The sequence below is a fragment of the Anomalospiza imberbis genome, chromosome 4 (assembly GCF_031753505.1).
Source record: "Anomalospiza imberbis isolate Cuckoo-Finch-1a 21T00152 chromosome 4, ASM3175350v1, whole genome shotgun sequence".
NCBI classification, from domain to species: Eukaryota; Metazoa; Chordata; class Aves; order Passeriformes; family Viduidae; genus Anomalospiza; species Anomalospiza imberbis.
Window position 1 is genome coordinate 3,394,135 of NC_089684.1, and position 56,173 is coordinate 3,450,307.

The window sequence follows — 56,173 nt, forward strand, 5'->3', positions numbered from 1 at the left end:
AGAAGGAAGGGCGGGCAGGGGGTCGGCAGGGTGGGGTTTGCCCGCACGTGTGGGAAGGCCGGGCATGGGGGCTCCCTGAGGGGAGGAGCGCCCCGGCTTCGGCTGCCGACAGAGCCCCGCCGCTGCCAGCGCAGCTCCGCGCAGCCCGCCGCCGCCGCACGGAGCCGTGTCCGGGCCGCGTAAGTGGCTGCCCTCTGCCACTTCCCTTCCTCGGGACCGGGTGGGCGAGGGCTTGGAGAAACACCGCTCTCGGGGCCTCTCGGCCGCTTGGACGTGGTGCGGAGGGATCCTAAGTCCCAGGTCCAGCCAGGCTTGTGCGGCCGGAGGGGCGCTGGTCCCCGCCTCGCTCCCAGGAGCTATTCCTGGCGTCGGGCGGCTGGCACGGGGACAGAAGCACAGGGGCTCTCTGCTGCCTTTTAAAGTCCGCCGTCGGAAAACGGCGCTGGCGTTCCCCTGCCGGCCCTGGTGGCCGTCGTTCCGGCGCTGGGCTGCTGCAGCCGGGGAGCGCGGGGGTGGATGCGGCACGAGTGGGTGTCGGGCACCAGGAGAAAGGCTCCTGAGGGCTCCTGGGCGGCACGGGTGGGACCTTGTTTGCTGGTCCTGGGTGGCGTTTGCTGCTACTGCAAAGGTTTGGAGGCGTCGATGGGTGAAACGCCCCTCTTCGGGTTTCCGACAAGCTCGCTCAAGGCGCTGGCTTTACCTGGAGGTGTGGTCCGTGCAGGTGGTACTGACCCAGAGCGCACGGCCGCGGTGCATCCCCGGGTCTTCAGTGCGCTTTGGGAAGTTGGGGAAGTCTCACTTCAGTGGAGAGCCTGAAGGAGGTGCAGGTCCCTAAGTGTGGTAAAACAAGTTTAGGAAATGTGAGGTTGTTCCTTTTTGCCAACTTTGCATGTTTAAATCAAGAAATGTGTTTGAAGTATATATGACCCTACATATAATCCTACTGACAGCTCGAGAAAACGAGTCCAGTAAAATAAGTTTAAAATTTAAGGTACCAGAAGCTGCAGAACATAATCCTTCCACCTTAAAATATTAGGTATCAGTTGAGATTTGTGATGCCGTTTGGATGGTAGAGCATTATCAATCTGATGCAGAGTCTGGATGAACTCCATTAATTTGGCTGAATTACATTAGTTTTAGGGAAGGGGGGGGGGGGTCTCACACCACTTCAGTTCTGACAGCTCGTGTAGTTTCTGCTGATTTTTATGCTAGTGCTTAACACATCATTCCAGCAACTTACCTTGAAAGGAATAGAAGTTTCCTGAAGTTTGGCCTAAGGTGTGAAAGGACTTTCTTCAAGCCTACACTCTGCTTCAAGTATATTAATACCCAACATTATTTTACAATCTTTCAAACTTTTTTTCTTTAAATTCTTCCTGTTAAAATCAAAACAAATGTATTGTGAGGCATTTGGATGTTTCAGAGGTGGAGGAGGTAAGACAAGGGATCATGGCACATAGAACTTGTATATATTGAAACAAGCTGATGGTAGTTTGTTTATGCTAGAAAGACAAAACACATTCTATAAAAGTTGCTGTAGACACTGAGCAGACTCAGTACACAGTGGGTCTTGGAACACTGTGAAAAATGTTTTGAGTTCTGGTTTGTGTTACCTAATGGCATTAAAACATTGAGAGTAAAAATAGGCATCATGCCTATACAAAAGCTGAGTTTGTTTTCATTGACATGCATGATGTACTACATGCCAAAAAAAAAAAGACATGGTGCCTGCCTGCCCTGCTCCTGTAAGCAGATCTTCATGGCTGCAATTGATTTCATTTGACTCTGTCCCTGTCCACACAATTCTTCTGAACCCCAGTCCACTGGGTTCTGATATAAATAGGCACAGAAATAAAACAGCCTCACAAAGACCTAAGTGGCCATATTGGTATCTTACGAAAAGTGCAGTGATGTTTTGCATGAATTGCATGCATTTTTACTTTTGTGACACATGTTGTGATAAAGATTATTCATGCATGGAGTAATCTTCTGTCTAAGTGATGCCACTAAAATGCAACTTTCATTATTCAGATGTGGATGAAACCTGGCACTTTGTGAAGTTTTAATGCAATGAAATTTTGATCCTGAAGCTCAGTGTGTTGGCTACTGTGTGCATGCCTAAATGGTCTGACCAAGGTTCCTGACCTCAGTAAAAGTGTACTCGATAAGATGAACGACAAAGTAGCTGTTTAACCTCTGTACACACTTACAGATTAAATCAAAATGAGTTTCAATTTTCTTAATAATCATAGAATCACAGAATGTCCTGAGTTGGGAGGAACTCACAAGGTTCATTGAAGTCCAATGCCTGACCCTGCACAGGACAGCCCCAAAAATCTCACCATGTGCCTGAGAGCATTGTGTTAATAAATTAATGTACTTTGCATATTTTAGTTAGGGATCTATTAATGCCATATGGCCAAAGGCGTAGAAAGCTAGCAATGCCATTTCAATGCATATTTGTGACTTTGAAGCAGAGCTTCATGCATTCATATTAGCTTTTTCCATACTAAGACATTAAAAATCATTTTATATGTTGCTGAAATGATTAAAAAGTGTACAGTGTAGTAAAAGTACTTGGAGCCATGTTTCTGTGTCTGTAAATTTTCATGTGTCTGAAAGTGTCCATCTTCCTGATACCTTTGCTATTTAGCACATGGCCCTTGATCCTTCGGTATCATTATACAGTTCTGATCCTCAGGCTTCTCAATTCTTCATCCTTTCATTCATTCTCCAGTTGGGGAGAACTTCATCCCACTGGTTTAGTAGCTGAGAAATTTAGTATTGGTAAGTCAACAGACAGGGCTCTTGGAAGCAAGCAGTTGAGCTTTCAGAAAAGGACAAATGTGTCCTCCTTTCTGCTGGGAAAAGCATTTGTATAAGTGATCTGCCAGTGAGAGTTATAAAGGTTACTAGTAAAAATGGCTTCTGGGACTCCTAAGCTTAGTCATTGCTGAAAATCATCCAAGATCACAGTATTATCTTGCCTGATCTCAAAATTCTTATTTATCCAAGTGGACATACTCCAAGGAAAAGATCATTTAGAAAGGCACTGAATCTTGTCCTTGTCTTCACAAATTCCTGCATCAGATTGCATGTGTGTGGAATGAGAGATTTCTGAATGGATGTACGACTGATGGGAAATGTGACTGACCACAGGATGATTTCAGAACATCTTGTTCTACACACAACTGGAGAAGAAATTACCTCAAATAAAGCATTCTGGTTGCAAGATGATTGTTAAGGTCTCTTAATGACAATATATGATCTACAGCAGTTACATATCCCTCATTCTTACTTGACTATGAACTGAACCCCTGTAGAAATGAGGGTGGGAAGGTTGTGACAGTCTAAAAAAGTGATAGTTTAATGGCTGGTGTTGAGTCTGTGTTTATTGCGGGTGGAGAGGTGCTACTGGTCTACCATACATGGACAATTATCATGTCTATCTTTTCTTTACTGTGGCTGTAAAAAATCTGTCCTAGACGACATGGACTCCAAGTATATGTGTGATGGTTGTGAGTATATGTAAGCAGCCCCCCAATATCTGTTATGAAGAATTAAGCAACAAACTGGAGTAGAACATTTGATGGTTCAACTTAATAACAGAGATCCTCACAAATAAAATATATCACATGTTGTAAAGTTAATAGAATCTCTAAGACAGATGGAGCCTCTCAAAATTTTGCCCAGACAGCAATGAACTTTTGAGTGGTATGGAATAGTAACACCAGAGCTCTGATCACAACTATCCGCTCTAGTTTGGGTTATCACTTCTAGAAACATTATCTACAGCTAATTTACATAAAAATCCAGGCCATAGGATGATATCCACAGCACTTACTTTGGAAGAGTATAGTCTCTCATTAGTGTCTGAATGGTAGCATGTGTCTGACAAATAGGAGTAAACCAGCCACACAGGGGAAAAAATGGGGAAATCAATCATACATAAACCATGGCATTAGCCATGATTGTTCACTGGCTCTGGCTTTTCCCTTTCACTTTTGCAGTTACCTTTTCCTACCACACCCAGTGGTTTATGAAGGTGACCCAAAAGACCTCCATGCAGTTGCTGAGAAATGTGGGTTTTGGTGCTCTCTGTTCCCTGTGACAGCTCATCAGAAATGCAGTGGAGTGCACACAACATCTGCTGTTTCTGATAAGTAATCAGTACAGGCAGAGTCAGTGTTGGTGATTCAGTGTTATGCTGCAGTTCTCTCTCACTAATAGCAGGGTAATTTTGCCTCTTTGTGATGATAACATCAGTTTTCAGATTTTACTTGCATCGTTGTTCTACTAAATGACCTCATTTCTGAAAATTATATTGTCAGATGTACTACTAGAAGGGGATGATTGCATTAATCCAATTAACTGGTTACTAGAATTTTTGTGAATTTATCTGTTGTAGCAAGGTAACAAAACGTAGAAAGGTGTTAACTGGCAAAATGCAAATAAATAAACTTCTGCAGGGAACTAGCTTAACTAGGGAACATTTGCCAGTTGGGATTGGACTGAAGGAAAAGGCAAACTGTACAAAGTGAGTTTGCCAGATTTTTCTTCCATCATTTGTATTTAATATACAAATTTACTCCACCTGTGCTTTTTGCTTTCCAGACTTTTTTTTTTGAGAAATGTATGGAATAAATTTATTATTGCTTTAAAGAACATTATGCTTTAGATGACTTTTTTAGGGGAGGGAGTTGGTTACAGTGCAATATAATCTTAATTTCCTTAACTTTAGTAACAGTGAATTATGTGGATAAGCTGTTCTATAGCTCTCTGAATTCATGTGGCTGATCTCTGCTCCTTGCCCACTTTGAGGTTAGCTATTCTTTGCCTGGAGTTGTATTGCAAGCTGCTTGACAACATGGGAAAGCAATTGTGCTTATTTTATTTTGTTTGTGCAGCACCATGCACATTGTGGTTATGGAATAAATAATAATTGAAACTGAATTTGGAAGGGATTATTATTGCCCTTTTTTCAGTTTCCTTAGACTGAGAAACATCTCCATATTATTTAAGGAAATTGAATCATTTGGATATTGTGCAGATATCTGTTTACTCCTGTGAGGGCCTAAATTTATTCCTCTGAATACACTGTTTATTAGTTATTTGGCCTGATATTGATTTTATTTTGCCCTCAAATATTTTTGGACTATCATGCAGTTGAGAGAAAAAGATGGGATGTGACTTGCCAGGAAATACTTTCAGCACTGTGAATTAGATGAAAGTCTTGTGGATGTATAGAATTAGCATGCATGTGTGATTCTTTTCAACTGTACAGTGCTTCAGAGTGCTTTTTGGAGCCATTAGTTTAGATGAGTAGGCAGTATTTTTGATCTTTGCAATGACAGTCTGACTCTAAAGTAGTGGTAAGTCTTTGAGTACAATCAGTTTCAGAATTTAGTTGCTCTGTTCTTGCTGCAAGGATCTGAAGACACGGAGAACTTTTTAGGGTAGTACTGAAGAAGTGTCATGAAACATCAGGTTTGTTATGTGCAATACTATGTACATAGTAATTTACGTGTTCTGTGGTTGTTGTTTTACCTCAGCACTATGTTTCTAGAAAATCTTGATGCCTTTTCTCTATACACTGTTTGCCAACCTGTGCCTACCCTCTTCCTTTACAAAGACTCAAGGAGGGGCCCTGGGCACTTTTTGATAAAGAGGGGCTGTTCTACAGGCATAACAAGGTCTCATCCTGTGTGAAGAGGGAAGTCGCGAGCTGTAGGCATCCTTCAGGCCTGTTTGTAGAAGGCACTTTCTACATCTGTGAATTTGGCTTTTTTGAAAAAAAAAAAAAAATTTTTCAAGAAGGCATGAGTATGCACTAGGTAAATTGCTATGCTGACAAACTGGTAAGAGAAAAATTGCACTTATCTCAAACTAGATCAGTAAAAAGATTCAATATTAAAAATTCGAATATTTGAATTACCAAGAAGTACATGGTGCTTGGTTAGAAACACTATGAAATTTGCAATTATAGTGTTCACTGTCAGATGGAGAAGTCCAGAAGAATAGAAATCAGTGTTTATTAAAACACCATGTATGGGGAGACTTCCTATTGAATATAATAGACCTGCTCTGAGGTTTTCATTGTTTTAAGGTAGCCTGTTTACCTGTCCTTGCCATCTTTGACAAGTATCTTAAAATTTCTGTTATTTTTATTCAGTGCCCCAAACCCAAATTGGCCGAATAGTTACTATTAAAAAGATTAAAATATCTCCCAAGGAAGCCTCAAATGTGAGTTGCTGTTCCTCATATTCTCAGAGTGCTGTTTTTGCTGTTTCCCAGCTTCTTTTTTTCAGTGCAATAAAGACTCCTATACTTCATGTTTACATCAGTTTGTACAGAATACTTTCATGGTTTTCTACTCAGGGAAATATATGGTTGGTGCAACACAACATCTAGGAAAATAATGAGAGACCATTGTTTTTGAAAGACCTCTTGGAGTGTGTGGAGGTGGAGTAGTGGCAAACTTGTCTTATGCCAGTTACATGAAAAAAAAAGAATACTGTGAGGTTCTCTCTGGTAGTTTGTAGCTGAAGATGAGATGCTGCATAGAGAAGCAATGATGATTCACATGGTGTGTGCTCCTCAGAGCTTGAGCAGGTTTGTTCAAGACCTGTGGTAAATCCAGATCACCTGAGAGCTCTAGGTTTTCAGTCACATTCTACATAAATCCTTGTGCTGCATAGAACGTATGTTATGAATCATATCAGATCTCTGGAAAATTGCAGGAAAATTAAATGTATTGTAAGTAGAACATTCAGTGCTGGCTTGCTTACAGAACACTAGGAAGAAGATCTTACTTCGTGATCTTTGGTTTTACTCTTGCTGACCTGACAATAAAATAAATAGGTTAGAACAATCCCACAATGGACACCAACATTATTTAACTACATACTTTGGACACCAAAAGTATTTAAATACATACTTCTGCAGGAATGACTTGTTCATAAGTATGTTTTATATGGAAAGTGTTGTGACTTCACAATTGATGTGTTTTCTGTTTCTTTCTTTCTTAAGTATATTTTATTATCTAAAAACAATACAGAGTTAAAAATTGCCTGCCTAATTAGCAGCATTAACTATTTTATTTTGCTGAAGTGCATGACAGTCACACCAGAACTTGAGTTCATGGATGCTCTTGGCCAAGATCATCAGGCAGACTAATCAGTAATCTTCCACTGCCCTCCCCAAACACACATACTCCCAAAAATCATACATTCTGATTTTACAGCTTATTTTCATTGTAGGTTTGCCAATTGCAATATGGTATTAATACATTACTTTCCTACCAGTCTTACTTTTTGTTCATTTCTCCACATTTGCTTGGTTTTTCCTGCTCTCTTTTGAATACCCAGCCTCTGAAACTGTATAATCTTTTTCTGGGGATTAGGTCAACCAGCTATTGCTGAGACACCTTTAGATTTTTGAGGCAATTACTATAAGTTTTCAGGAGTTAAAAAGTAGATGTTCTGGTATCATTTGGAGAAATCCCATTTGTCCCATGAAAACGCGACTTTCATCATCATGGTGGAGCCTGGTGCTGAAAAATACAATGTGGTAGCAATTTATCATTTGCTATGAGGTGTTCTGGTAGAATGAATGTCTTAGAGCAATGAGGGATTCATTGTGTGGGTTTTGCATGGTAGAGAGTGAAGAAACTGAGAGGGAAATATCAGCCCTGTAATGTACTTTCTCTAAGTGAAAGAAATCTGTTCTAATTGTCTCAACATTTATTCCTTAGTGGAACAGTGCTTCTGAGTGTCTGGTCCAGAATGTTTTGCAGTCTCCTGTGCTATGTCCAGCTCTTAGAAATAATTTATTAGACTGTGTTAATTTATTTTTTTAATTTATGCATGTGTCTTATTTTGAAGTAATTAGTTTCAGCATCAGACTTAATAACCCTGTTTTGCATTTCTCATTGTCCCAGTTACAAACATTTATAAACCTTAGTTCAATTTTACAGTACTCTGCAAAGTCTTCTGTGGTGTTTAATTGCCTATATACTCCACTTCATTAGTTGTCTAAGCAAATAATTTTAGAATTGTATTAAATAAGAGGGGTTTTTTTCCTATTTGCCAGCTTTTCTGTCCTATATGGTAACAGATGGGTTGCACTTAGTTCAATGAAGCAGATACAAAATGAGCAGAATTTGCAGTTAAATACTGTTTATGTTGCATTTTTATTCACACACAATAAATTAAGTCAGCTTCCTGATTATGTAAAGTGAATGTTTACGCTCTTTCGTTGAAATTAATTAAAGTGAATCCACTATGCTCTGTGAAACAAGTAGTTTTCTGGGCCTGGATGGGCTCCTAAGTACAATTTGTACATTTCTTACTGAAGCAGTGTCAGCATAAGGAACACTTATGTTGTGCTCCAGGTTGCTATCTCTTGTTCCTGCTCCCGTAACCCTCTCTCTGTGCTTGCACAGCTGCTCGTGGTTCTGTGCAATGAACTGGATTAGGAAACATTAATCTTTTTTTCCTTGGGATGCTTTTGATTGAGGATCAGTTCCCTATTCCGGCTGGAATGGCCACACACATGGCTGTGCAGCCACAGCTAAGGAACAGACACAGAGGAGAGAACAAAGTGAGTAGTGTGAGCTGCGTTAATTGTACCACCATTGGAAGAAACTATTTAACATGCTCCACATAGCTGTGAAACATAACGTAATTTCTCTTACGCCCTCTGATTTTTGCCTTGACTTCCTTTTAGACCATCTTTGTCACTGAAGAAAGCATTAGTTGAAAAACTTTGACCATGATAGTGGTGTCCCTCAAACTTTAGAAGTAAGTTTTGGCATTTAGAATCATTCTTTTCCTGCAACAAAGAAAGACTTGTAGAGTTCAGTTCCATAGTTATTTTTTCCTTGGGACTGGAACTAAAGAAACTAGTAACTTTTCAAACAAGAAGATGTCACTTACCAAGTACGTTTTTAGTGCTACTCTTCTAGACTGGCTTGGTGAATGACATGTATGTGAAATGGCTCTGAATGAAGAATTTTGGATAGTTCTTACTTTTAATCTCTCACATCTAACTGTAGCTCCTGTATTGCATATTTGACATGTTTCTGATCTCTGTTTGTCTAAAAATTTAGAGAATATTTCCATAGGAACCAGTGAAATTGCCAAAGTGGCAAATATCTTTCTTCTTCCCTCCCTATCCCAAACACTATTTCAACTGTCATTTGCATTTATTAGTAGACTATTATAAGCTACCATAATTTCTTAAAAAAAAAATTTCTTCAAAATTATTTTCTTGTGCTTTTTCATGAAAACAGGCATATTTGTCCAAACAGTTATGTAATGACTGGTACAAATTACTCCTGTAGAGGATGGCGAGTTTGATAAGTGTCTTCCTTTAATCTTCATAAAAAACCAGTGAAATACAGTATCTTAGCTTGGCTGAAACCTAGCTAATAGAAGAGTGGGTTTCAGTGTTCCATATGCTTTCTAAGGATTTGATAATACATTGCTGATAGCACACAGACAGTGAGTTGGCTTAATTGCAGCTGTTTGCAAATAGCAGAAAGGCAGCAAAATAGAATGGTGTGAATGTTGCTCATAGTGTTCCCTGGAGGGGTGGCTGGAAAGAAACCTGGAACTGTAAAAGAAGAAGCTCTGCTGGTGCTTTGATTCCTTCTATGTTCAGGGAAACAGGACTCTGGAAATGCGCAGCAGGGCATCTGACATACGTGACTTTGAATTTCATCAGCTTGCTGGAGGAGACTACAAACTCTGGAAAACGTCATCTGAGTTGAAAGGCAAAGTCAGAGGAGTTGGAAACATACTTCCAAGTGTGATGTGTAGAATCTTCTTTGATAGTAAACACCCCCTTGAAAACACATCCAAAGGCTGAAGGAAGACCTGAAATGGTGGTCTAGAGCAATTTTATTCACAATGCTACTTCTGGCATGTTCTTCTGGACAGCTAGCATGGCTACTGGCTTGAGTGTGGAATACTTTTGCATTTCTCTTAGCAAACTTAGAAAGCAGAGTTTCAGGAACCACAACAAATAAGTCTCCCCAAAACTAACTTGGGAAATAAATCTGTGAATTGGATAGGCTATAAAAGTTGTTTTCCATGATAAGAAATTTAGTCAGACAGGGAACTTGCATAAGGCTGAATATTTTTCCATGGATTTCTACTCTGGAGGCCTAGGAAGGGAAAGTATGGATTGCCCCATCAGAAATACTGCAGTCCTTGACGTTAGTATTTTTCATGACTGATACAGTTCTGCTGTAATGTATTTGGTTTGGTTCAGTATTGCTGATAAATTGAGTAAATCACTGGGCAGAAGAGAAAGATAAGGTTCTGAGAACAGACTGAGAGGTAGGAGACATTACAAGAAATATATTTTTTTTTTCCTGAAGAGGTGAGACTTTGTATTGTAATGGCCTTCAAAAAATGGAGAAGTGGGATATGCTTCAGACCAAGAAGAGAGAAACAACACAGTTAAAATCCCACTCCCAAGTTTGCAAAATGTGAAACAGTACTGTTCAAACTGATGTTTCAGAATGTGGTCCCACAGCAGGCTGCACCATGAAGAGTGGTTGTTTGTATGTGTCTTCAGGTTTGTACAGTGTACCAGCTTGCTTTTTTGTGGTGGGAAGAAGTACTGCCTGTATGCCTGCCACAGCCCTTTTGTTATACTGAGGCATATACTGTGTACTAAAAAGGCATATGCTCAGCCCTGTGAACCAGGTGGACAGTTACCAGTAAGAAATTTATAACTGAGAGGAAGGGGAAGAAATCTGCTTTGTATGGATTTAGATATATGAGCGGTGTACTTCCTACTTGAATTCCAAGTTCATGTATTAAGACCATCTCAGCATGTGGTGGGGATGAGCTTTCATAATGGTCTTTTCCAGAAACTGTGGAAACAGAAGACTGAAATAAGAGAGTAAATAAACCCCTCTAATGCAAATGCAGCCCCTGTAGGTTGCTGTCCTTATCTTTCTTAGCTGCTTTTTCCTACAGTTCGGACTGAAATAAGAGTATGCACACTGAAAATAAGGCACGCTGAAAAAGAACTTAGGCTGTGCTTTCTTATAAATAAAGCAGAACTAATAATGTCTGTATTATTTCTGTAGTATCCTTAATATGTTTTTTGTATTTCAGATCAAGTAATTTGTAGTCAGAGATTCAGTTGGCCTTCCCATGAGTGAATGCCACATCAGGGTGCAGGGTGTGGTTTCAGTATTCAATTAATTTCACAGAACTTGGAATGGAATAAGACTTAAAGTAACTTTTGTAACCATTACATTCTAAACATCTCTGTTCCCTTAAGATGTACCAGTAATGCTGTGTACCAAACAACTTAATTGTCCAAGTTTACTTAAAATGGATTTGTCTTTTGCATGTGTCCCTACCAGTGATGGAGACAGATTTTACACATTGTTATGAGTCATTCATCATCAACACTGCTGCAGTGTTACATTCTAGACTTTAGTCTTGCCATTCAGACCGTTGTGGCCTTTCTTGAGAATAATCTTGTCCTTACTTGGAGTTAAAGTTGTACCAAAAAGAGTTGTAATATTTAAGTCTTGCCTACAGTAATTAATCCTTCTCCATATGTACCCTGCAGTAGTGCTGGTACAAGAACATGCAAATTGTAGTAAATTGTATCAGGAAACCAATCTGGTTCAAAATTAACTTAGTACTTGCCAAGTGTGTCTCCATTCCCCAGTTTAATTCACTTTTTTGCACCACAGAAATGTTTATGTTGGCCCAAGGGAAGAATGCCAGAGCGAGCATCCAGTTAGGGTACACCACTTATTTTGGTGGAAATGCTGGCTTGAGGTTTTAGTTCCAGCTGTGCTATAGCTGCAGATGAAGCAATGGCAGCACAGAGCTTAACTGTCTGATAAGCTGATAAGCTTAACTGTCTGATAATACCTTTGTATTCATGTGGGTTGCAGACCAGCCTGCAACTGTTGCACCCGAGCGTTCAGTGCTATCTGTGTGCAGTGGCAGTGTCTACTTCAGCAACTGGTGCAGCTCTGTAGGAATGAAGCTGCAGAGGAAACCTTCTGATGCCATGGATTCACTGTCCACGCCACTTATGTTTTGCTATGTGTGGGACAGTTGGGAGGATTTCAGGTTAGTTTTTGTCTGGTCCCACAGGCTGAATTTCCATTACCGTTTGGAGTGTACTTTGTTGCTGCTCTGTACATATCCAAATTCCCTTTCATACAAAAGGATGCCTCAGGATTGTTCCATGGAGTGAACCAGGCCATTTCCCTGTCTGGATGACAGGGAAAATATCTTTGAAAATATGCATCTGAGCAAAAAATGCCAGTGTAAACATAACAAGGGTAACTTGGCTCTGCCTGTAGATGCTGCAGTCAGACAGTTGCCCTGTGGTATCAGTGGAGTTTCTGTTGTTGAACAGGACTCTCCCATTCTTTCTGATTCCAGTTTAAAACTTGCTTTGGTGACAGTTCAGCCGCTGGTTCCACTTTGACCTCCAAGCTCTGAGACTGATGCATTCATGCACTATTTGTTGGTAGTAATGGTCAGAAAAAGAGATATTTTCCAGCACATGTTATCACTCATCTCTATTTACCTTGGCAGTATTCTATGCAAATTGAGCTACATATGACAACATGAAATTGAAATCAAATAAAAGGTTTTTGATTGGACTGTTCTTGGTGTGCACATGTGTTCTTATAAATGTAGTACCCAAAGAAGGGAATTTCTTATTCCAGACTGACTGTGGATCTTCCACTGATGGAAACATGGAATCACAGAATACCAGTTTGGAAGGGACATCAAGGATTATCTGGTCCAATCTTTCTCGCCAATAGCACAGGCTAGACAAGATGCACCCCATGCAGCTGAATCTTAAAAAGTACCCAATGCTTGGTGAACCACCATTTCCCTGGGGAATTTATTCCAATGGCTGAATATTCCTGTGAAAATTTTTCCTCCTGTGTCTAACTGAAATCTCCTCAGGAACAAATTGTACCCCTTACCCTTGTCTTTGCCATGTGACTCCATGTAGAAAGGGAGTATCCACCTCCATGAAGCTTTGCCAAAAAGAGGGCAGTGTAAAGACAGTGCTTGAGAGTGTTGCATTTGCTGTGAAAAGGAAAATGTTAAATTTGAATAATCTAAAAAGCACCAACGAAAGAAACGTGGATGGGTATTTGGCAGATGTTTCCAATCTTATTCTTGTTTGGTCTTGTTGGACCAGCAGTAGCTACACTGGAGTTTCTTGGTCTTTTGATAGTCAAGAATATTCATCATGCATCTGCAGGAGGACAGATGAACCTGCCAACGGATGCACATTTCACTGCTTAACTACTTTTCTCATGTTATCAATTTTTTTTTAGATTAAGCTCTAAGGCCTTGATTCTGAGCTGAGTATTACTGCAGTATGAATAAATGCAGAGATTTTTTTATCTTAGCATAATTGAAAAGTTTTTTTATTTCATTAACTGGGGCTCAAAGTATATATATAGAGAGAATTGTGCCATGTAGCTACAATCTGTAGTAAATTCCAGTGCTTTTATGACAAAGCCCTAATTTTGAAGGGATTTCAGTCTTTTTGGTTATGCATAAATTTGAATTTTTGGATCGAGCATTAGGAATTAAGTATTTTCTTTTACTTTTTAAAATAAATAAATCCTGAGTCTTTCTTTTCTTCCTGTCCTGGAGTTTAAATATGTTGGCAGCAGTGTTTGAAAAAGTTCTAGTTAAACCAGTTTTGGAAAATAGTTTGGCAGGCCACAGTGGTGTAAAGCCAAAGTATGTCAGAGGAAAGTTTTAAAACCTAATTGTAAGCTAAAATTGTCGCTATAGTGGGAGAGAGTGATGTGCAACTCAAAAAAAAGTATTTTGCTCTTCACTCACCTCCTTTTTTATTCTTTCTCCAATTAGTCAAGTTGTGTTAGACTGCTAGAAACAGTACTCAAACTTCTCATGGATCCTACGTTTCTTCTGCCTGATCCTCAATCAGTGTAGACAGGAAATAACATAGTTAAGTACTTCTTTGAAAAGTAGCTTATTTTTCATATCATATCATATCATATCATATCATATCATATCATATCATATATCTTACCATATCACATCATATCACATCATCATTAGGTAAAATTTCACATGCCTTAAAAATTAAGTTGTGTGGAGTCTATAGCACTGCAGATAACTGACCTTTTTCTTTGCTACATCATTTCTTGCAAAACAGTTGAAGCAAAGGCCATTTCCATTTCCCTTGATACTTTCCAGGGTTGTACAAACACAGCTACTTTCAAATGTTTTAGTTTATCTGCTGTTGACTTTAGAAGTACAATTTGTAATATGACAGGATGAGTGCATGAGTGCAGGATATTACTTGTAAAGTTTGCATAAAATGGATTGAGCATCTTTTTTTTTTTTTCCCACAGTGAAAATGTCTAGACTCTTCAGAACCTTTGTAAAGCTGTTATCCAGACAAATTAGTTCCATGAATTTGAGTCACATCAACTTCAAGAATTATATAAATAAATGGGGTCACCAGGTCATTTTACTGTTAGTAATAATACAAAACTCTGCTTAAAATTGGTAAAGCTGACAGAAAATTGCTTATTAGATACAGCCCAGCCTTCTTTCTTCTTCTTCTTCTTCTTCTTCCTCAGTTTTTTTTTTTTTTTTTTTTTTAAGAAGATTTTCTGTTAATCTAAGTGTTAAAAATATTTCCCCTAAGAGTGGGCATTCCATTGCATATAATTTTGGCTGTCTCTAGGCATTGCTAAATTGTATTAAGCATAGATGTCATAAGGAATTATTTGTGGCTAATATCTGATGGCCAGCCTAAGAGTAGAAGTCCATGTAATACCCAGTTATATTCTTAGGCAGATGTTAAATTCATTTTGGGGAAGTAGAGATGTCATAATCTTTATGGTCAGTATCTTCTTTTTGATCTTTTATACTGTTCCAGAATTCATACCAATGCCAAAAATTAACTCCTCCTTATCCATGACTTCTCACCTGGTTTTGATTGCACTTTTCAAATAGGTTTTGATCCAGCATGTGCGTGTTACTTGTGCATTCTTTGTGTGCCATAGACTCAAATTTACCAGTTTGATAAAATTTGAACAAAGAAATCCTCTGAACACAACTTTCATTCACTTAGAATCCATCTCCTTGCTTTTACAGAAGCTCTTATGAATGTGCTTTATGTCCAAGCAGTTCAAACTGTGAACATTATTTTGTTTGGTCTTTTGTCTTTTGTGGAAGGAAGGGGAGAAGAAAAGAAGAAATGTGAATTAAGCTAAGTTTAGGAAGAGCCAGACTCATAGTTTTAACAAATTCCCCAGCTGAATGATATTTTCATGCTCTGCTTATGTGTTGTCTTTGAAGAGAACCTGTTAGCAGAACATAACTTTAATGATATGAAATAGCTTTCTGAGAGGGTTTTTTTTTTCAGAGTTTGCATTATAGAATTAGGAACAAGTAGAATGAAAGGAAACATGGAATTACTTTAATTCTGAAGAAGTCATGGCATGTCATCACATCATTTTTTCCAGTGTATATTTTATGGTGATAGGCATGAAATGGTAAAGTATCTGCTTTCTCAGGTTCATTTGCTGCTCTTTTGGATGATTTATGCCTAGGTCATGACAAAATTTCTAATGTCACACACTCGTATAACTATCATCAGAGAGCAAAGTTAGAAATAAAATTTTAAAAAGAGTCTTTTTTTCTGAAAGAGTAGCTGTCTTTGATCTGGTTGATCTCTGGGCTCAGTAGCTCTACTGCCTTTTTCTTGTTTTCTTGTGTTTTAGCCTAATAGCTGTCACCAGTTTCATATGAATCATTGCAGTCCAGTGCAGACTCCACCAATATCTTTCAAGAGTAAACCTATTTTTTCTGCTCTGGACAATTCATCCATTTGCTGTTGGCCTGCCCTGAACACCCTTTCAGAAGTTTGCCTGGCCATCACACAGCTGCCTGCTGTTTGTGGTGGGTTTTGTAATTCCCATCAGAAAAAATAAAACAGTCTTTAAGGCCTCTTTTGAAGATAATTGATCAGTTCTAATGATTTGTAGTTTGTTTTGATTTTTTTTTCCATTTCTCTTTGCAACTGTTGGGAATTGCAAAGTAATTGAAATGTGTCCATATGTACCCTTGTGAAGTCTTAGCTTTCCTGCTCAGGATATCACCTAGCTAATAGTTCACATGTAAAATGAGTTGTCTTGAAAATTTCAGAAGAAATACCCATTTATTGTAAATGGCTAGAAGAACAGCATTTTTCTTTTTCAAACTTGTATTCTCAATTTTCAAAAATTTCTCTCAACATTACATTGGCAAGAGACTGTAGAGTATCATATCCAGTTCATCTTAGGGATAACCAGGGTGAGGTCGGATGACTGCTAGTGCTACTGGAGAGTTACACATGCGGAGGTAGAACATCTATCATCATGTAGAGGTAAAGTAATTACAGATGTTTTGTACACAACAGGCAGGCTACTATGGCAGTTTCCTTAAGTATCTGCAGTGCTGAAGCAGAGCACCAGGTTTCATTGCTATTTATGTTTTTTTAAAAGTTTTGTGCATGCAGAGTTTGGAAATAGGAAATTAGACTTCAGGGAATAAATCCCTGCCTAAATCAGAAGAAGATGACAATTAATTCCAGGTAAGTCACCTGGATTTTCTTCAAGGCTGATTTTTTACCTTTTGTTCTAGCCAGAAATTCTGCTGTGTATATAATAATAGATTTCTAAGACTATATTTGGCTAGCACAAAAAAACATGTCCAATTTGTGCAACACTGAAACTTTGCTAGGAAGTACATAGCTGCTCTTAATCCAGAAAATCACAAGGAGCTTTTTGTCTTTCATATCCTTTTATCTAGACCCAGACTTCCTGCCTCAGATTTCCAAACTTTCATCCTATTTTGTTACTTCAATTAGAGCTTGTTGCTTGTCTTTTAAGTATACCAGATTGATAGCATTTAACAAGGGCATTTTTGTCAAAATCACAGAATCACAGAATAATGAGGTTGGAAGAGACCTCTAAGATCATCAAGTTCAACCTATGCCCTAACAACTCAACTAGACTGTAGCGCCAAGTGCCATGTCCAGTCTTTTTTTAAACACATCCAGAGATGGTGATTCTACCACCTCCCTGGGAAGACAATTCCAGTACTTTATTATTCTTTCAGTGAATTTTTTTTCCTAATATCCTATCTGTACCTTCCCTGACATAGCTTGGGACTGTGTCCTCTTGTTCTGTCGGTTGCTTCCCGGTGGAAGAGACCGACCCCCACCTGTCTACAACCTCCCTTCAGGAACTTGTAGAGAGCAGTAAGGTCACCTCTAAGCCTTCTCTTCTCCAGGCTAAACAACCCCAGTTCCTTCAAACCTTCCTCATAGGGCTTGTGCTCCAAGCCCCTCACCAGCCTTTTTTCCCTCCTCTGGCCGCGCTCAAGCATCTTAGCGTCCTTCCTGAACTGAGGGGCCCAGAACTGGACACAGCACTCAAGATGGGGCCTCACCAGTGCCGAGTACAGGGGAAGAATGACCTCCCTGCTCCTGCTGGTCACACAATTCCTAATGTAGGCCAGAATGCCATTGGCCTTTTTGGCCACCCAGGCACATTGCTGGCTCATATTCAACCGGCTGTTGACCAGCACCCCCAGGTCCCTTTCCGCCTGGACACTGTCCAGCCACACTTTCCCCAGCTTGTAACACTGGAGGGGATTTTTGTGGCCAAAACGTAGAACTCGGCACTTAGACTTATTAAACTTCATGCTGTTGGACTCTGCCCATCCATCCAACTGATCTAAGTCTCTCTGCAGAGCCCTCCTTCCTTCCAATAGATCAACACAAGCTCCCAGCTTAGTGTCACCTGCAAATTTACTAATGAATTTACTACTCGATGCCCTCATCCATGTTGTCTATAAAAATATTAAATAGAACTGGTCCCAGTACAGACGCCTGAGGGACACCACTGGTGACTGTCCCCAGCTGGATGCAGCACCGTTCACCACCGCTCTCTGGGCCTGGCCATCCAGCCAGTTCCTAACCCAGTGAAGGTGCTCCTGTCCAAGCCATGGGCTGCCAGCTTCTCCAGGAGTATGCTGTGGCAGACAGTGTCAAAGGCCTTGCTGAAGTCTAAATGGACAACATCCACAGCCTTTCCTGCATCCACCAGACGGGTCACCTGGTCATAGAAGGAGACGAGGTTGGTCAGACATGACCTACCCTTCGTAAACCCCTGCTGGCTGGGTCTGATACCCTGGCCATCCTGTAAGTGCTGTGTGATAGCGCTCAGTATGAACTGTTCCATTATCTTACCTGGTACTGAGGTCAGGCTAACTGGCCTGTAATTACCAGGATCCTCCTTCCTACCTTTTTTATAAACGGGTGTCACATTGGCCAGTTTCCAATCATCTGGAACCTCACCAGTGAGCCATGACTCTTGATAAATGATGGAGAGTGGCTTTGCAAGCTAATCTGCCAGCTCCCTCATCACCCTAGGGTGGATCCCATCTGGTCCCATTGATTTATAAATATCCTGGTGCCCCAGCAGTTCTCTGACTGCCTCTTCTTGGATAACAAGAGGACCACTCTGCTCCCAGGCGCCACCTGAGGACAGTTGTCTTGAGGACAAGCTGTCTTACCACTAAAGACTGAGGCGAAGAAGGCATTAAGCATTTCCGCCTTTTCCTCATCTTTAGTTACTAGGTGTCCAGCCTCATCCAGTAAGGAACAGAGGTCGGTTATACCCTTCCTTTTACTATTAATATATTTGTAAAAACTTTTTTTATTATTTTTAACAGAAGTTGCCAAGGTAAGTTCAAACTGAGCTTTGGCCTCCCTAATTATTTTTCTACATGCCCTAGCAGCTCCCTTAAATACTTCCTGAGAAATCAGTCCCTCCTTAAAAAGATGATGCATCTTTTTTTTATTACTGAGTTCTTTCAAAACCTCATTGCTCATCCAGACTGGCCGTTTGCCTCGTCGACTCATCTTTCGGCACACAGGGACAGTCTGTTCTTGTGCCCTCAAGATTTCTGCTTTGAAGCACATCCATCTCTCCTGGACTCCTTTGTTTTCAAGGGCTGTTTCCGAAGGAACTCTCTGAATTAATCTTTTAAATAGGCCAAAGTCTGCCCTTCAGAAGTCCATTGTAGAGATCTTATTGATATTCCTCCTTATTTCACCAATTATCAAGAATTCTATAATTTCATGATCACTGTGCCCCAAACAGCCTCCAACTTCCACATCACCCACCAGTCCGTCTCTATTTGTGAACAACAGGTCCAACATAATCCCTCCCCGGTGGGCTCGCCCACCAGTTGTGACAAAAAGTTATCCTCCACACACTCTAAAAACTTTCTAGACTGCTGTTTTTCCGCTGTATTAAGTTCCCAGCAGATGTCTGGTAGGTTGAAGTCACCTACAAGAACAAGGGCTGATGATCCTGAAACATTGTTCAGTTGCTTATAGAATAAGTTGTCCACCTCTTCATCCTGGTTGGGTGGACGATAGCAGACTCCCAGTAGGATGTCAGCCTTGTTGGCCTTCCCCTTAATTCTTACCCATAGGGACTCAACTTCATTGTCATTAGTTGCAATACCTATGACATCCAAAACCTCCCTAATATAAAGGGCCACCCTCCACCTCTTCTCCCTTTTCTGTCTCTTCTGAAGAGAAATGGTTTATCGCAGACCAAATAACCTGAAAGAATCACTAATGGGTGATGCAAGGACTAGTTGCTGCATTTTTCTTATTTTTTCCACCTCTTTAACAAAAAAAATGATAGATAATGTTTTAGGTAGTTAAGTAACAGATGTTGAACTCTAGATTATTTGTTTGAGAAGGCTGCATAACGTTTGTGAAAGTGGAGGTGTTTTGGTCTTTTGAATTATTATTTTTAGATTTCAGTGGAAAAATGCTGAAGAACAGCAGCGATTTTCCTTCTCTTATCATCAAAGTATTTCTAAATTGTTTTTCTTCTAAACATCAGAATTATGTTAGGGGGTCTTTGGAGCCAAAACAAACAATTCTTACTATAAAACTAGAAGCAATTTAAATCATTTTCATGAATAATTTCATAGTGAAGCAATTACTGTATCTTAGTATTTTCCTGTCTGATGAATCATGATTGAAGTAGGCAGAAAATAATGAAGATTTGAACCTAGTATGTATGTGAAATTTAGAAAAAGGTCAAAAATACAGGGACATAAAGGAAAGTTGCTGGAAGTTATGGAAGTCTAATGACAGGGAACATTTGGTTCTTCTTAAGCCTGTTCAGCTGCTGGAAATTGAGATGCATGAGATATGCATGTGCATTGCTGGCTAAGTCTCTAGGGACAGAAATAAAGAACAATAGTTTGACAAATGCATGCCAAAGTGGCATTTTCTGATGGCCAATAAAGCTATGCATAGGTGAGAAAGGGTCTTAGCCAAGGTATTCTTGCTGATGGCTGATGTGTTGATTATCATTGAAACTAGCTAAGAGGGTTTTTTTTAGGCATGAAGGATTTGACATTGATTATATTAATTTTGGGTAACAAAATTAATTTCTGAGTATCTGTTGCTGGTGTAGAACAATTAAAACTTCATGTTTTTATAGTGTTTCCATGAGGAATACGTGCTTACTCTTCATACCAAATTTTTTTGCACTATGGAAACATGTATCATTTACAGGTGGTACTAACCAATGGTCAGGTTCAATAAAAATCAGTAGGTTGGTGAAATATTCCATCTAGTACTTGTCAGGGAAGTGGTGGCATTTTGAAATCAGAAGTAATTTCTATGACATTTTCCATTCAGTATTTTACCCCAAAGGGGTTGTATTCAAATTACTCTGTGAAACAAGATACCTGATGTCAGAAGCTTTTTGCTGAAATGAGATGTCTGAACTTTCCTGCCTGTAACTTCCTAGACCATTGCAGTTCAGCTAGCAACTTGTTCTCTGGGTTTGGCCCTTGAGATAGTGATTCTGTCCTGGCCTCCTTTTTCTCTTGGGGCAGGTAAGGATTGGGTTGTGGCCTCTGCTCACACCGGTAGCCAGAACTCAATTTGCTGTTGTTGCTTTCAGAGCTCATGAGAAGAAAGTAAGCATGCAGAACACTTTTACTCCAAAATTGTGATGCAGCTGTAATAAAAGTATCTTTTTGCATAGTAGGAACTGGGAAATATTGTAGTTTGCACTGATGAATACACACAAAGCCATGTACACAAAACATATGTGGAAGGCTATCTCCTTGGTGACACCTGCTCTATTTATTGCAGTGTCTGGACTTTTGAGGGCCTGACTTACGCATTTGGAGCGGTTATTTGAAGCAAATATATTTGGCTGTATTAGGATCTAGCATTCTATGGGATTTTCCCCACAACTTATTTACAGGGTGGCTGAGAATGAGGCTAATTTTTGTATTGATTAGAAAAAGTGATTGATTTAGGAATAAATAAGGGGAGAAATACCTTGTTTCACTTAAATAACTGAAAGATAAGAAGAAATATATGAAGACATATAATATATGGTAAATTGGTAACTAAATGGGCTTGAAGTTCTGTATTGCTTATGTTCAGTACATCTTAGTTAGAAGAGGATGTTTGAGAAAATGATCTGTGTGATTTCCCCTGACCTTTTCAGTCTGATGTTGGTCATGCCATTCAGGATCATTGGATGTGGCAAGGGAAGAAAGTTACTGAGGGGAGGAGGTGGTATAGAATGTTTATTGAAATGCTTTGTGTTTGCTGAAGATAGAATAAAAACTTACACATTTATGGGACCTTCTGTTGCCACAACAAAATAAAACTGGAAAACTATTTCACCCGATCTTCATGTGGGAGAAGTAACGGCTATCCCAACAACTTCCTATTTGTTATGTGACACAAATTACCCTGAAAACACATTTGCTAGTATTTAACTGGCACATCAGTTAGTATTGTAAGTACATTACTGCAGGCAGCATTCATTTGGTTTGTTCCTCTGGGCTATTTGGTAACTTCATAGGTAAAGTAAATGCAGTTTAATGCTCAAATGACTTTTGATTTTATAAGTAGAACTGCCTCCTGGAAAAGCTGTGGAACTGCTAAACCGTTTGCTTTTTCAATACCTCCAGATGATTTCTATTGAAGATAAAGTTGCAAGTAAAGAACTGTTGTGCTGGCTGGCTGGGAGTACAGAAACACACATGAACACCTGAGTTGAATTTTCTCTCAATTGTTTGTGTTATTCTGTATGTTACTTATTATTTGCAGAACACTCATTGCTTTATGAACCAGCGCTTGTGCTTCTTCAATGCTCTGCTGAAATGATTGTCCTTTTATTGCTGAATGTGGATTTATTTCAAGAAGTCTGGTTTCTTCAGGCAGACTTGCCAATGTTTTGGTCTTTATATGTTACATCAAATCTGCATGGATCTGAAAGCACGCCTTCATCACGATTATGCAAGTGCCATGCATAGCTGTGATTTGATTAAAATAAAATAGATACTTCTTTCTGAATGGAAGTTCACAGAGGGTTTTTGATGTACCCTCAGAAGATGTTGATCAGGGCCTTGCAGACTGCAGTGCTCTGTCATGTTACATCATGGAGCTCTGCAGCCTGTTCAGGCTCTCTGGAAAGCCTGGTTGGAGTCACTTGATGTACCTATTGCTAACTGCTCTGGAAATCTGGGAGCAAGATCTCAGTGGGCAACTATTGAGGTCAGTACTGGTTTTTGCTGTGGTTTGAAGTCTTAGTCATGTTCTACTTGTGAGATGTTATACGCAGTCAAGCTGTTTATTGACTTGCTTAAAAATACTGAGAAATTTGAAAGTCTTTCCATAAAATCACCCAGTTGAAGGTTATAATATTCTTCAAGCTGTGTTCCTGATGCATTAAATGTAGTGGTGCTATTTAAAGCCAAGAATGAAAAGGTAATGCTTTGGCATTAGTTATCTCAGTTATAAATCATGTTAGATGTTTGGATTTATAAGATCTTGATATGTACAGTATATATTGAGAATGTCTGTCTAGAGCATCCACATTTAATGTCAAAGGGTAGTGCTCTGTAACAGGGTTGCTCTAGTGACTTTGCAGGGACTTACAGTTTTGGAGATTTCATATTTCAAAAAGTGGTGTTTGATTTTGCAGGGACTTATAGTTCTGGATATTTCATATTTGAAATAAGTGGTGTTTGATTTTGCAGGGTGCAGAAAGTACCTGCGAGGAATCTGGGGGTGGTTTTAACAGCACTGACTTCAGACCACAGAATGCTGTTTAATGCTTCTGGGATTAAGCATTGCAGATGCAGCTTATTTATGTTGTGTAAACTAACCCTTTCTGTTTATGTTGTTTTGTATTGTTGTGATGTATAAACCTAAAATAAATCACGGCAGTGCACTTAGCAGACATGTAATATCTGGTGTGTGCAATATGTGGCACTGGTGCTGGGCACATCCCAGTTCCATTTGCACACAGAATGGAAGCAAACTCTGATTTAATATTTAAAGCCCAGTACAGATCCAGTGAAGAATCCTAATTTAAATACTTAGCCATTATTTCATTGTAATATTTGCTTTCAAAGGAGATTTTTCAAAATTTTAATGCAAGAATCTCTAAAACTAATTCTTACTGCCTTTGACTTAAGATAAAAGAAATATGGAATATAAATAATGTGCATCTAATTCTTGGATTTCTATAAGCAAAAGAAAGCAAACTTAAGTTTCAAAAAACCCTTGTAATTGGCAGATAATTAAAGCATGCTTCATTTTAGATGTTCCATTATGAGAAAGTTGTGACACCTTGATTAGACCTAGTTTTTTGTTGGGTTTTTGTAAACTGCTTGAGATGGCATCTTTTCCATGTGCCTTAAAATCTCATATAGAAACAAATAAGATGTGTACTAGGAATTCCCTTCCTTCCCTTGCTACATTATATTTTTAAGTGAGGCTATTTCTGGGACCATCTGTGATTTCTTTTAGTCTTAAATTATATATATTCAGCTTTTCTTTCTTCTCCACTCACTCTTGTTCCTTTCTTGGCCCCCACAGATAATAGGGGATTAGGCCACTTTTTTATATATATGAAATTGAGTTACTTTAAACGATTTTCAGTGGCTCAGCACAGAATATTAATTACATTGCTTTTTAAAACAAAAAGACCCACTGGAGCCCATTAGTGTATGGTGCACTGGTCAGATGGGCTGAGAGGGAGGGGACTGGACAACCCCAGCAGCGTAGGAACCCCTGGAGCTGGTGCTACCTAAACCATCAAACCAGCCATCTGAGGTTGGGAAGGGAGGAGAGAGAAATTGGGTGAATCATTAGTTCTTTGCTTAATTTCCACTCTTGCTCCATGAAATTAGGCTATTTTTTTGGCTTTTCAACTCCCCTTTGGAAGCACCCAGGAGCACACAGGCAAAGCCATTTAAAAAATACAGATTGTATAGACTTCTAGAAGCCACCTCAAGATTTTATGCAAGTGAAAGATTCTCAGTATTTCTACTTTAAAACCAGTGTCTAAATCCCTTCTAGAGAATCACCAGGTTTTGTGCAAATCAGTAAAATTTTCATCAGGGAAATGTTTGGGACTTAAATTTGATCCTGCAGTCATTGTGCATCTCTCCTAATATCACTGAAAAAAATATTCCAGGACTGTATTTGTAAATATATCTCTACTAGTTTTTCAGAGTTTTATTTTTTGGTTCTGCCAGGTTTTCAACAGAACAGAATATAGGGAATTGATCTGATGTTGCTTTCTGAGAGGCTTTTGCTTGTGTCTTACACAAGAGGCTGTTACTGAAAACTTGGTAACCATGGGGTGAAAGGTAAAGCTCTGTTACTGATTAAAAAGAGTAATTAGAAAAAGCAAACTTCGCATCATTTTCCAGAAAGGAAAATGACTGTTAAGTAGGAATGGAGTTAATAAAAATTTTCTGGACAAAATTGGTTTTTATAGAAAAAAATGTTAATTAAAGATAGTAACTGGAAAGATTTCTCTTTTTGATACAGGGAAAAAGATAATTTTTTGCCTTTCCAGTTGAAAAAATTTTAAAGAAAAATAAAAATAAAACCAGAAAAAAGACACCAAACAAACAAACAAAAAAAACCTCAAAAAAACCCAAGACCAAAAACAAAACCAAAACAAACAAAAAAAAAACCACCAAAAAAAACAACAACAACAAAAAAAAACCCCAAAAAACCTCCCAAAAAAACCAAAAAACACCCTCACAAATATTCCAGCAATAAAAAATCCAAGTAAGGATTTTAAACTGAGGAAAGAGATTGATTAGCTGGGGTGAACAACAGTAAGTCAAAGGAAGTCCTATATTATAGAAGGATTGGGAAATAAACTTTCAGTTGGTTAATTCTGGTAGTGAAGAAAGCGATAACTAGAACAGGGTGACCTTGAAAAGTTATAAATGAAGCACAGTCAAAAAAACTAAAAAACTATTATCTCCATACATGATAATACAACTTTTAATAATTAATATGCCAGAGCCTCATTATTTGGGTAAAAAAGCTTGGTGTTTTGCCTTTTTTGACATTAAGTACTACTTTTAAATGTCAGTTGAATTTTCATAGGCTGGGATGATTTCTATGAAATGTGCCTAATTACCTACCTAAGTGGCCTTTAGCTGTGCATTCACACATTTGGCTCAAACATGGACCATTGTCAGAAATTGAATACTTTTTTTTTTTTTTTTAACGTTTGCTTCAGTCCAATATGTTGTAAGTTCAAACAGGCTTATAAAAAAAGCAGAATAAGATGTTACCCAATAGCTTACACTGCAAAAAATCCACCATGCCTTGATAGTTTGTTTTCTGTTAGATCTTTCTCCTTGCTCTTATTGAAAGCCCGTTTGTAAGTTCCTGCCTCTGAGGGAGAAGTGCTCTCATGCTTCAGCTGTCTGGTGGAAGCCTTGGGAAGGAGCCTTCTCCTGCTCCTTCCCAAGCTGCAATGTGGAGCTGCATCCGACCCACCTTGTCCAGATGTCCAGGGAGATGCAAAAGAGAATCATTTCAATTTTGGCAAGACATAGCATCATAGTTTATTTTCAACTCAAGTCTTAGTTTTAAGTATGATTTTCTTGGTTTTTCTTTGTATATATTATAAACTTTTTAATCCAAATTTCCTATCTATATTTATCCTCTATTCAAGGCCAAAAAAGTATGTGTGGGTTTTTTTTTATAGATAGTATGGCTTTAAATAGTTACTTTCCTTCTCAAAAAATCTGATTTGAGACTTAGGGACAGCATGTGAGTCAGCACTACAAAAATTTCCTTTAGACTCCTGGGAATATTTGGAATTCAGCAAACAGCAGCTAGTAGCTGTTTGGGACATGCTTAATATTAGGTTAAATTACTCATTCCTGGATTAAAAAACTAACAGGAATTTGTGCTAATGTAGCCCCTCTTCCTGCTACATATGAAATGATGCAGGATTCCAGGTTTATTCTTCCTGCCTGGATTAGTCTAGTAGTATGTGTTTATTTTTTATAAATTATATTAAATTTCTTTTACAGAAGTTCAAGATTTGAAGTATTTTCCTAAGTACAAACTGGAAAAAGAATTATTAAAGAAAAGTTGAGGGACTTGGTAAGTGATAATTTTATTTTAATCTGTACAATATTTTGTGGGAACTAGTTACAGTAATCTGCTTAAACCACGAGGAGCAATCTAAAATAAATATATTTTTGTTTTAATAAATAGGAAGTCCTTTAAAATGTGTTGAACTGTAATTTAATCTCTTCAGAATTAATCCTGTCATAAAATTATAGAGACAGCCCACACTGCTGTTGAGTTTGATGAAGATTCTTTCTCTCTTGAATGTTTATGATCATCTTGTGTAGATTAGCACACAGATTGCACTGGATTTTTATTCTCAGAACCACAAGTCAGAACCACTAAAATGTAATTAGTTTATCTTGAAAAGATTCTTGCTGGCTACTTGATGAATCCTCTTATGAGTACCAGTACATCTTCTCATAACCCATCAGAGCTGCACAAAGTGTACAATACATGTTGTGTTTCTTTTTCATTGTGCATGACAAAAGGTGAGTTTGTTACAGTTGGTTGCAAAGTGGAGAGATTGCCATGGTTCACTAAGGCCTGGGCCTGCAAGCACTTTTGTTCATGTTTAACTTGGGTGGGTTATATGGGCAAGCAGATGGATATGTGTGTGCACAGTTAACATGTCTAGTTATGTAAAACTCAGATTTTTGGCCCGTAGCTGTGAGGCTGTGCCTGTGAGACAAGTCAGAATCAACAACCGAGAAGCTTTTAAACACTTTGTCACTTGGGCATCTGAGGACTCTGTTTCAGTTTGTGCAGATTTCAAAATTATTTGTTCGGGGTTTTTTTTTGTAAAATTAAGATCCCCCAAGATGAATTTCTGCGTAACTGTATAAAAATATGTTCACACTCTAAGGGAAAGTCTTAAAAGGAGCCCTCCATAGGAAAATAAAATAAAATAATTTTGTCCTTCAGTTCATTCCCTCTAATATGGCCAACCGCTTCCTGGCAAGAAGAGAATTCTTGATCAACTTTTTAATGCAAATAATGTGCTACAAAAGTACTTGGGGTATGTAAATCAGAGAACTCTTGAATGAGGCTCTTTGGATTAACCCAAGTGATATAGTTGCTGAGGAGCAGAAAAGTCTCTAAAGTCAGAACTTAATGTTGTTGGTCCAAACATTGCTGGATTTATAACTGGAAAGAAACCAGGAGCCAGAAAGTGGGTCTACCACAGCTCTTTCCTGGAGAGAAACAACAGTGTCCTCCGAGAGAGAAGCTGGGTATGCTATACGGGGAGCTGCCACCAGACAGCACTCTGTCTGCTTAGTCTTGTCCGAAGAGCTGCACATCTGGCATCCTTCACCATCCTTCACTGATCCCCCACTAGACCCAGCCCTTTATGATCATCTCTCTCATGCTGCTTTGTCACACACCCTCAGCCACACAAATACACCTCTCAGCTGAATCTACAAAAATGACCTCTGGGGGGTGGCAACATGATCTTGTAGTTTCAAGCACGTGTTACTGAAAACACACCCAAAGCTGTCTCAGGGTCTGTCTGTGGGACCTTTGATGCAAACACTGCATAATGGGGCTATACCGATTTACCCCACAGTGTGCTAGGTCGAGGTGGGACAGATGTAAGCCACTTTATTTCACCAGCCAGCGTGCTCCCTGCCTCTTGACTGGGAGCCAGGAAGGATCTAGGTTTGAATGCCTTTAGCAGTGTAGCATCTGTGTGCTACTGTTCTCAGGATAAGGTTTTAGAAAATTAGACAAACCAAAGTAGCCCAGCCCTGTCACTATAGTGATCCATAAGTGTACTGGTGCAACCAGGGATTAATTGTTATCACACATGAGAGATAAGCAAAAAGACAAGAGGCAATGGGCAGAAAACGATGCACAGGAACTTCTGGCTAAATATGAGGAATAAGTTCTTTACTGTGCAGGTGACCAGAGCACTGTCAGAGATTGCTCAGAGAGGTTCAGAGTCTTCTTCACTGGAGATATTCAAGAACCATCTGAGTAATTCTTGAATCTCTCATGGACTTGTTAGAGAGTGCTAGTTTGGTAAAAAAAATGCCTAGATACTGTCACAGGACAGAGTGATGTTCCTTAAAAGTGATTGTCATGCATTTCTGCACAAGAAACCTAACCTGTGGCATAACTTCTTGTATCTGTCTTCTGACTGTGTATTAACTGTGAAAGAAAGTTCATCTTTAACAAGGATGAGGTCAACATGAGGAGAAGCATTAGCACTGTCATCAGCAGACCTTCAGCAAAAAAAGACCTTTTCTCTTAATATGTTTTTTGACTGTAAGACAATAATTGGCTTGGATAATGTAAGCTGGACTCCTGGTCTTGAAACACAGCCCACCCTTGTGAAGCACACTTTCTTGGATGCATTTCTCCTTGGATCTTGGAGAGCTGAGGAAAGCTTGTATTCTTCCCTTGCATGAGGCTGCAGGAAATACGGCTATTCATGAAGCAAAAAGTGCTCTGCTTCTGGAGCACTGGCAGACTTTACACCAAGGGAGAAGTAAAAACTGAGAGAAAGTTGTGACGGTATGCCACGCAATGTGTTTTTCTACATATTTTTCTAGGAAAGACCTTTTAATGATGAGAAGCATAGCACTTTTCTCTGCACGGTTTATGTTATGTTAGCTGAACAAAAATAAAGTGATTGAAACGTGTGTTTAGAAAAAAACAATATGCTGTGAAGAATACTGGCTGGAAATACTACTACATGTTTGGAGTGGGGTTGTCTGCCATTGGAAGTAATAAAAATAGAGCTGTAAATTATACATTGGGATTTGGTTTATTCTGGAAGCTAATTTTTAAGAAACTGAGGTTTATTTATTGGTTGTGTCACAGGAATGTTTGGCTTGTTCTAAGTCCAGTCTTCAGCATTTTTCATTTCAAGTCATATAAAGGAGAAGATCATCTATGGTACATCTACCCCAGTTCAACAGAATGGGCTCTAACCCATCTCTGTAAATATACTGCCTTCTGTGTTGCTTCTAGCCACAGCAATACTTTCAAAATTACATATATTCTTCTAAAATTTGCTCAGGTTTCAAAACATTGCAAAACATCCTTCAATATGCTTCAAAACCAGTTTGTTTTTCACAAGGGCAATGGAAGGGTATCAGAGTGGGATACCCCCATGCATTTCCTTCAGGATGTGTAGCTAGTTTCCCTGACACAGGCATTTTAAATGCAGGAAATGGCATTCTAGTTGGGTTTTGTGTCATGAAGACATGAAGAGTGGATAGGATTTATCTGAATGCCAGCGAGATTCCCTCCTTCCCTCCCTGCCTCTTGGTTGGGCAAATAGCAGGCCAGCTCACAGCCCTCCAATCACCTGGGCTGCCAAGCCTCCACCCCTCAACACTGAGGGCTCCCACACCATCTGCAGCTGCCTTTTAAAGCAAGTCTTTTAATAAAATCACTTTAAGTCATTACTCTTCTATTTATGACAGGAGGAGTTCGGGACTGAGTAAGAGGAGCAGAAATTTGCCCAGCAGAAGTTGCTCTGAATCAGGTTAGTAGTGAAGTTTACTGCTGAAAGAAGTAACCTGAAAGCAGCCTAGGTTATCTGAGGAAACGTTGCCTTTAACGTATGCGCTGTTTGAGTAGCAAGAGCTGTGGTATGCAGTTTGTTTACATGACACCATTATTCTATCTTTGGTAAAGATTCTGTCTTATTATATAGAAGATGCAGTTAGATTTTCCTTCCCAGTCTGACTAGGTGTTTCTACTCTTTGAATGATAAAGCTTGCTTTGCTTTTCCCTTTTATGCATTATACTTCTGTTACAGGTGCTGCTCTCCAGTTTTACGGTTTATTTTTGAAATAGGCTACTTTAAATATTTCAAGCCATTAGAAGTTTCGTGAAAGTCTTGGGCACCACATGAATTTTTATGGACACTTGGAGAAAAATAATGTATTGGCTGTGCCTGTGTGTACAAACACGCAAATCATAGACTATACCTAGATTTGCTTCATCTCTGTATTCTTTTACTTGCATTATTTCACAAGACCTTACTTTCATATATTATTGTACAGGATCTAATAAATATAATACTACAATTTTGAATAATGCTGCACAGAAAAAAAAATGCATAAAATTTTCTTATATGCATTTCTTATAGCTCATTTTTCAGGAAAAATAAGGCTGAAAAAATATGCTAAATTAATCTGTATTAACCAGCATATATTTATATTTTCCCATTTTCAATATGTTCCAAACTTGGAGTCTTTTATCCTTAATTTTATCCTTAACTGTTTAAAATGTTTAACTACTGCATCTAAAATCAATAGTATATTATATAATCCTGGCTCAACAGAATAGTTTTGAGTAAAATATCTTTATTTTATTTTGGCTTCAAAAATCATTAAACATAAATCTCAACAGTTCTAAAATGTTCAGAGGTTTCATATTGCTTTATAACATTTGATTTCCATATGAAATTTTAATGGGTTTTTTCGTGAGAATTTTTAATGAAAAATTTTGTGGGAAAAGTTGAACGGCAACTGCAGCAAAACTTTGGATTTTCCCATGTGTAGTTTGGGTTTAATGTGTACTAACTTAAAGCATGTATGAAAAATCCAATTAAAATTTTATTTCAATGGAAATAAAATTTTTGGCACAAGATGTAAGTTACCTTTTTTTGCTCCAATATCCACATATTTTTTTAATTTTGTGGGGGATAGGAGGCTAGTTTAGATTATATTTACATGAAAAATACTTTGCAGAAATGGTAGATTTTATATGACTGTGAAGTAGTCAAAAGAGGTTTAAATGTTAATATAATCTTTGCAGATACACACTTTGTCCCTTGCATTGTGTTTTTAGTTACAAATTCTCTGACACCAGACATTTCCTGACAGAAGAGGGCTAACAACAGATTAAATGATCAAAGAGCTGGTATGAATTGTAAGGCTGAGCTCATCTGCTTGGCCTGGCATTCAGATGTGTAGTGGACAAGCAGTAAGCGATCTGGTTTACAATTGGCCAGGACAGTCTGAAATTAAGATGATTTTTTATCAGCAGATGCTGTAGAGAAAAAAATTACCCAACACAATAAAAACCAAAAGGGATTCGAGAAATACCTGTTTATTCAGGTACTCTGACAAATACTGTGAAAGTCCACCAGACAAAAGAAAGTTTTGTTTTGTTTTTTCCTCCCCCTGTTAGATAAACCTGTCACGTTCCTTTCTTGTCTAAATTATGTCCTCCTCTCCTGCCTGTATCTTTGTTGAAGATGGCTGAAGGGGTAAAACTGAGCGGTAGAATGGCTAGCTTAGCAGCTCTCTCTAGGAATTCGTTCAAGGAAGGAGGAGGTTTCCATAAGGGCTGGTTGTTGGTCCTCAAGTCTAAGGCAGTTGAACTGAGCCCTGCCTTTTTTAAAGGACTGTTGGAGGTGTATTCGGTGTTTAAAGCGTAACCTGTAGCTAAATTAAAACTTGGTCCTAAAAGAGCCTTGCAAGTGCAGTGACCCAGCACATGGGGAGCCAAAGATCTGCCATCTCACTTGTACGCAGCCGAAGGAGCGTGCCCATGTCGGTAACCGACAGACTTCACAGTTTGCTTGTGACAAAGTGAAACTTGCTTTGCTTGTGACAAAGTGAAACTTGCTTTGCTTGTGACGCAGCGCTCTCTGTAAAGCGGACTTCAAAGAGAGCCTAGCACAGTTTGGATTGCATGAGACACTAATCAGGTTGTCTCCACACCTTAATTAGAAATAACTGCATACTGTTGGTGAGTGCAAGGGCGTTTTCCTTTGTGGTTTCTTATAACTCATTGCCTATGTTTAAACTCTGTATAAGATACGGATTCAATATTTTCTCTGTTTAAACTGCATGAACAGTATGGCCCACCCTGACTGGTGGTCCTTGCAGGCAACATGCCCAACACTGCTGTTAAAAGGCAGGCAGGTATCCATCCAGCTCTGCTCCAAGAAATGTAGGACAGGTGCATCAGAGAAGCCTCAAAAGCACTCACTTCCTTCTTGATTGATTACCCACTGTAATTATCAAAAACCCCCTTTCCCTAGCTGTCAAATGTGCCTTTCCAGGAAGGCTCATAGCAGAGCCAGTGCTCCTCAGCTGTGCAGCACATTCAGCAGGGGCCCAGGCCAGCACTGGCAGAGCTCACAACAGTAGAGGCCAAGACGAAGCAGAGCCCACAGTCGTGTGCTAGGATGAGGCAGGATGAGGCTGCAGCAGGGAAAGGAGGAAGAATAAAGGAGCAGTTAGGAAAATACTGAAACCTGCTAGTCGAAAAGTAGGAGAGATAATTTTTAATGTGCTCATTTACCCTACTTCATGTTCTTCTCTGCCATAAAGATCAGCAGAAAAGAAAACTAATATTTGTCCAAATTCAGGAATAAGATCTGTGAGTCTGCAGGAATAAGACCCTTTATAAGAGTGCATGGCAGTGGTCAGTATAAGCTTGTCCAGGACAATGCTGCCACCAAAAGGCACACTCAGCTGCTGCCTTCTTTGCTGCTGTAGGTTTGTGTTTTAGCATGAGATGTGCTCTGCCTCAGTGTTCTGATAAACTGCTTGTGAGTCAGCACACGTCGGCAGTGAGCCATTGCTCAGGCTGTTTTCTGTCAGGGGTCATGCATTAAAGGATCTGCTTTATAAGGGACTCCTCAGAAAAACATTACACTTGTCAGTCATTTCTGAGGACACTTGTCACCTCACAGCTATGTCATTTGGTCCTGTGTGAAGCCAGATAGCTTTGTAAGCTCATCAGCTCTTCCTGCTGCACTGTCTTATCAAGTGTGAAGTCTTGGAATGTCTCAGCCAAATGTGAAAGGGCTGAGATACAGTTTGAGGTACAGTCCTGAGGAACAGGATTGCCTGAGGTACAGTCCTGCACTTGGCATGCAGCAACAGAAGTTGTGAAGCAGGGTTCAGGCATTTTTTGCTATGAGTTTAGGCGTAATAAGAGTAGGAAACTGGAAGGTGTGCTAGATTACAGTGCTTGTTGTAAAAGGACATGTTTGTCAAGTCCATATTAGGATGGATATACTTACAAAGAGAAGTTTGCCATGCACATGATGTGTGGTGTTTTCCTCTACAGACACAAAGTTTGTATACTGAACTTTGTCTTTGGTTGTGCTCCAGTTTCTAAAGGCTAAAGAAGAAAGGCTGGGTTTCTGTCAGAAGAGGTGTCTTTTACTGGCTTGTGGCTAGCAAGAACTAGCCTCCTTCTCTTCCCGAAGAAGCAGAAATCAGAAGCAGAAAAACTCCTCCTATTTTGCCATAGAGATTCCTTCTCAGCAGGGAAAACCATAATATCCAGAGATATTAGCATATAATAGCAGAGATAACCACAATATGATACCACTTACTGGCACTGCAGTAAATGGCTGTACAGTTTTCAGGACTTCTTGTCCTAAATGGCAGAGAAGCAAAACAATCTGAAATGCCATTTGAATAACAAGAGTCTTGGAAATTTCTTAGTGGTCTGAGAGCAAGATCTGCCAGGGTATTTTTTCCCGGTAATGAATTATGAAATGAAATATTATCTGGGGGGAGGGAGAAATAATTCCTTAAAAAATACTATGCTTCTGCAACATTGAAATTGCTAAGGTGAAGAGCATGGAAACACAAGAGTGTTGCTGCCTGTCACATGGGTTGCAGACTAATAAGCATATTAATATAACATCCTAAGTGGTTGCTACAGCTTCAGAACTGTCATTAGGGAAAAAAAAAAAAGTGGCCTCAGAATATTTGTCTAAGTGCAGCCCAGGAAAAATAAACCTGGCTATGTGGGAGTGGAGTGCCTCAGCCTCAGGCCCAAAGAAAGGCTGCTCTTCCTGAAGAGCTCAGGAGATACAGCAGGGAATTTTGCCTGAACAGTTCAGTGCTAATTCCCTTAGAAGATGTTGTAGATCTCTGCCGACATGAATATTAAATTCTGTAACTGGTGAAATCATCGTAGTGAGTGAGTCCACGTACCATGGGCAGATTCTTGCCTCTGGGAGCCTAGTGTGCTGAAAGGACTACCTAATTGCAGCAGAGCTTTAGAAACTTGCCTGTCTGCCTCCTCCCACTGTCCTGGGCCACCTATCATCTTTCTAAGGGGATTAAAGTCCACAGCTGTTCAATTCCATTCACTACCCTTTGTCAAATTCCCTTTACTTAAAAGGGAATAGAGACCTTTCTTCTTAAGGGTGCTCTTTGAAGGCAGAAGTGGCGTGTTTGAGTGTACTTGAGTAGCTATTACAGGAATAGAGTGAAAATGTTCTTTCTCTTCTCTCTTCAATGTTTTTTTTTCACCAAGCAATCCTGTATAAGGATGGCAGAGTTCCTGATACTCTCTGCTTCTGACTCTTTGTTTTATGATCAAGCACTGTTAATTGAGCTATCCATCTTCACACCAAGCCATCGCTGTTAGTGGATTGAACTAGTGTGAGTAGAAATGTCCTTTACTGTTCTAGGAAACCGATACAGACCAGGAAGAAATAAACCAGCAGAATATCTTCATCTAAATTAAATAGATTTTCAGTTCCCAGGTGGGTTCCACTTAACAAATCTTGAACAGAGTATAGATATATAGATATGCAAAGACAAACATCAGTTTTGGACGATGGCAGATGTTATTGCTTGATTCTTACCAAATTCTCAGCCATCAACAATACAATCCAAACAAATACATGAAGACAGAGCTTGTACATTAATGTTGCCTCTTTAAAATATTATTTTCTGTGGGATGCCCATGTCCTCCCTCCCAGGCAAATGCTTTGGACTCTCAGTGACCATTTGTTTTAGTTGGGAAGCTGGATCACTGCTGCTCCTAGCAGGCACCCATATCACAGGCCAGAGAAGCACTGCCCACCAGGACCACGTTGGTCACAGAATCTGAGCTTGTGTGCTAGAGCTGATCACATCCCACACTGTGATGGGCACTGAGAATATTGAAGAACTGCAGCTGGCATGGGATGAGTGAGCAGTTAGCCCATTAGGTTTTGTCAGATGATTGCTAGGCAGAGATGTGAAAGATTTATTGTAAGGATAACTAGATCTGAGAAACTTCACTGGTGCGTGAGAGAGTAGAAACACTATTTTAATCTGCTTTGAAGCAGTTCTTACTGAAGCAATTTCTAAAGGCAAAAGCTATGTATTTGAAGACAAAAGGATATTGAATTGCCACTCTCAGAATAATGTATTTTAAACTTTTGCTGTTTATAGTTTTAGTTTTAGATCCCAAACCCCCTTATTTATGTTGGTGTTGATCCTTATCTTAAAAGGCTCTATGATGTATGAGATAATAGGCTGTTTCTGTTTTAGAAGTGGTTAAGAAGTGTCCATTAGCATATAATTATAAACAATTTCTTCTTTTTTACAGCAATGTAATAAACCTAAAGATAATGGATCTCTTTCCCTGGGGACATAAGTGCTACATATAAACTTAGGAATAGCGTATCCCTAATTTGTTTCCGGGGGAAACAGCACATGCCATCTTATTTAACATCACAAAACACGAAGATGTGAATAAAGTTCTTTATGCAAATGCTTTTTCCCATTGTTTTTCACCAGAGTCAACTTTTGCATACTGGAATTTCCTTTATTTCAGAGCTCTACATCCACCATGTTGCCCTGTGGAACAGCTCTGTCCTTTATTCGGTGTCTGGTGCGGAAGAAGAGCATGGGCGGCGAAAGTCTTGAGGACACCAAGTTGTGCCGATGCTTATCAACACTGGACCTTATAGCCCTGGGAGTAGGAAGTACCCTTGGTGCTGGTGTTTATGTCCTTGCTGGAGAAGTAGCCAAATCTGATTCTGGACCTAGCATCATTGTTTCTTTCCTCATTGCTGCCATTGCATCTGTGATGGCAGGTCTCTGCTACGCCGAGTTTGGCGCTCGTGTTCCCAAGACTGGTTCCGCATATTTGTACACTTACGTTACAGTGGGTGAACTGTGGGCTTTTATCACTGGCTGGAATCTCGTTTTATCCTATATTATAGGTAAGCTTAAGAACAAACACTGGTCCCAGGGATTTTTGAGACTGCAGATAAAAGATACAGACTTAGGGCTGTTTTTTTTTTCTGTCTCTACACTTAGCTGCTGTTCCTTTTTAGTCCTGCTAAGATTAAATAACCAAAGTAGTTTGATTAGGTTATGTCCTTCTGAGCATCACCATTGCAAACAGGTTTTATGCAAGATATTTTTGTAACAGTGTGATGTATGAGCCACATACCTTGTATGAAGATTGTGCCAGACAATTCTGTCACGATGCACAAGAATAAACAAGATTTATTTGCCATTTTTGGTCAGCAAAAATAATTTCAGTAAAATCAATAAGCTTTTTTTTTTTTTTTTTAATATATACAGCAAGGATATTTACAGGGACTCCACTATAGAATCTTACAGGAAAGTCATGGTGTTTAAGTACTAATTTGCTACTATATCATTGTGCTAATTAAGTGCTGTCCTATCAGGTAATCCCATCAAATACAAAGTTGACCAGATTCGAATAAAATCAATATTTATGTGGCAGATAGGATAACAGCTATTTCAGTGATTCAGCAGAGATAACATTTTTGGATTTAAAAATTATTTTTCCCAGAGGAATATGTCCCAGATTTCCATTATATTGTGTATGAACATGCCTAGCTTTAGATGTGTACCTACAAGGTGGGTGTTCCCCAGTATGGTATTAAAATATATTTCATGAGAGGAGAGTTATACAAATAAGATTGGCCAAACTGTATTTGCCCATGCACTCTTTGCCACAGAGAGTATTAATTTTAAATACAGACTCTAGTAACATGTTTCCTGCTAGTATTTTTTTTTTTTTTTGCTTTACTTACAAACTTTCCTTTGGTGGAAAGGTGGGAAAACTTTCCTTTATGTTCTTTCTTAAAGTGCTTTCTTATGTTACTTTTTTATTGTTTAACATATGTCATAGAAATTAGAAATAGCTAGAAATAAGCTTCTTCGAGGATCAGGCATAAATGACACAGAAATCATTTCTGCAATCTTTTTTGAGGCAAAAAAAATTGTATATTTTGGTTCTAGAAAAACTTGTTACCATTTAACAAGCAAAATTCTTAAACATTAAAATTCTTCAGCAAAATAAACATCACAAGCTCTGCTTTTGTAAATACAAGTAGCAACAGGTTTAGTTTTGTCTCCTTTTCTGTAGAAGTAGCTGTATGGATGTAAAACCCTAAACATGCATGTGTTTTATGAAGGTACATCAAGTGTAGCAAGAGCCTGGAGTGGCACCTTTGATGAACTTCTTGGAAAACAGATTGGTCATTTCTTCAGTGCCTACTTCAAAATGAACTACTCCGGGCTAGCGGAGTATCCTGACTTCTTCGCAGTACTCCTTATATTACTTTTATCAGGTGAGAAAATATATGGCTTAATTTATGGTGGTTGTGATATTTTACACTTAAAAGTGCTAAATTGTAGGGTATTGCACTGGAAATACCTTAAGGAAGTTCAGAGCCACATTTTGTACTGACACAATGGCTCTGTGAATTAAATGTATACAACCAAACTTTCACATGCACCCTCTTCTCTTGAAACTGAGACATGAACTAATCTCTTGTCAGTAGTTTTTTCTGTTAAACCCATTATACAGATCTTTGGTAACAGGAAAATTACACAGTTCTCTGTGTTTTCATGGCTCTATCACCAATAAATTCTTTCAGAGTGGCCTGGAGGTTAAGCTCTGTAGTTTGGTGATCTGGTCTCCTTAAATTATATATTGTGCATGTAGTGGGCATTTGTAAGGGGGCTTTTCCACCTAAATTGTTCACTTATTTAGTATATAGTAACATTCCCCTTTTTAAGTCTTCAGTTGTGTATCTTAGGGTTTGCTTGACCTAAAGGGCACCCCGAGGTACTTGTATGGTCCAACAGACCAATTTGACACCTGTGTATACCATTCCAGTCTACTCTTCCAAGTCTTGTTTTTGTCTTTACTCATGTATCATGCTTTTAAATCACAGACACTGACACTAGCTACATGCTATTTGAGGGATCAGAAAGCTCAAAAATACTGCAACTTATTTCCATATTTGTATTTAACAATTATTTACCGCATGGAAATGTTATTACTGCCACTAGGAATGAAGGAAGCAGGAAGTGTATTCTAAAGTGTGCAGTTTGTTTTCAGGCAATACTAGAAGCATTTCAATATTCAGGAGAGGTCTTACCCATATCTCATATACTTGTAATGTGCTGTCTCTCTTTGGATTAAACCAAAGCAGAAGCTTTTCTTCTCTGGAAAGTGAAATTAAGTTATATGTATATAACCTGTTCTCTGGTTCTCTTGTTCTAAGAGTTTTTTTTTGGCATAGGAAAACATTTCTGTTCTACCTACTGCTAAAATGAATGACTAGTGCATCTGAAGATTTATTAGGTCTCTGTACATAAAAGAATGGCTTCCTATACTTAGGAAGATCTGGGAGTCGGCTTGACTAGGTTTAGTCCAGCATCCTGCCACATTTTTGGCTCAGAATTGCCTATAGGACCATTTCAGACCCTTATGTCCTCAGGAGGGTTGGGAATGAATGTGGAATACAACTGGAGCAGACCTTTCAGTTCCACCTCTTCCAAATAAGGGAGACAAAAAAATAACACCGTGAAAAGCAGAGCGCTGATACTCCACAAACCAAACTACAACAGTCCTAGTTTAGACACTGACATCTTTTATGCTTTCCCCATTGCCATTGCTTCTTCAGAACATAAGAATTAGAGGTTCTTGAAAAAAGGGGAAATCTTTCCCCTGTTGTTCATCACTGCTACTGATTTTCATTTGTGTCCTGTCTTTTCATCCCTACCATCATTCCTTCTTCACTCCTTTCACATTTGTGCTGCAAATTGCCTCTCCGGGCAATTAGAAGCCAAACCCCCAGTGACTGAACTGGGTGGAATTCCCTGCTGCTAAAGGCAGGGCAGTGGGGATGGCTCAGGACTGTGTAGCCTGAGCATGATACAGTAATTGGATTGTGAGCTGTGTAAAGCTGAGTCACAGGAGTAGCAGGTGATGCTTTACAGAAAATGTTACGTGCTAAGCACAAGGACAAGTACACGGAAATCTGGGGTTTGGGCTTTTTTGGTTTGGTTTGTTTTTTTGCTGTGTTGTTTTTGGGTATTGTTTGTTTAATTTTTGGAGTTTTTTGGGTTTATTTTTTGTGGGGTTTGGTGGGGTTTCTTTTGTTCTGTTTTGGTTTGGTTTTTTTGATAATGAAAGGACTTTAAAAATGCACAAACTAGGATTTACGCTGCATTAGGCTGATTGAGACACTGTCTTTTTGAGAAAAACTGAGCTGAAGAAAGCATACATCTATTTCAATAAAAATGTCATTGGTGAAGAAGAAAACCTGATACTTCTAAATTATCATAAGATAATTTCTGTGTTCTGATAAGATAGCAAATTTCTCATTAGAAGAGTCAGAAAATTTTCAGACATTATTTTGAGAGGCTTAAAATTTTCAGACTTAATCTCTAAATAATGAGGGAAAGTATGTTTGTGATATTAGTGGAAATGCTTAGAGCGCAAAGGACCTGTGAAAATTTTCCAGTTGTATTTGATTTTTCCTGATCTGCTCACTGCCTGTTCCATTAAACTGCTAACACTCTAACACTTAAAATTGTTAAAAATCTAATGATAAAGTAGAATCCTGATGGAATAACTTTCAGATTGTTTAAATGTTCTACTCTGTAATCTAAAGTCATGTGTGTTTTGTATCTGTTTTCTAGAATCTCTATGCATCAGTGTTACAAACATGAGGTGTGCATTTCTTTTAAAGCTGTTATTAATGAACTAGGAAATGGGACTTACTGTGATGGATGTGCCCTGAAAAATGTAGAGTCAGTTGGTTACATTGTTAATTTAATAATTGTCCTTCTTTTCTTAATCTAACAGATAATTCTTCCGTAAGGAATATATTCTACCAATCCATTTTTACAAAGCATAGATTTCTTGTAGCTATTTTACTCCATGGCAAAAAACAGAGATATGGATTGGCATCTCAGAGAAGTAAAAAGTAGCCTTTGCTAAAAATACTTCTAAATACTTAAAGAAGAAGCTTTCTCTTTTGTGGTTTCAAATATATTTGCCTATGGTCGTGCTGCTAAAAAGTCTAGTAAGTTTGTGATAATGTTTTTTTTTTTAATCTGGTGAGGCTTTTTCAGTATTATTCACAATACTTGCATATATGTATACACACACCTTCTTTTACATGTATCCCTTGCTTAAATGGCATTTTAACAGTATAATGGGCCATTCACATCTATAAAATCTTTTTATTTTACAGGTCTTTTATCTTTTGGAGTAAAAGAGTCTGCATGGGTGAATAGAATTTTCACTGCAATTAACATCTTGGTCCTGGTCTTCGTTATTATTTCTGGTTTTGTGAAAGGTGAAGCTGACAACTGGAAGAAAAGTGAAGAATATCTCAGAAACTTTACTGCAGTGACAGAGTAATTTTTAAAAATATATTTACTTTCTCATATTTGAAGCAGTTTTTTCTTACACAGAGTTCATTATAATAAACAGTGTTAGTGTTTTAATATGCTTTGTCACAAACTTCAAAGCAACTAAGATGATAATTGCTTGATTCAGACATTAGTTTGCTGTTATTTTTCTCTTACAAGCTTGGACATAAAAATGTCATGTCACGCAGTTTTGTAAAGCAGACTTCTGTTATGATGAGAACCCTTGAACATTTCTTCTCAGAGTTCTAGGGTAGGAGGGTGCATGTATTTATCCTACCAATAATGAGAGGGAAAATAATTATCTTTCTGCTGTATTTTTGTTCTTTATAGGAACCGCTCATCCTATGAAAATGTGACAAGTATGTATGGGAGTGGTGGCTTTATGCCATATGGTTTCACAGGAACACTGGCTGGTGCTGCAACCTGTTTTTATGCTTTTGTTGGATTTGACTGCATTGCAACAACTGGTATAGTATTTATATGTGTGTGTATATATGTTTAACATGGGGATATTTTCGCAAAAAAAACCCCAAAGAACCACAAAAAAATGTAATATTCTGTCTACTCTTCTTACTTTCCTTTCTTCCAAAGCTCTTTCAGCCAATGTGGAATGAGTCTAAGTTCATTCTTGAACATGGCTATCTTTCTGGGAAGAAGGAAGAGGTTCTATTAATTTCATTCCTATTCTAAAAAATGATTGCTGCTTTCTAAGTCTGGAAAGTGCTTAGTATACAGTTTTTCTGCTCAAATAATGTTTATCACCTGCTCAAATAATGTTAATCCCCTGCTCGCTGTTCTCTGAGATAAGGTCACTTTCCCAATGGCTGATAGGGAATGAGTACACTGAGTACATTGAAAGTGTAGGTAAATAACTAAAAATTATGGGCTTGGAATACTCTGCATATGAAATGTATTTAATGACCTTTAAATTACGACTATTTTCTGACAACAAAATACTGAGTTCTGTTCTGTGTGTCTCAGTTTATTTTACTCAGGTTTTTAAAACTTCTATTACAGATACGATTCTCATGACTTAGATTAACAAGTGATTTGTCTTTGATGTTTGATTCGATTGACATCAAACATTTGATGTTATCTCTTAAAGCTGAAGGGGAAAATTAGTACCAATTTTTGGTGGGGCATTTTCTTTTCCTTTTTTCAGGAGAAGAGGTCAAGAATCCTCAGAAAGCCATACCCATAGGAATTGTGGTGTCCCTACTTGTCTGCTTCATGGCCTATTGCTTGGTTTCAGCTGCACTGACACTTATGATGCCATACTATCTGCTAGATGAGAAAAGTCCTCTGCCAGTAGCATTTGAATATGTTGGATGGGGTCCTGCTAAATATGTTGTAGCAGTGGGCTCCCTCTGTGCTTTGTCTACAAGGTAAAGACATTGAAATACTAATTCTGTTTGGAAAAGCTGATGAATAATATATTACGCTTGTATCTATGTTCGTGTGTTCATTTTGAAGGCTCAGTCCATGCAAAGAATTAACAGTAAGGATTATAAGCAAGTGTTAAACTTAAGCAAGTCTAGTTGACAGTAGCTGTGTTAATTTAGGCTCCTTTTTTTCTTAACTGTACTGTTATTAAACTCTACCTCTGTGTAGAAGCTTATTACACCAATTTTTTTATATATAAATATTATCAAACGTATGACCTGCAAGTTATCTTTATTAACTGACAAAGTAAACCTCCCCCATTTTTCCCTTTTTCACTGTCCATTCCCTGGGACTCAGCAGCTTTATGGGCTCTGTGTATTTGCAGGCAAAACTGAAGACACTAGCTCCACTCCTCATCTTCATTGCCTGTCTCTGTTTTCCTCCAGCAGCTAGTCTGTCTTCTGATATCATCCCTTCCTGTGGTTTCTGAGTGGGTATTTGAGATGTAGATTATAGCTGGGAAAATATTACAATTTATTCCCCTTTCTGAAACTGTGTATGTAACCTTAACATATTATTTTGATTAAAAAGATCAGGGAGGGCACAATATATACTAGTATGTGTTCAAATATATTATACCCCAAATGTAGCATGATACAAACACTTTAATAAAATAAAAAATTGCTTGATACTTGAATTTAGGGATAGAAAAATGCTGATGCCAATCTTTTACCTAAACTTATGACTAAGGAGTCATTTCCATGAGCTTCAGTGGTAAGAACACTGGCTGCCTTTCCATGAAGGAAAATAAGTTGCCTGTGGAAGCACTAATACTACCAGCACTCCAACATAATCTTGTAGGCATTAGCGTGAATATGAGTTTGTTGACTGCGGGCAATCATTTAAAGGAACATTTAGATGCCGGAGGGGATAGAAACATGAAGTAGTTCCAGAAGGACACTAAAAGAAATGTAGGACTGACTGAAGAATGTCACAGTTACACAGTTTGTCCTGGGATTATTTTTGTTATTTTCTATATATTTCTCATGGTCCCCTCAGGTTGGAGGGTTTCATTGATTTTTTTTTCTTTACATTGATAAATAGTAGAAGTTATTTATAAGAAACTAGATGAAAGAAATTAGTATTGGGGAAAAAAAGTGAACTGAGGTGGTAAGAAATTTTTAGAAATTTGAACTGTCAGGCTCTTTTTCCAGTGTATTCTGAAGAATTATATGTACTCCTGTGGAGAGATTAATCTTTTAATCTGTTGACTAATGTTAGTTTAGAACAAAACAAAGGAAACTGTATTTCATGCTCCTCAGTTTAGAGCTACAATGAAGAAAAAACATAGGGATGAATTGCTTTTGGTTTCCTATTAATGTGCTATGTCATTAACTTGTTTTGTCAGGTAAAGATATTTGTTAATACTTCCATTATGTATGCAAATGTACATAAAGAAGGGTAGGATAAATGAACCTTACAAAGCTAAAACAACAAAAAACTTTCTGGAATTTTTTGGAATGTACCTTCTTTGTGGAAGGTACACTTATACATCAAAATCAGTTCATTTGCAGTAAAACTTCTCTCCTGTCCACACTTAATACTTGCATCCCGCAAGCATTACTGGATGTACCTAGCACCTGTGGCATGTAAGAACTGTGCCTTCTTCAAGTGATATAGTTGTTTTTCTAAAGTAAAAGAGGAAGCCCTTCACCTGGTTAAAAACTTGTGTGTTTTGCTGCAGAGGTTATACTGGCTATGATTTTGCCTTTTTTTTTCTTAATTAAAAGTATTTATCTTTGAGGGAAAGAAACCACCTAATTTAAGAAGTATGTTTAAGAGCTTCAAGTTATCAACAGTTTAAAAGCTTTATGTGTTCTAATAACATCTAAATTAATCAGCTTTACTTCTTCCAAAAAAAAAAGTCTTAACGCAGCTTGCCTAGAGGTGCTTTAATCGAAAGAATTAATCTGGCCAAGTACACTTGTATGGTGCTTACTTCAAATAGCTGTTAATCAGCAGACTTACATGCAAATATAGAGTGTAAGGGATGCTGCTTATGCTTATTTATTTGCTGCTGCTGACTGACAGACTTTCTACAGGAATACTAAAGCTTAATTGCATAGTTAGTGTGATCTGGAATATGTTCCTGGTCCATTAATACCCAAGAACTATGGTGATGGGAAGAGAGTTATCTTGCTAATCTGGATTCCATCTGATGAAGTAATTTCATTACCTAAATTAATATAGTTATAATAGTAAATCAACTTTGCAGTTTAAAAAAACCTATTTGTGTCTGATCTGTAGTACCTTGGGCTATGGGGCTTTCTGGTTTTGTCTTACAACCATACATTTTGTTTCTATACATGCCATTAATTAACATTTTTTATCTTGTCCATGAATACAACTCTGCATGAATTGTGTTTGCCATGTTGCATGTGTTTGCTTTTTACTCAGTCTTCTTGGATCCATTTTCCCAATACCACGTGTAATCTATGCTATGGCGAAGGATGGGTTGCTTTTCAAATGTCTAGCTCAAATCAATTCCAAAACGAAGACCCCACTAGTTGCTACTCTATCGTCTGGTGCAGTAGCAGGTGAGACTAAGAGTTGATCCTTGTAAAGAAAGGTGCACTGCTAAACACGTTGAATATATGGAAATAAACCACTGTTATGCAGCTTTGATTTGCTTTGGACTGAAATGATCAAATCTGCTTGTTGCTAGGTAAAGTAGCCTACCAGTAAAACTTTTCTCTATCTCAGATTTTTACTTGTTGGTTTATCTCAAGTGCTTTCAAAGCCTAGGGTCAAAATAAACAGTAACCCAAAACCAAGAACATCAGTCGACCAAACAAAATCCAAAGAGCAGCAACACAGAGCCTAAGCAAAACTATACCTAAACCCATTAACTCCTCCAAGCTTTCTTTTTGTGTTGTTGGGTTTACCAGTAAAGCATTGTGCTTTTAATAACCTGTACTTGAACTATACATTTTTCTGTTCTAGTCTTCTCGGCTCTATGTTCCCTTTGCCCCGAATTCTGTTTGCCATGGCACGTGATGGTTTACTCTTTAGTTTTCTTGCCAAAGTGAATAAGAGGCAGGCACCAGTTTCTGCCACCTTGACAGCAGGGGTCATCTCTGGTAAGCTCTCAAAGCCCGTGTTACTTAAAACCAAGATTTAAACACTCTATGCACGTGCATGGTAATTTATATTTTTGAAAAGGGCTGCTTGTTAACTTCCCTTGCATGTACAATGGGAATAAAATTACTGAGTAATCAACGGGTGTAAGAACTCCAGATCAAGCCAATCATGGTGGTGGTGATGGCGTTAATGCCACAGATTTCAATTTTTAATTTTTTTTTTTTACATTTACCCCCGTATGGTGAATAAGCTTGTTACTTAATCTGAGTCCCTTAGGCTGATGCTCTACTGACAGGGCTTCCTTTTCTAATGTAGACCTAATATATTTATGCAATCTATACTGGGGGGGAAAATAACTGTCACGTTTTTTTAATGAGATATAAGAAAAAGAATTACATACAAAGCAGGATCAACTTTTGTGTCAACTACAAGGATTTTTTAAATTGTTTTTGAAAGAAAATGATGGTTTTTGTGTAGGCTTACCAAGTTGTGGTTGAGGGGCATGTGTGTGTTGGGGGCTTATGTGTCTGCACATATATGTATACACATATGTGCCTACATATATTTTACCAAAACAATATTTTGGGAGCCGTTGCCAACTCCTAAGGTCAATTCTTAACATTCAACTCTTTCACTTATGTTCATACTTCTTGCTGAGGTACATATAGCTGTGCCCAAATTTCATCGTCATTTTAGTGGGATGTTTAATCATCCCAGAAAACTGGAAGCTTTAGAAGTATTTAGCTCAAAGGATAATAAATAAGTTTTTTAAGTAATTAAAATATCAAATACATGCCTTAGAACTTTTAGCAACTTTGACTAAAATTAATCTCAAATAAGAGGTTTAGGAATGAGATGAAGTATTTTTATTTATAGTCAGGGTCATCCTCAGATGGCACAAGACTGGAACTGCTCAAACTATGTAAAGTTTGAGGTCAAACTGCGTAAACTTGACGATAATGCAGAAAGGCACAGTCATTGTCCAGATAGTTCCCACATGAAGCCTTATTATCAGTTCCCCATTCTTTGATCAGAGTACAAATAGATTGCATAGCGTTACTTTTATTACTTCAACTTGATTTTATTTGAATTTATCTTATTGATATATTCTCCTGTAAGAATTTGGAAGCTGCAGTTTTTTTGGGATGAAATCAAGATCTTTATGTGAAATCACAGTAATGATGAGAAGAAAGAATAGTGTATTACCCAGCTGGTAAAGTGATTGGTATAGTTACACAGCCCTGCCTGTAGCTCTGCAGCAGCTGACATTGGACTGCTTCTAGACAATCTTTAGGAATTTGATGCATCAACAGCTCACCAGAAAACTGGGGAGTTTATCTACTGCTGGAGAAGGAGTAATTTCTTCTTCTATTTTTTTTTAATCCCTATTTGGTAATTTGTGGTCATAAATAGTTTTGAAAAAATAGTTATGGATGTACGCAACAGCTTATATTATCTGACTTTCCTATGCATTTGTAGCACAAATAGTGTTACAGCTGTAAGAAATGCTAAGAAGATGAGATGCTCAATTAAAGTTATCAAGTCAAGACTACAGCTGAGGCAACCGTCACGTGTTATTACGTGACTGATCTTTTCACGGGTGGTAATCGCCATGGCACACCTCTGCACATAGCAAAATGTTTTGGTGTCAGTCCAGTTTCACCATAAAGGGACCTACTGTCGTCCCTTAGAGTAGAACTAAGACAGGTGGAAAAGAAATACGCTGCCTTTTTTTCTCTTAGTATAGAAGAATTACTAAGAAGAAACTTGCAGGCATTTTTCAACTTGTTTCTAAAGTTAATGAATATCTAGGCCACAGAGTAGCCTTTTGAAGCTGGGATTAAAAATTAAATATAGCTCCTGTACATGAGGTTTTAGTAGGTTCTGTTCTTCCTCAGCTTTGCTCTTTAGAGCATGAAAAGTAGAGAGGTATTCAAAAATCTACACTGCAAATTGCCTTTTGGATTTAGGAACATCCACTTTCATTGAAGAAAACAGGATGGTCTTTCTTAATCGGAAAAAGAGACTCCCAGATTATATAAAAGTTCTGTAATCCAGCAGCCTTGTTTTAAGAAAATCACTTTTTCTTCCTCCTTTAGGATCAAATACCAGGGGAGTATGTGTCCATGTGTTTGTGCCCACAGCTGTCTACAAATACATTAACAAAAGCATACCATAAATATTAAATATAAATAGTTTGAATATAGAATAATTTGGGTGTGCATATACACCCAAAAGACTATATTTAATAATCTTTATTTAATTGTATAAAGACTATATTTAATAGTTTCTTTCGATGTTGAGATTACTGATGATTGAAAAAATCTGCATCTCAAAAATATTAATGAAATACAAATCCTTTAAGAGGCTCTTAAAGTATGTGTATGTATTTCAAATCAATTTGAATTAGCCTTTCATTTACTGATAGCTTCTTCCAATTTCTTTATAAATAATGTGCTTTGTTGTGCAAACAGCACAGACAAAAAAAGATATTCCAGAATCTCCAAACGAATATGGCATTAGCTTTTATAAACACAAGATTTCTATAATTACATCCACTGCCATGGAAGTTTCTGCCTCTGAGTTCAGTGATCATAAGAATATTAATTCTTGAGAGATGTTACTGGTCATTCCTGAAGGTGAATTGAAAACTATTTTTAGTAAGATAACCATTAAAAAAACCCCACAAAACTATTTTACTTGAGACAACTCTTGAAAGTCCTCTTCACACAGAGCTCTTTCCCAGCTCAGCAGAAATTTTACATCACAATGACTTTTTCTCAGTTTGGCAGTGGGATCCATCCCTTCAGCTTTGGTGAGATTCTGCTGCAAGATGTGAACTTCATCCTGTAAAAATGTATTTTTAATATGGCCAAAATTCAACAATATGTGTGCAAATAGTATCCGAATGAGTCCGATATAAGCGTTTGATTATGCAGCATGACTGTATGACTGACTCATCAGGTCTGTCTATATGAATGAGATTCCCAACCGATGATTTTGAGTGATACCATTAGCTTAAAAAATGTGGTTTTAAGGATTATCATGATTTCTCTCCTATTGCTGTCAGTAAAACAATAAGTTACACTGCAAACAGATTTTAAAATCTTAGCTTCATATATTTTCAATATTAATCTTGGCACTTATGGTTAGACTTGATGATCTTAAATTTCTTTCCCTGTGTGGCTGATGCTATAATTCTATGTCAGTCTCCTGGAATTTTTTCCATTTCTTTTCTTTTTTAGCTGTAATGGCATTTCTGTTTGACCTAAAGGCTTTAGTGGACATGATGTCTATTGGCACACTTCTTGCTTATTCACTTGTGGCAACCTGTGTCCTCATTCTTAGGTGAGCCAAAAACATCCTTTGTATTCTACTGTGGGGGTTTTTTTGGGTTGGTCAGTAAATAAACAGAAGTCATATTTACAAGGCATGGTTTCTGTTAGATAGCCAGAAGCTGTAAGCATAGAAATGATGTCTAAGAAACAGTGACTCCTCAAAGAAAACAATGATGTATTATTACATAAGTATACCAGTGAGTCGGGTTAAGGCTTCTGGTGAAATTGAGACACCTTTTATTTTCCAGAAGTAGTACTGGTCCAAGCATTAGTCCCAAAGGTACTAAATATAAGCTTGAGTACAGAATTCAGTGAATTATACTTGTATATGAATACAGTCTATGCTGTACATCAGGCATATTGCATTTTGGGGACTGTATGTGAAAGGGGTTGATGTTCCAGGTGGTTCACAGGATGAACAAGTTCTGATAGTTGCTTTGTATTATCCTAGTCAGAAATATAAGACCAGACAAGTGTTTTAAGATGTGGTGGCCCTAGAAGAGAGTGCAAATATGAGTGAGATTATAAATACTTCTCAGTAAAACTCTGGTATCGGTCATGTTTGTAAAGCTATAGAATTATATATTACTAGCTACAGATCACTTTACTATGTATTGCTCTTCTTATTTTAAAAAGTCAGCCTTTATTACTTAAGGCTAAGTAATTAACTTTGAAAAGTATAACAGCTTAAATTCAGCTCAAATTCATTGTTGCAATAGTTTACAATTTAAAAGAGAAGCCTATTCTATTTAAAAAGAATTCATAAGTATTTTTAAAAAGACATTTAAAAGCTAACAAAGCAGATGTCAATTTTCAGTTAATGCCAGTTAGAAGCCTCTTAGAGTAAAGGAAGGAAGTCACAAACCAGATCTTACTCTTTCCTTGCTGTTGACTACCAGACCCTGTCCTTTCTTTCTGTACGGGACTGGTCATTTATCTGAGCTATTGGTGCACTCAGGTAGCTTAAAAAACTGCCAAAAAAATCTCCAAACAAACCAATCCAAAAAGCAAGTTGCCACAGTATTTTTATATATGACACTGACTAGTAATGCTGTTGCAATGCAGTTATAACTTGGGAAATGCTAATGTTCTAGTGAAAAGAATTTAGTACTTCAGTACATGCCTAGATTCATATTGCTTCAAATCTAGAAGTTATGGTTATTACTCTGTTTTGTGCATAGGTACCAACCCACCTATGAGGAACCAAAATACTCTCCAGAAAAAGCAGCTTTGGCTGCAGCTGAAAGGGAATCTGCAGTAAGTGAGTCACAGATAAACATGATAGAAGAGAATCACTTCCATCTTCAGGCCTTGATTAATCCATCCAGTTTACCGACTGAGCAGACTGCAACTATAGTTAACTTCTTAGTGAGCCTCTTAGGTAAGTATTTGGCTGTCCAAACTCATGTGTGCATTAACATTTACACTGGAATTTTACTAAAGACAGAATTAAAAATCCATGGATAACATGCCGTCTTTCAGTCATACATGTGTCATTCTGTGCTTTTATCCTTCATGAATCAATCTAACCTGTAGTAATTTTCATTTAATTAAACATATTCATAACAACAGTACATGTTGAAGCTTACTATCACTCTTCTTAAAAGTCACTTCCTCTTCAACGCAGAGATTAAGTGACCTATTTCTGTAATTTTGTTTTTCATACAGCTTGCTTGATTTGTGGCTTGAGTATCCTCATTACATATGGGATTGATTTCATTGCTAACTTGGAGCCCTGGAGTATTGGCCTTCTTGCTTTATTGGTGATATCCTTCGTAGTTACCATTCTCCTCATCCAAAGGCAGCCTCAGAACCAGCAGAAAGTAGCCTTTATGGTGAATAACTTATTCTCTGTGTTATTCTCTGATGATAGCTTTGGATGGATTCTAATGAGTGGGAGAGAGAACTTAAAGGTGGAAAACAAGCCAGAAACTGATGAGTGTACAACCACTTGTCTGTGTAGTCTGCAGTCCTTTGGACGTAAGACAGAGTATAAGTACCTTCATTTTGCACTTTCACTTATGTTCTAAGATCAATTACTTAATGGAAATACTGAAGTATAGTGATGAAGGTCAAGGAATCTGGTGGAGGTGGGGGAACATTTCAGAATAAGAGAGATAGAAATATTAGTTTTCAGCTGTAAATACAGGAATTCGTTAGTATATGTTCTGCACAAACTGGAAAATCTTTCTATAGCCTTAGAAAATATATATTAAACATAATGAATTTAAAAGTTTAAGATCCATAGAAACTGTTGGTTAAACCCAGTGAAAATTTCACTACAGCACCAAAAAAAATTAAATTCTTTATTAGTGATTACACATTAACTCCAGTTTTTGTTACATACCTGAAGTGTGACATGCGAAAAAAATTATGTTTAATAGAAACATTAAATATTTCCTTTTAGGTTCCACTATTGCCATTTTTGCCATCATTCAGTATACTGGTTAATATATACTTGATGGTACAATTAAGTGGAGAGACTTGGGTGAGATTTAGCTTCTGGATGTTACTTGGTATGTACCTGTGTTCATTTCAGTCACTTTATACAGTAGAACTCATGATTCCATTCTTAGAACATTCTTTTCCTTCAAACATTTGAAAAAATCTCTGTGATTAAATAAAAATCAGCTAATATTTCCGATAAAAAGGAAGAGCATGCTTCAGAAGAAGTATTTATATTCAGTTAAAATTACAAATACAGTTTTTAGGTAATAGGAAGAATTCCAATGTCATGATTTCTTTTCCTAGTAAGTATAGCCAAAGTTATGTAGAAACCTCCTTGTAACAGGTTTCTTCCCAGTATATCATTTTGTCCTCTTTTAGATCTAGAAAATGGTATTAATTCCATCTAGATAAAAATTAGAGATAATACTTTCCATAACTTATTAGAGCATTTAATTATGCAAAAATGATGCACTGGAATTTGCTGTAGAAACAGGGAAGACCTGAAGCATGAGCTCTGATTCAGATATCTGAAGAAGAATATTCTTTAGCAAAAATCTGTTCAGCCAGAGAAAAATAATCTACTTTTTAATGCACTACTTGCCTGAAAACCCTATGAACTTTTTTTTTTTTTTTTTTCCTTTTGGAAGGCTTCCTCATTTACTTTGCTTATGGCATCAGACACAGTGTTGAAGGTCATCGTGGCGATGGAGACGATGATTCTTGTTCAGAAAATAGTGGGATGCAAGAAAAGAACCCAGTGGATGACCCTGAAAATACAAATGAAAGGGATCAATTTCTTCCACATGAAAGGACAAGTGAATGTTAAACTCTGCAAACACACAAATCTTTTAAACCTTCAATTGGCATTTTACTTGCAGACTGAAATTTCAGAAGCTTTCTGCCAACATGTGCCTCTTGAAAGTGTTTACGACAAGGCCTAACTGATATTTTGGACAAGCTGCTAATCCATCTTCATAATTTCAGAACTAACAGCATGGAGATTAATATTTAAATTTTTTTTTAAAGTACCCTTTGGCAAGCAAAAATTTGGAGACATTGTTTGAAGTGTCATCCAAAATCACTGGCAGTCATCAGATAAGAAGAATTTTAGAACTGTCTGCAAGAAGTTCTGAGTATTTGACAATCCATTGTGAACATAAGTGCCTTTCATACCTTCTCCTTATCTTTGTTATGTGTTTTGGTAACAATCTAAATTCTCTTCTTTCTGTTGAAGGAACTCATGGGAGATAAATTTCATTCATATAGGCCTGGAAAGTATTTGCAAAATGAATGGTAATTGTATGGATTGTAAAAATTAAAGGAACATTTGTTTATGTAAAAAAAAAAAAAAAAGGTAATTGCTTATCTTTACTAATCATTACTATTAATCTGTAGTCATGGAGAACTCAAGCAGTGAAGATACTTAAAAGGTTTTTAGTCCCTCTAAATAGCTTTAAAGGTTTCTACTTAAGTGCATGCCTTTTCTTTGAAGGATGCTTCTCACAAGAGAAGCTCTTTTGTTTTCTGCAAAATCATCTGGGAAATAATCTGTTGGTGGTTACAGTATTGACAGTGGCAATCAGATGTGATTTAGCAAATTTGGTGCTTTTGACTTCAGAAGGGCCAGAATTTCATCTGACTAATTAATTTGGTACCTACCTCCAGCAGTCATCCAGTTTTTCTCGTTATTACTAATTTTTCCCCATATATTTTCTCCTTTATACATGTCCCAGAATTGCTGTTGCTGAGATTAGCACTACACATTGCTTCTCCTAAGAAAAATTAATGCACAAAATCCCAGGGTTTTTTTTTTCAGATGGTAGGGGAGGCTAAAAAAATAGAGGTCTGGGTTTTAGAAAAAAACAACTTATCAAAACAGTATTTCATTGCTTCATTGAGTCTTAAAATGTATGTTAGCATAGCACTTTTTTGTGAGCCAAGCCTACATCCACAAATCCATTAATGTGGGTATGATGTCTAAATGCTAATTTATGTAAAGAACCAAACTGCTGTGGCAGTGCTGGCTAAACAATTATTATAATGCTGCTAAAACCAGAAAATGTTTTTCTTTCAACATAAGTCATGTTATCTGTCAAAGGCACCCAGATATTTTAACACTTTTTCTCAGCAAGGAGTAGGTTCAAGTCCCATGAAGGATTCCACAATATGAAGTCATTTTCCAAAAATATATTTACAAAAAATCCTTCATGGAGAGAGAGTTGCAATGTATTGCTGGTACTAAGCATTGGTATTAATCTCCATTGTTAGGTTTAAGAACTTTAGATGCCATGAGAGCTATGTTGGTTGACAGTGAAGAGCACCTTACATTTTATAATAGCTGGAATTTTATGGGGAAAAAAAAAAGAAAAAACAAACTAGTTGGGCTGCTTCTGTCTCTCTCCTTTTTCAGAGCAAAAAGTTGCTCTTTTTAATCTTAAAATTACTTCTTTCCCAGTAGTCTTAAATCCTCAGCTTCAAAAAAAGCCATTGCTGTGGGAGCAAGTCAGTCGTGCCCATGTGAAGATTCTGTGTGATGTCTTTACAAGCCTACAGTGAAACACAGCTCTTAAAATTCCTTCCATATCTCAGCATGTGGGAAGCACAGACTTACTTTTTGCTATGGTTGTTGGTGCCACAGAATAGGCCAGCCAGGCTCCCAAGGCACAAACTTCTGCTGTTCTGTGCTGTGCAAGGAAGACTCCATTCCTGTCCAAGGCCATCCTAGAGAATGTATGTGTGCACACCTATCCATGCATTTGCATCTGTCTGAAATTAGCCCATAGCAAATTTGATGTACTGGTTAAAATAATTTCTGTATTGCACTGGACTTTTCCTTTCAAGGGATACTGCCAATACAATTAGCTTCTGACTAAAGCAAGTGCTAGCTAAGGCCCCTGGAGAGAACTAAAGGAAGTAAATTTTCTAGCGTATTTTCCTGATGGATATGTCGTCTCTTTGTATATTGACAAACTCCCCTTTCACTTAAATGAATATTTCTTCTCACTTGTTATCAAAATTAATTATTTTAAAATAATAGAATGCGCCTGTACAAGTGTGGCTACGACAGATGGGAGGAGCTGCAGCACCAGAACTATCCACATAATGAATGAGATATAAAATTAAAGGAAAGGCATCAGGTACTCTTAGTTGCTTCAACTGCACGAAGCTTATTTATATGTGTGCATAGTCATTATGAGTCAGTGGCTGAGTGAAAACAGACAAGCCAGAAGTAAGATATTTATGGTAAATTTGATGTGCATTTGTATATGCAGTCTTAAAATTCCAGATGCTTTAGCAGGACTCAGCAGAAGCAAAGGACATACCATGCTAGTCCTTACACAGAAGCAATGGATGCAAGAAATCCTGATCCTTTTCTCACATTTGCTGTACCTCTGCACTTGCTGAAAGATCAGCTGAAAGCACAAGTCCATTGGAATGAAAGAATTGTTATTTTTTAACACAGTTGTTGGTATTGTAAAATGTTCTGTGCAAATTATAACAACAGTATGTATTAATACAAAATGTCTACTGTTGAAGGTAGCTTATTGGGTTTTTATTTCCTTTGTAGAAAAAAGTTCTCATAACCTTTTTTTTTTTTTTTTTTGGTACATTCAGGATATGCCATTAGATAAAGGAATAATCAATCATTCCTTCCCTAGTTGGCTTTAAGAAAGTAAGCCAAAGCATATTTAACAGAGCACAAATACACCTTTTTGTTCTGATGTATAGGAGTTATAAAACATTTTTGAATAATTCATGTTAGCTGAAGTGGTCTTCCTGTGGTATTCCAGTCCTCGTTCTGCAGTGGGATTTTTATGAGGTAACTCAGATTTCAATGTCCGTTATCATGGATAAAACTATTCTGTTAATAACAGTGTGCTTTTTCCTGCACAACAAATGCTGGTCAGATTCCTGAAATCTGTCATACTGTGCTTATGTTGCCAAGTGTTAAAGCCATTTTTATTACCTGCTGTTGGAGAGCTAGCCGCAGTAAATGGCAATCGTGGTGATACAGAGTTACTTAGGTAGTTAATCAGGAATTGACTTGTGTCATCCGGAAACTCTGAATGATACAATGCATTTAGAGGCAAAACTTGGTAAGGCTTAAATATATATTCTGTATATTACTACACAATAGATTTACAAGTCTAGTCACCTTTCCCCTAAAATTTATTTTAAAAAAGAGATATATTTAAGAAATATAAGGTACAGTGTTTCATAGACTTTTTAATAAGTGCCAATATCAATGTGCCATCAGTATCCTGAGGGGGTGACAGTGCAGGAAACCTGTGTGGGACTGTGCAATTGGGTATGAGGCCTTTGACACTGGGACACATTTTTTACAGCAGGAATGTAATTAACAAGAAAATGAAAGCACCTTCTTAATGCTCTTAGACCCTAATTCTTCCTAAACACGCTGGGAAGTCTATGAACAGCAGTATGTTCCCTGAAAGCACCGAGGTTACTCAGTGTTAAGCAAATATAAATTTTACAAAAAGAGCAGGTGGTATTTCATATAGTATAGGATCTTTGTGTTTGTTTTTAATTTCCTGTACCTTTAGTATTCCTTTCTGGTATGTTTTGAGGACCTCTGCATATTTAATTGTTGGACCTTTTCAAAGCTAAATATGATGCCTTTACCTGGTGCTGATCTATTTTCCGTTTCATCTTAGAAATCAAACTCCTTACATGAGCTGAGTTGAAGGATTTCTGTGCATAGACATGCATTGCAAAGAACTGTATGTGTATATATTTTTTTATTGTCAGTTGGACAAATTCTGTTGTTTTTCTATGTTTTCATGAGCCTTGTATGAGGTCAACTCCAGCTTCACCAAGTTTAGTTGGTGTCAGAATATGAGGATTTGAATATTTAGGAGAGCTTTTTTCTTTTGTGGTACCAGAAAGTAAAGCATGAAATACGTGTTAAAT

General features: G+C 37.9%; 1 protein-coding gene and 1 long non-coding RNA gene across 7 annotated transcripts; one reads left to right on the top strand and one right to left on the bottom strand.

Annotated features, from left to right (window-relative positions):
• Window positions 1–1,172: 1,172 nt before the first annotated feature.
• Window positions 1,173–53,033, top strand: SLC7A2 (solute carrier family 7 member 2). 6 transcript variants are annotated; one of them, XM_068186822.1, is made up of 13 exons: window positions 1,226–1,317; window positions 29,943–30,004; window positions 36,055–36,445; window positions 37,676–37,831; window positions 40,754–40,919; window positions 41,265–41,401; window positions 42,097–42,319; window positions 44,775–44,914; window positions 48,704–48,806; window positions 49,978–50,177; window positions 50,465–50,631; window positions 51,204–51,312; window positions 51,892–53,033. In XM_068186822.1, exons 3-13 carry the CDS (start codon window positions 36,070–36,072, stop codon window positions 52,068–52,070), a joined length of 1,956 nt encoding a protein of 651 aa, XP_068042923.1. In that variant the 5' UTR covers window positions 1,226–1,317; window positions 29,943–30,004; window positions 36,055–36,069; the 3' UTR covers window positions 52,071–53,033. The 6 variants fall into 6 exon arrangements, with proteins under 6 accessions (XP_068042925.1, XP_068042923.1, XP_068042924.1 ...); XM_068186823.1 differs by lacking the exon at window positions 1,226–1,317 and adding an exon at window positions 26,488–26,541; XM_068186824.1 differs by lacking the exon at window positions 29,943–30,004 and having other exon boundaries at window positions 1,173–1,317.
• Window positions 41,734–44,779, bottom strand: LOC137472110 (uncharacterized). Its single transcript, XR_010998022.1, has 3 exons — window positions 42,719–44,779; window positions 42,019–42,342; window positions 41,734–41,988 (listed from the first exon to the last, which is right to left on the bottom strand). It is a non-coding gene; the product is annotated as an uncharacterized lncRNA (long non-coding RNA).
• Window positions 53,034–56,173: the final 3,140 nt, after the last annotated feature.

Bases quoted from the DNA above. Each gene is read 5' to 3' on its own strand.
- SLC7A2 (XM_068186824.1), top strand. From the start codon at position 36,070: ATGTTGCCCTGTGGAACAGCTCTGTCCTTTATTCGGTGTCTGGTGCGG. The intron at 44,915-48,703 runs GTGAGACTAAGA...TTTCTTTTTTAG, and splicing joins ATCGTCTGGTGCAGTAGCAG to CTGTAATGGCATTTCTGTTT. The intron at 50,178-50,464 runs GTAAGTATTTGG...TTTTTCATACAG, and splicing joins CTTCTTAGTGAGCCTCTTAG to CTTGCTTGATTTGTGGCTTG.